General features: G+C 43.1%; 2 protein-coding genes across 9 annotated transcripts; one reads left to right on the top strand and one right to left on the bottom strand.

The window, feature by feature from the left end:
- Window positions 1–772: 772 nt before the first annotated feature.
- On the top strand, window positions 773–11,188 carry derl1 (derlin 1). Of its 2 annotated transcripts, XM_079502705.1 has the most exons (9): window positions 774–1,136; window positions 4,475–4,586; window positions 5,596–5,660; window positions 6,316–6,342; window positions 6,501–6,596; window positions 6,729–6,781; window positions 7,186–7,296; window positions 8,979–9,057; window positions 9,188–9,326. In XM_079502705.1, the coding sequence occupies exons 1-8, from the start codon at window positions 984–986 to the stop codon at window positions 9,049–9,051; spliced, it is 690 nt and encodes a 229-aa protein (XP_079358831.1). In that variant the 5' UTR covers window positions 774–983; the 3' UTR covers window positions 9,052–9,057; window positions 9,188–9,326. The 2 variants fall into 2 exon arrangements, with proteins under 2 accessions (XP_079358830.1, XP_079358831.1); XM_079502704.1 differs by lacking the exon at window positions 8,979–9,057 and having other exon boundaries at window positions 773–1,136; window positions 9,188–11,188.
- A 73-nt stretch (window positions 11,189–11,261) lies between these two features.
- On the bottom strand, window positions 11,262–43,958 carry zhx2a (zinc fingers and homeoboxes 2a). 7 transcript variants are annotated; one of them, XM_079502701.1, is made up of 15 exons: window positions 43,840–43,958; window positions 40,756–40,866; window positions 32,728–32,830; window positions 31,644–32,158; window positions 30,207–30,902; window positions 29,536–29,748; window positions 28,511–28,753; window positions 26,072–26,287; window positions 25,481–25,565; window positions 25,100–25,285; window positions 23,814–24,199; window positions 15,968–16,211; window positions 15,702–15,858; window positions 14,350–14,475; window positions 11,262–13,850 (listed from the first exon to the last, which is right to left on the bottom strand). In XM_079502701.1, the coding sequence occupies exons 4-14, from the start codon at window positions 31,740–31,742 to the stop codon at window positions 14,358–14,360; spliced, it is 2,643 nt and encodes an 880-aa protein (XP_079358827.1). In that variant the 5' UTR covers window positions 31,743–32,158; window positions 32,728–32,830; window positions 40,756–40,866; window positions 43,840–43,958; the 3' UTR covers window positions 11,262–13,850; window positions 14,350–14,357. The 7 variants fall into 7 exon arrangements, with proteins under 7 accessions (XP_079358827.1, XP_079358825.1, XP_079358826.1 ...); XM_079502699.1 differs by lacking the exon at window positions 43,840–43,958 and adding an exon at window positions 43,490–43,783; XM_079502700.1 differs by lacking the exons at window positions 32,728–32,830; window positions 43,840–43,958 and adding an exon at window positions 43,490–43,783 and having other exon boundaries at window positions 31,644–31,880; window positions 32,008–32,158.
- Between the last annotated feature and the right edge of the window lie 16,990 nt (window positions 43,959–60,948).

Genomic DNA, 60,948 nt, shown 5'->3' with positions numbered 1-60,948 from the left:
TAAATGTTATGATGAATTGAACAAGGTGGACCCTCTTGTAAACAAGTCTAGTGCTTTATTGGTCGTCTACTCATAGTTAACAGTTTTTTGTATTGAGTTGTGTTTGAATCAATCAATCATGGATGGTTGGATGGATGGATGGGTAGGGGCGAGCGGAGAAAAGGGGGCGGCGGTTGGTCTGTTGTGTTTACTTTAATATCATTTTTCACTTCCATTATGTTCTTGTTGCATTGCATTGTTTACCCTCCACTGTCCTGCGAGTACTATGATCTATCTTCGTATCTTGTTTATCTGTCAATTTATCAACCATGACAACCATTCGTGTTTTATCTGTCTAATGTTTAGTACCATCCACTTCCTTTTCAAGAGGTCATTTTATTTGTAATTAAATTGTTCTTTAACCACTTAAACCTTATTTTTTTGACCAGAGTCAATGTACTTGCCATGTTATTGGATTATAACAGAATATGGCTTCCTTAAACCATAAAGGCTTTGGCGAGCTGAGCATAAGAGCCTGGTGGCAGATCTCATCTGGCAGATCATCTTCATTAGGATGTGTGGTCTGGTTATAATTAAAGCTTCCATCTCATTCTCAACTTGATACCTGCTGTACCACACACACACACACACACACACACACACACACACACACACACACACACACACACACACACACACACACACACACACACACACACACACACATACTCAGTTTTAGGTAGTGGTGTACTGTCTCATGAATTATTTTATTTTGAAACCAACTGACCGGAAATGTCCTGGTGATTTGCAGCACCTTGACGCAGATGAAACGCTAGCTACTTGCGACTAGCCACGTCATGTAACTAAACTTAGCAGCGGATGAACAAACCGTGGTATCGTTTTAATTGTACGAGAGGGGCGCCACTGTGTGCCAGTCAGTTGTTTTTCTTCGGGTGGACTTCTATTTCTCTGCGCCTGATCGGTTGTTGTGATCATATGCAAAGATGTCAGATATCGGGGAATGGTTCAAAAGCATCCCCTTTATCACCCGGTACTGGTTTGCTGGGTCGATAGCTGTTCCTTTGATAGGGAAACTTGGATTGATTAGTCCGATGTACCTCGTACTATGGCCGGAAAATTTCTTCAACAAGTTTCAGGTACGTCTAGTGGTTGTGTGTGTTCGTTTGACAGTTGGATCGTCCAGCTGCTAACTCTTATGTAGTAGCCTCGTTCACATCCTTTAGTTTACTCATCATGTTAGCAGGTGGCTAGCAAGGCTCATAGGCCTCCTTAAACAGTAACAGCCAATCAGAGCCAGGGAAAATGGGTATGACTTCCGGATGCTGTCAAGCAAGCTACTATTATATGTTATGAATGTTGATTTGAATGGAAATTGAAGGACACCTGTCTGTAGTTGAAGCGTTTAGTCTTTATTTTACTCATGTTATTCACTCTCACTCAATCAGACACACAAGTTAATACACCCTCATCACATGGCAAACATTCATGTGAACACACGCACACACACGCACATGCATGAGGGTTAAGGTGACCAGAAATGACAAGGGTCTGGGATATTACAACTACAATGATTCCTCAGAGAAACAGACATAAGATTAAATACATGATAGTTAATTATGACATTGTAGTATGACTTCATGACTTGATATGGCCCGTTATCAGTGTTGGGTAACTAACACTACGTAACTTAATATATTACGTAATATATTACCGAAATGCGGTAACTTGTAATATAATACATTACTTAACAAAAAAAAACCATTATATTATAAAAATCTTTCTGTATTACTGCATTACTTTCTGTATTACTTTCTGTCTGTCTCGTTGCCCGTGGCTCTGTCTTGTGACATTATGTGACAACTGCAGAAGTTAAATAATTACTTATTTTTTTTTATAATTTGTCATCAAATTATTTATTGGCTTCCATGAATTCAAGGAATACATGTCTAAACTAAGTACTGCACCCAAATCCATTTGAAAAAACGACTGACAAAAAAGTGAGGACAAGCACCAGACCTGAGAACTATTAGTGGGCAGCGTATTGGCCGCATCTTGCCTGCCCAAAATGTAATTCCTGAAAACGCTACTGGCGTAGACCTACCCCATCCTACTCAGCTATGGACAGTTAACACAGGAGCTAAATGTATTCCTTGAAGGGTGTAGTACTTAGTTTAGACAGTTTTTGGTTTAGACTTAGTCATTGGTTAGACCAGTCATTAGTCCTACAACTACAACCTATCTCAAACCCTCACCCTAAACCTAACCTCCCATGGGGCAGCACACCTAAACCTAACCTTAACCCATGTCTAACCAATGACTAGTCTAAACTAAGTATGCACCCCATGGAATTTGGCTAGGTGGCCGTTTGGCCTCGCCTTATTGTACATACACCACTGGTCTACGCAATATACAATTTATAATTATACTATTTCATTGTTTAATTTGAGCATTTAAAAAAAAGTTATATGTAATAGTAATATTAATATATTACTCTTGCTCAGACAGTAATATGTAATACAATATATTACTTTAAAATTAAGGTAATAAGAAATATATTCCAAATATAAAGTAATATACCCAACACTGCCCGTTATTGCTGGGAGCGCTTCAACCAACATTAATCAACAAGGGTTTTTAGCTGAGTTGAACATAAGCTGGGATAGAATAGATGACACTTTGTCATTACAATTTAGATGTGGCACATTTGGAAAAGGGATTCAAATCATAGTAGTACTGCACTTGTGCTCTAAGTACTATTAATACAGAGTTTGACAACACAACACAACACACACACACACACAGTTTTGAGTTGAAAATATGCAAAAAATTGTTGCCTAAAATATATCATATCCAGAGGAGACAATGATTATGCTCCAAGAAAGCTTTTAAATCCTGGATGATTTATGCATTAGTGAGTATCTTATTGTCAGTATCGGCCCACAAACGAGGGTGTATATCTCTTTTTTTAACGCACTAGACCTCTGGGAGATGGATTTCTGAGGTGGAGCACAAGTTGCAACACCTACAGAACCATCGGCTGATTCGGCACTCTGACTGAGTGGACATACTAATGACATACTTGATGTCATTGTTTTACCTAGCCGCAATTTGCAACACTAGATTTTTTTTATAATGGGGTGAATCTAGAGCAAGTTGCAACACCCTCCATTGACAGCCCATTCATCCAAATAGAAAAGTCTGATCTGCTTGTATTAAACAATGTTAAACTCACCAACATTGCAGCTGTAAGGCAAGCTTGAATTATCCTCTTTCAATCTGCAAAGCGTTTGTTACTTTGTTTCATAAAAAGTCCACCGTAGACTTTCTGTCAAGAAATTCTGTACAGGTGATTATTTTTGTGTTGGAGTTTGGAAGTTTTCATTAACACATCGTGCTGCTGCCTTCTGCATTATGTGCAAATTCGAAACGGGTGGTGGTACGCATGGCCGTTCAGTGACTTCCGACGAGCACTTCCAAACTCACCGAGTGACTGAGTTATGGGCACTGACAGTACTCCATATGTGTGCAATTTAGTTTTTTGTGAGAATTATTTCTTGCATGGCAGACCCCCTGAACAGCTTTTGTGTCAGATTTGGTGCTGAAACACTCATTGATGCATTCATTACATCTCGGCTTCATTACTGCAAGGGTATCCTCAACGGCACCACCAATACTCCGCTGCCTATCTACCATTACCCACTCCAGAGACCATAGTCCTCCATAACCTACATTGGCTCCCTTTCGAACACTACAAAATCCTGCTTACAACAATCTGGCACCCCGCTACCTAACCCCTCTGATCTTCTCGAACCTTACGTTCCCCCCCCATTCCCAGTGAAGCCAACCTCCTGGAGGTCGCCAAGTAAAGTAGGTCCCCAAGGCCAAGTAAAGTACCGGACCTAGGGGGGCAGGGCTTTCTCTGGAACGCACTCCCCAAACATATTAAAGACGTTCTTCCTTCAAAACTAAACACAAAACACATCTCTTCAGTATAGCCTTTCCCAGTTGAGGTCTAGTTAGGATGTTTAACATGCTTAACCTTTTATCGTTTTTTTCTTTGTTTTTATATTTTTTCTTACTAAAGTTGGTTCCTTCCCTCCTTGTGTAAAGCGACTTTGGGTACTTTGGGGCAACAATGTGTGCCTGGGGCCCCCAGGGGGCCTGATGTGGCCACTGGTGATATTGTCATGGCAGACCCCTGAATAATGTTTGTGCCAAGTTTGGTGCGGATCGGAGCAACAGTGCGCCTCGCAGGTCTGCATGTTTATTTGTGACGTCCACTGTCGACCCACCCTCTAGGCAATTCTAATATAGGATAAAACACAATTAGTAAAGTGTTATAATTTAGACATTTAGCAGACATTTATCCAGTGAAGTGAAAAAAATCAAGCTGTTCTTTTGGAACATCGGGTATCTTCTTGTCTCTCCTCCATGTAATTCACACAAGACCTTAGTTGGATTTTTCTTTTTTCAGATCTGGAGACCATTCACATCTACCCTGTATTTCCCAGTAGGCCCCGGGACTGGATTTCTCTACTTGGTCAACCTCTATTTTCTCTATCAGTACTCTTCTAGGCTAGAGACAGGTAAGCTTATTGGACGCTACAGGCAGCAGTCGTTCCAAAACGGTGTGCTCTGCGACAAGTCTAGGTGTGCCCCCAGATTTTGTGACCACCATACATTAGGCTATTTTAATATACAACTATACAAAAAGTTATGAATTAATTTATATCAGAACTTTGGTTGGTTGTACAATTCACAATGCTACTGATGCAAATTCTACACCCTAAAAACATATATATATTTTTTTACCACATTATCCAACTCTGATTTTGATTTGCTCATTGTGTGCCTGCCTTGGGCATAAAAGTTTGGAAATCACTGCGCTAGAGTATGTTGTATTTACGCTCATGTACAGTACACACACATGGGATCATATGAAAATTCATGTCACGATTATCCTAGCCAAAATAATCCAATTTATGATTGTTTGACACTGGTAAAACATACTCACTTCACAAATAATTTTGTGAAACAATTATTTTGGCACACGTCTTTTTGTGATCATCCAAGGGCAGATTCACACTTCATATGAAGTATGAATGGGATTCATGAATCCCATTCATAAAATAAATCTACACATGGTACCGATCAACCTGATCCAAGCGTTAAATTAGTTTTAAATGCATAGTAAAATTAATGTAACTAGTTTTGTTTTCAGAACACTCGGATCAATCAATATTAAATAACAGTAATCATTAATTTACATTTTATTTTATGCAGGTCCCCCTACATAAATAGTGGATAAATAAAAAAGTATTCAAAACATTGTGTGAATCTGTTCTTTAAATAAAATAACGCCAAAACCTGCATTGAAGCATAGGGTCAACTGTAATACTTTCAACCTGTTTTAAAAACAAACCTGCTTTTTAAAATCATATTCAAGTCAATATTCACAATTATCCCAAAAAGGGAAACTATCTTGAGTTTTTATCCTGATAAAAGATCAAATCTAATAACCTCCCATCTCCGGTGCAGCATCACACTTTTCTGTGTTAACCTATTGTCTAATAAATGTTCCATTTTGTCTTGCAGGAGCGTTTGATGGCCGGCCAGCTGACTACGTCTTCATGCTCTTTTTCAACTGGCTCTGTATTGTTGTATCCTTACATTCTTCAGAGATACAACACTGGCCTTCATCTTCAAGCGTCCCAAAACCATTACATCTTCTATTCAGGGCAGGCTATAGGCCTGCTTTTTACTGCATTGCTTTGGCATCAAGGTTAAAACTTTTGTTAGCTTGTATTCCTCTCCATCTCTTTACTTTCCCTTTTTTTCTGCAGTCTCTACCTCTCTCTCTCTCTCTCTCTCTCTCTCTCTCTCTCTCTCTCTCTCTCTCTCTCTCTCTCTCTCTCTCTCTCTCTCCTTCTCTTTCCTTGTCCCTCCAGGCTGCAGCAGTGTGCCAGGTTTGGGTGGCATTATGCCAGTGGCCCAGTGGCATTCTACCCCTGCAGAGCAGCCTAAAATAGGTCACATGCAGCACAGGCTCGCCCACACCCTTTCCTTGTTTGAAGTTGTGTAGTACACTATCAAGAGTTCAGCTCTTGATTAATAACCCTTCTGGATTGACAGATTGATTTGGAACAATGCATTATTCTTTCAGTGTACACTCACACTCCCAAGCTGCTAAAGTTAATGTGTGAGTTCAAGAATAGAGATGGTCAAAAGCTTTTCTAATTCTCATGTTACTGCCACAACAAGCCATGCTCTGTAATCAAATTGTGCCATAAGTGGTCCTTGACTCGGAACCTGTAGATAACTGGGCTGATGATGGACATGCAGGTGAGAATTTGTTAGATTTATACTGTACACTACATCAGTGTTATGATCTCACATTTACCCCCAAGAACCACTGCTGCTAGCAGAGTTGTTGTCGCCCTCTTATCATGTTGTCGAGGTATTTAATCATTATCAATTAACATTGTCATTGTTGTTTCCAGTTGCTAATGATCCCATTGATCATGTCGGTACTCTACGTCTGGGCTCAACTCAACAAAGACACCGTCGTCTCTTTCTGGTTCGGAACACGATTCAAGGTAGCCAAGCTTTTCATCCTCAACCACCTTTTAATGCGTTGTGAGCTTGTAGTAATTATTATAACATTATTCATTGTTAAACATAATCATAATATTAAGGTTAATATTAATTGATAATTTCCCATATCTCAGGCTTGTTATTTACCTTGGGTTATCCTGGGCTTCAACTACATCATCGGAGGCTCGTAAGTCTCCCTACCTGTTGTGACAGGAAAGACATTTAGTATGTTGCATAGTAAATGTCTAACTCTCTCACACAGTTTGCAGTTGTGGCAAACATCTAAATTGTATTTAGCTCTGAACTTGAAATAATAACTGAATGCATTAAAGCTGCAATTCATAACTTTCATGTCCTACTCGAACTTGGGTACCTTGCGTAATTGCCAAAATCGTTACTGTTGAGCTGTTGGTTAATTAAAGTAAGGCTTTATTCATACACAAAAGTTATGGATTACAGCTTTAATGATTAATTCAAATAAATAAATGCTTTGTTTTGTGTATGTTGTTGTCTAAGCGGGTGAATGAATGAATTGAATACATGCATGAATAATTCAATGAGTAAACATGTTGACTTCTGTTTGTTCTCCAGTGTGGTCAATGAGCTCATAGGGAACCTGGTGGGTCATATGTACTTCTTTCTGATGTTTAAATACCCCATGGACCTGGGAGGACGCTCCTTCCTCTCCACACCAGAGTTCCTGTAAGTATGTTGTACCTGCGTGTGCACAAACAATAATTGAATGCACATCCTTCTACTATTTTGAGTCAAACTGCAAGTGCAGTACAATAATTTAGAAAAGTAAGGCCTCACAACTCCCTTTCAATTCTTCAAACATTATTAATCAATAGAGTTTGGAGTATTGACACTGCGGGTACAGGCTTTAGTTCCGACATACCATTGATCCGACTGTCATTAGACCGACAACCTACCTCAAACCATAACCGCAAGCACGGGAGCAGCACATGTTCGACCGCATGTCCGACCGTTGTTTCTGCATGTCCTTTGGTGTGTTGGACCTGCGTGTGCATCCCGACACTGCGTTGTGAGCCCTTTCTCTTCTACCTGTGTGTGTGTGTGTGTGTGTGCACATGAAACATGAAAGCAGTACCTTCTACCCTCATAAGGCTATGGGGGTGCATACAGTACGTTGGTTAGATATACTAACAGTCTGAGAGGCATTAGTCCGACAACATCGTCGCTCCCGACATGTGTGGCCGGTTACAACTCACCCGTGGCTCCCGACATGCGTGTCAGGTTAAAACGAACCCTTGGCAAGTTCAAACTAACCTGTGACTCCCAACATGCATGGCAGGTTAAAACTAACCCGTGGCAGGTTAAAACTAACCCGTGGCTTCCTGTAAGGTTAGGTTTAGGGTTGGGTTATGGGGAGGATGTCTGACTAATGCCTGTCGGACGAAACACATGTAACCATGGAGGGCTGCGGTGGGTTTTGTAACATTGATTGATACAAACATGACATGCAATACTTATATATATATATATATACAGCGGACAAATCATTGAAATGTGATAGTTTCCACTTATTAGCTTGTAATGCTAAAACTAATGCTTGATCGAACAGTGTTAATGCGTGCACAAGCTCACACACAACCCAAGCAGTTTCCCAGTGAGCATGCGGTGACAATTTACTATAGTTAGTTGACTTATGTCAGAATGTTGGCTCAATGAAGGAACACTACAAGTGAAAGGACTGCCAAGTGGGGTCAATGCACAGCACTTCTGTCTCATCAGCTGGCGCCTGGTCAAGGTGTAGGAGCCCCGTCACACATCTGCATCCCCGTTCACTTCCGGGGGGCGTCCTGTTGTGGCGCATTGGAAGCATGTGAAGTCTGACACGTGTGTAGTGTCAGGTACACGTGTGTGTAGGTTCAACATTGGCGAACCTTGGTCGGACGCCAACCAATAGGAGAGAAGTGCTATGCGTTGACCCCACTTGGCAGCCAACACACAGACGAACTACACACCAGAAAACTGGCACTCCTGCTGGCACTGCCCACAGACCCACAAGATAACATGGGAAATGATTGCGTCTGACGCTTGTGGATTGTGCTGCAGATGCACTGAAGCTTGTGTGGCCGAGCCCTGTCCCTAACCCTGTCACACTGAATGGCCCAAGATTTAACAATTTTGCCATGTTTACTGTAAGCAACAATATGAAAATGTAGTCTGGGATGACACAAAGAAAGCTAAATATCTTAAATGTGTGTGGGTGGACACCTTTAGATAAACGTTTGTCACGTTGCCATTGTAATTTTGTTTGTATTGATCATTACTCTGATAAAGACATGGAGATAAGGTTAAAAAAAACAAGAAAAAACAGTGGAGCACTCCATGAGAATTATTCACCTCTTTTCCTCTAGGTACCAGCTGTTGCCTAATAGGAGAGGAGGCGTGTCAGGCTTTGGAGCTCCTCCCAACAGGAGACACCTTTAGATAAACGTTTGTCACGTTGCCATTGTAATTTTGTTTGTATTGATCATTACTCTGATAAAGACATGGAGATAAGGTTAAAAAAACAAGAAAAAACAGTGGAGCACTCCATGAGAATTATTCACCTCTTTTCCTCTAGGTACCAGCTGTTGCCTAATAGGAGAGGAGGCGTGTCAGGCTTTGGAGCTCCTCCCAGCAGGAGACCGGCACCAGAGGCGCAAGCAGGAGGTGGAGGAGGTGGAGGAGGACTTGGAGGCCGTCATAACTGGGGCCAGGGCTTCCGTCTGGGGGACGACTGAGATGACAAAGAGAGGAATTCCTACTCCTGACCTTTATTGAGTGTGCAATGAATGTTCATCATTAAAATCCTTTCTTCTTCGCATCCTCCCTTGGAAGGATGACATCTTTGCTATTACAAAGGATGAGAGCAAGTTATTTATCCATCTTAGTTTATTTCAGAAATGGTACCATCAGGGAACATGTATTAGCTGGTAACTGCACAAAACAAGCAGGAAAACAAATAACCACCTCCCACCCTGGAAATGACATGTGCGTGTGTTCTTCAAGGCAATAAGGGAAAGCGGTGTCGAAGCAAGCATTTTAACCAAGAACACAACGCACATCAGGACTAAGACTCTGCCTGCAGGTTCCACTCACGAAGCAGAGCTGGCTTTACAACTACTACTGTGGATGAAGAGATGACAACAATAAATGGATTTCATGACAAATCCCATAGTCCTTCCACTTGTTATTTTTCCTTCCTTCTCATCCTTTCTTTGGACTGCGAGACTAGAGAAGTTGTACCTGCAGACCAGCATGTTTGTTTGTTCATGTGCTCTCTTTAATCTGGTCCGTATCTCTTGGTCTCCCTCTCTCTGCGATGCCATATCATATTACATTGTAATTATTGTAATTACCAACTTGTTGGGAGTGCACAGCCAGCCAACCTTCTGCTGAACACATGTGAGACCATTTGGAGAGTATAGTTTCATGGTCTGGATTTACATACTGTTCGGCACAGAAGATTTAATTTCTAACTTGTTGGGTTATAGGTGTGATAAAGCTACAACTGTCTAAATGGTGAGAAAACAAATGAGTTTTATTTTATTCATTTTTAGAGTCATGGAAATGTTATGTGCACCATGGGGAATTAGAAAATGACAAGTTTGCCTTCTGTTGTAAATACAGCAATTGATTCATGGGAGAGTTGGGATTCTGTAAGTGTCTCCCTTTTAATTAAAACTTAAAGATAAAACTTACACTTTTCCCATGGCACTGGACAAAATTACTGCAAGGGTTAATGAAATTCATGATTTAGTTTGCCGATTGTTTTCCTTAACGTTGTGCAAAGTCTCAAGGTATACGTGAGCTTACCCTGCTGCACACCACTGTGCCTCTGCACCCTGGTTGAGAGTGAGATGAGATTCACTGTGACTATTGTATAAACCTTTTTCTACACAGAACCAAACCACTGTTCTGGGTTCATTATAAGTTTCTTGGATTTCTATTTGTGTTCAGTTGGGATGATTTCACTGCGCTTGATGTTTCTCACTATGTTTAAAAAATGTTTTGGTTTGTCTTAAAGATGCAAATATGAAATACCAGTTCAAAAACAAGTCCAGTTGATGTGTTTTGTGATGCCGGTATAATTACTCGCTACAGTTTCAGTTTTGTCATTGTCGGCAAATGGCATTTTTAAAATATATGAATATCACATCTGACAATGCATACTCAGTCTTACACGTAGTGGCTAACTCGGGGAGAAATCATTTGAAAGTGGTTTAAGATTGTTTAAAGTAACTTAATGTTAATGGTTTTGTGGACATTCACTGAAAATATGAATCAAGCGTTTTTTTGTTTGAATACAAAATGTATTTGACCACTCACCCACGTGAATGAAACATTGTAAAAGGTTTGACCTGACACACCACCTGGTTTGTCTCTAGAGCTTAATTATACTTTATTGTAATACTGCATCGCTCACTGAAAATGTATTTTTCAACTGAAAAACATGACCTTATTTGATATAAAATAGCCATGACAGATTTTCTCTCAAGACTTGTCTGCTTTGACCTGAACCACCCGTCTGTTTCATTTTTGTACAATTGCATTTTGTACCAAGTAAACAGAAGCAAACAAACTGCCTCGATAGTTATTTGCAAAGCCCCACTGCCTCATATCGCATACAATTCATTACCAGACATGAAGAGGTCTCAGTTGGTTGTGTATTTATTGAGTTACAGCAGAGTTGATGTAGAAAACAGATGTAAAGCAAGCGGTATTCCACAGTTAGCACCGAAATGTACAGTATTCCAGATACCTGAACACAAAACTAAAGCAACAGCCATACATCCACAGTGCAAAGCAGGGTTAGAGTCCAGAAATTCAACCAGATAACAGCCATACATCCACAGTGCAAAGCAGGGTTAGAGTCAAGCCAATCAATTCAGGTCATTTCTGTTTGGATGCTGGAATTTACAAAATGCCAATCATCTCGACTGATGACAAAATGGGGTCTAACGGCATGGCTTCCCTGTGGATGGATCACTGATGTTGACATCAGTGTTGCCCTGTGTGTGACAGCTCCTTCTCAAAAAATTTGAATATCGTGCAAAAGAAAGTTTCTTCAGTAATATTCTAACAGTGAAACTTTCATATATTCTCAATTCATTGCGCATAAAGTGAAGTATTTAAAACCTGTTTTAATATTGACTATGGCATACGGCTCATGAAAATAAAAATAAATCCTATCTCAAAATATTACAATATTTTACGAGACCACAAAAAGTTTTTTTTTAAATACTTTGATAACAGCCGTAAGTTCATTTGTATTGTTGAATCTTATGTCTCACACCTTCCTCTTGACAGTACAACCTAGATTGTCTGTGGGGGTCAGGCCAGCTGGCTGGTCAGTTAAGCACAGTAATACCATGGTTAGTACATCAAGTTTTGGCATTGTGGGCAGGTGCCAAAACGAGCTGGAAAGGAAAATCAGCATCTCCATAAAGCTTGTCAACATACTGAAACACAAAGTGCTCTAAAATATCCTGATAGATGGCGGTGTTGACTACAAATTAACTTACAAGCAATCAAAGCAAACCTGGGTTTCCATAACACCTCAACAGTGCCACCATTGATGAAATAAGTTGTTCAAAAGTAGCCCAGACCAAGTATTGACTGCATACATTAATATACTTTTCAGATGGTCGACATTTCTCGATTAGAATATTCTAACATTTTGAGATAGGATTTTTTGAATTTCACTTTTTGAATTATATTAAAGAAAATTAACTTTTGCACGATAATACATTTTTTTGAGAAGGAGCTGTAGTGTGTGAGTGCGCATACACACCAACACACACGTACACACATTTCCTTGGTCTACTGGCAGCGTGCACAAGAAATATGGCGCAGTAGTTTGCGAAAGTAGCCGTGGACACCCAGACAGACCCTCTTCTAATCTAGATGACTAGGAGCCATGCCGTAACAATGCTTTACTCCTCCTTGTACTGATAATGTATTGAACCTAACCCTGCTTCACATAGAGGGAAACATCTAAATTCAGCCATACAGCTAGAGAGAAAATATAGGGAGGGGCTGTTCAAATGTCACAGCTGAACAAATGTACTTTTCTTTTTAACAAGAATTTGAATCAGTTTATAGTGTGTGATATGTAAGTGCCTGACATGTTGAGACAAGTTTTCAAAACAAACAATTACTGAGAAAATAAAAAACGATTACAAATGTATTTTGCCCAGTTCTGATGTTATAAATCAAAATGTTTCCAAAACAAATGTCAGACAACAGAGCTGACAAGGCAGCATGGTGTGACTGGTCAGACATTCAGACACTGGTCAGACACTCCTCACTCAGTGTTGCATCATCGCTATTTATGAAAAAAAACTAAAACAATAAAACATTCAGGAACATTTCAGCTTCTTGAACATACCCCCAGTCCTGAAGCAAGGAAGCAGCAGTTGATTGTAAGAATACTAAATGAATTAGAGAAACATCATGTACAGTGCATTAACCTGCCATAAAAACTGACATCCATTTATCAGGTCTGCCCACTTGCCTAGTTAGTTATTATCCCAGCATTAATTCTCTTGTCTTGTTTTGTCAGCAAGCAGGCTGTGGTTGTCTTTAAATTGCCTGAAATCTGGCCTTTCCTTGTAACTGCTCCTTCATCTCCACTTTTGAGGCTGGTTAAGTGTCTTGAAAAACATTTCAAGGTACTAGGAAAGGTCAAAAATTCAGACAATTCAAACGCATCTTACTACGATAAAGATGACATGGCCTATAGTGAGAATAGCTGTTATTACCAGTCCATGCAAATATAAGTGCCATCAACTGCCCTTAACGAGTAGCCTGTAGTTTGAATTTCCAATATATGACTGAATACCAACTGACAAACTGGCAGGCTGTTATACGCCATGACCTAAAAAAAACATTCCTCCTTTAGGGGCACCTGTCAAAGACTTCTTTTATAAATGTAACAAAACCTGCCATCCCAGCTAAATTGTACAAAGGTTGTTGTCATTTTTGCAATACAGAAAAATATTTACAAGGGCCCTTTTTCTCTCTTTTTTTAAGTGTAGTAGTAGTAATAATAAGAACAATGCATCAAGTCCAGCTTTGGCACTCTTCTGTCAGCCTCTGCGACACCATCAGTGCTCAACAGTGGAACTTCAAAGTCCACAGCGTTTTTTGTGATGACATCACAGGCAGAGTGTAAGATCATTGGTTCCAGATTCAGCCATCTTGAGTCATCACCATGGTGACTCAGCAGCCAGTTATTCCCACTACATGAAAAATAATGACATAAGAAGACATAAGAAGCCATTTACAAATTTCCACTGTACATGTGTCCTGTCCTTGATTCGGGGTCCTTGGAATAATTTCATCCTCTCTGTGAGAGTGCATGTCTGCTGCTGAACACACGGTGATCAGGCTGTCAAAATCTCTTTCTATCGGCCCGGCATGTGGTATTTTAAAAAGACCAATCAGGGATAATTACAGACTTCAAACTTCCTGAAAGGCTGGATGCTGCAGCTGTGGAATCTTAAAGGAATAGTTCACAATTTGTAGGGTTTTCTATTATTTTCTATTCTAGTTTAGTTTATACTGTACAGTAGGGGCTAGGAAACGTAAGAAAACGTATTCTTTTAACTTGGCTAATATTAGCCATCTGAAGACCCATTATAAAATGGGGGAAGGCAACAACTGCAATCTGTTATTGAGAAGGTGTATTTTATTCCCTCACAGCAATATTTAAAGTTTTGTCTCACTAATGTAACCTACCTACAGTATCAGCCAGTGACTCTTCCAGGGTGTTCCAAGGCCAGCACATCAGTGTCTGCTGCCAGTTTCTGTCTATCCACTCCTCCATCTGTCTCCTCTCCCACCGCCATAGTCACCTTCACCCACCTACCACAAACACACAATTTAATAGTCAAAATGTTTACAAATCCTTCATTGGAGCAGGAACAAATGTAAACCACTGGAACAAACTGTAGTCACTCAATGTTAATAGTATTTGTAATAGATAAATAATACGTTGGTGCACTTGCCCCTCCTTGTGGAGGGGGAGCACAGACATAAAAAGGTAGAGCCTGCTTCAGCTCTGGGGCGTGTGTCTCTCGAGAAGAGGCTACATGGAGGAAAGCTTTCCCGAGATTCATTGCGAAGCATAGCGGAAGCTTGGCAAGCGTCCGTGTGCGTCACAGAAGGGGATGTTCGGTAGGCCAATCAGTAGGCCAATCAGTGGCAATGTAAACGTTTGTTTTCTCATGCCAATAAAGCTAATTTGGATTGAATTGATAAGTCCCAGAAACGCAGCGTGCCTTCCGCACTTCCGCTTGACTTACATGGCTCCAATGACCTGCAGGCTGCAGCGGCCAATGAGGCATCTATTTTTGAGGGGCACTAGCCCCTCCTACAGTATATACAGGTTTAATGTTTGTTTTTAGTTCAATGTTTGTTTTAAAATCCCATTAACAATAGGGGGAGAGAATATAATGTTTGTTTTGACACATTTTCATGACAAATTTTGCACACCCTAACCCTAACCCCAAGAAAAGGTTTCTTGTGTCCAAAACATAATTAAAATAAGATCTGGTTGCAAAAGGGGTGAAGTGGCCCTTTAAAGCTCATGTGCTTATCGGCTTTAAGTGCAAGCAGTGAAATATGTCAAAAATCTATTTTAGAATCTTATTTGAATTACATTTTGGTTGAACTCATATGCATTTGTAGTACAGCATTATGTCACTTAAACAAGCTGTTTAAGTTATGTTAGTTATATGTTATGCTATTCTATATAATTATGTTATTGTTGATCCCCCCCAATTAAATTATTGCCAATACCCCCATATACGTATACACAAGTCCCTGTCACTGCCAACGCCTACTGTTTGGTATGGGTAGGGTGACAGCGAGGAGGTTTATTGGGAGGGCATAACATTCAGTCGCCTGCATGTGTTAGTAGCAGCAGAAAACAGGGCATAGCCCTCAAAAATGCTAACAGTAGAACAGTACAATACTGCATTGTAATTGTATTGCAATACTGCAATATGAGTCTGAGTAGAAGATTCATATTGCTTGATCATTGATCAGAAAACGAATACGAGGCAGACAATCTCTCTGTCTCTACCCACCTCCCTTTGTCAGCAGTGTTTGGGCTTATGTGGCCCGGACTGGGCAGGCTCAGGTCTGTCACACTGTGAGTCAGTCTGTTAGTAAACCACTGGACTATGTCTTGGTTAGACAGCTTGGCTGTTGGCTTCGTCCCAGCCTCCTCACCAACCCCAAGGGCTACGTAAGGGGAACAAGAAACATTACAATTACAATGTGGTGTCCAGAAAGAGAAACAGACAAAAACTCAAAGATTATTTGATAGCCATATTTCCTGCCATTGTCCTACCTTTCAGGATCTTGGATTCCTGAGGAACGTTGAGGTTTTTCTCAGTGTTCCCAGATGCAGAGTTCTGGCCGTTCTGCTCATGGTCTCCTTTCTGGAAGCCATCCATCCAGTCAAGGAGTCCACCGGTCTTCAGAGCTGAGCGATGATCCTTGAACCACCTGACAATGTCGATACGTCCCAGTCCAGTTTGGACCTCCAGATGGCTGTACTCCTCAGGAGATGGCCACTGGGTACGACAGAACACCTGCCAAAAAACAATTATTACAATAGATAAATAGTACATTTGATGAATTATTATTATTATTATTTGAGTATTCATTTATCAGGTTAGTTCCATTACGATTAGGAGATGAAATAATAGAGGAGCAGCATATTTATTTAAAGGCCTAATCAGTGATACAAACAAAGGGGTAGCCCCACCACCACCATAGGAAACAAAGTCTTATGCACAGTACACCTGATTGGCTCAGAGACAGGTGCGTAGGCAGGGCAATTCACAAAATGTACAAAATGACCCGCAAACACACACTTAATGCAATATTGAACACTTTTATTATAATTTACCGTAAGCAACGTTTCAGACTTAGGTGAGGGGCACTAATATATAAAAGTCTAACTCATGTTGATTAGGTGATGTAACGGTGCCAACACAAACATTCAATTCTCTTTATTGTTAATGGCATTTAATGTTTGGGGACAAGACGTACATTTTCCCTTCATTGTCAATGGTGTTTTTAAAACAAACATTGAACTAAAAACAAACTTTAAACCTGTATATAGGAGGGGCTAGCGCCCCTTAAAAATAGAAAAATAGCAATGGAGCCATATTTTTTGGTGTTATTTGTATAAAACTGAGAAAAATCCAAATGGCACATACAGTACCGGTATATATATATTTTTAATCTACAAATCATACTCTTTAAAGCTGGAGGAGTAAACTGGGATCAATTATCTTTGCCAGCATATTCAGTACTAAGAATCTGTGGTTAATTTAAACTAAACTGCACGAGGAAGCTCGCTATGAAGATTGCGTCTTCTGACGTGATCACAGAAGCATTCTAATACACTCACAGGCAATCCATTGGCTGGGTCTGGGACTAAGGTGCACCTTGACCACCCCCCCAGGTAAAGGTGATAAAGGTGCCAATAAACCAATTAGTCCCCACTTCTGTGTAACTTCTCATGAAGATCACATGCATTGCTACAAAGTCTTGATTTCAGTGTGTTTGAGTTTACTAGGACAGGAGCGAATTCTGGTTCCACAAACTGCACCACTGGTGAGTTCATGACTTTGGGGTTAAGAATTTCCTTGCACTATAAATTTCTATTGTTAATCGGACGGCCAGCAAACGGCCCTGATTATAAATCTAGCAGCTACAGCTACACTATATTCTAGTGACAGCTAGGCTAGCTACTAGCTACAGCTACGCTGGCTACTAGTTGGACGGCCAGCACACGGCCCTGACTAGCCACAAGCCTGCTGAAGCTAAGCTAATAACAACTTAGCGTGGTTCCTGCAAAAGGACGCCCGGTGTTAGCTATTGTTAGCATCCCGCTAAGCTACCCTCCCCTTGTACTACTCCTGCTAACGGCCTGCAGAACGCCAAAGCAGTGATGTCGGGGAAGAGCAGAAACCAACGTCGCAAGGCTAACGATAAGCCCGCGGTGCTGCAGAAGCACTGTGAGACATGCTCCAACTGGATGGCCGGCGAGGACAAACACGAGGACTGTGTCCGTTGTTTGGGCCTGCAGCACGCTTTCGACGCCGTTCATAACCCGGGTGCCTGCTCCCTGTGTGACGGCGTCGACGCACGCATCATAACCCGCAGGCTAGTGCGTGCTAAGCAGTTCTTCGACGGAGCCATCCGACAACCAGAACCGGCAGACGACCGAGAGGTGGCCGATCAATTGGCGGAGGAGAGACGGGACGCATTGGACCCCGCTCGTTACTCTGAGGGTGATTATGCCGACCTACCGTCTACTTCCCGCGCGAAGCGGGCGGTTAAGAAAGCCAAACAAGCAGCTAGGAAAGCTCTGGCTGACGAGGTTACGGCTCCAGCGGCTGCCGAAATCCCGCACTCCCCGCCTCGCCAACGTACGAGGCGCACAGATCGTCCTTCCCCCGTCGAGCAACACGCCGGCGATGAAGAACAGTCCTCGGAGGGAGATCAGAGCCAGAGCTCCAGCGGTAGCTCCTCTTCTTCCTACTCTGAGGGCTCTTCTGAGAGTGAGTCAGAATCGGAGTCTGAGGGACGCCTCAGAGCCACTCTCATCGCAGGAATGCAGCCTCAGACGGCGGCCCGGACTGAGCCCGAGCCCCGGGCTGGGACTGAGGCTCTGGCTACAACAGCTCCGGATGTAACCGAGCCACAGAGCACGGCGGTGCCTGACACGGCACCCCAGACCGATGTTCAGAACCGAGCCCCTGCTCGGTCCCGAGTCGTCCTCGAGATGGACAAGTCAGAGCTGATTGATGTCTTCAAGAGGGCTACTGAACGCAGCGGTCTAACGTGGCCAGCTGAAGCTACTCCGGCGGCGGCTGCGACGGACACGGCCTGGGATGATTTCGGTAAGGATCCGGACGCTCCCCGAGCCAAACAGATCCTACCCTTGGCTAAGGGTTTCACGGGGGCGCTCGGTGAATCCTGGGAGCACCCCTACACCCACTCCTTCCTACCCACACATAAGAAAGAGCTTGATTGTGTCGCCATGAAGAAAGTGGGTCTGGAATCTCTGCCCGAGATGGACAGATTCCTGGCTTCTCATCTCCTACATGTCCCCGAAGTCGCCCCACCGAAGGAGCCGAAATTCGCTCTCACACAGGAAAACGACATGTCCACAATGGTGAAGAAGGCATACGCGACGCTTACGGGCTCCGTGAAGGCCATTAACGCCATCACACTACTCCAGGGCTCTGTCTCCCACATTTTCAAAACATCGGGAGAGGCATTGAATCTGGAGCAGCTCTACGAGCTACGGAGGCTCCATAAAGAGGCGCTCGCGCTGACAAGGTACAACACGGAGATGACGGGAAAGGCAATGGCTACTCTAGTAGTTCTAGAACGGGCTAGATGGCTAAACCACTCCGAGACCAAAGAGAGAGCCTCTCTCCTGGACCAACCCATCCTGCAAGACAATCTTTTCTCTGGCACGGTGGCCGATCTCACGGCCAGACACGAAGACAGAGAGAAAAAGAAGCAGGCGGCGCAGGCTTTCATGCCGACGGAGAAAAAGCCTCCGCCAGGTAACAAAAGAAATAGATCCTCGTACGGCCGCTCTATGAACCGGAGGGACAACGAGAGGGAGCGCGGCTCCAGGCCTCCTTTCAAGGCTCCAGCGGCTGCCAGAGCCCCCTCTGCTTCGGGAGGCCAGTACCAACACCGACAACAGTCACAGCAGGATCGCAAGAAGGACACCGGGCCTCACGGTCAGCCTCCTTCCGCGGCGGCGGGACGGAAGCGTCAACGCCACGCGCACAACAACAACAAGCAGCAGCGTAAATGACATTGCGCCGAGCCTCGGGGAGACGTTGATGCAATCCGTCTCCCTCCGCCCCCACGTTCTGGGAAGAGCTTACGCTGGCGGCGTAGTAGCCTCGGGCTTTACGCCACTAGCGCAGAGGGCACCGGACGACAGAATGAGCGTTGTTGCACCGATTTTTGCGAAAAAAATGTCGTTGCATACTGTACCTCCCCTGTCCCCCTCCCTGATTCAAATAAAAATGTTGTGTGGAACAAAATGTTTGAATCCTTGCCAGAACACACGGGGTATGAGCCCACTGCCACGCAGGTCAATGAAACGACCCGCGGCAGTGGGACGAAACGCAGATATTTTGACAGCGCATCAGAGCGCTGCAAAAAGGCACAAGCACCATGCCAGTTTGATGGCCCCGTCGCTAGGGGGCGCCGTTTTACCACGGCTGAACATGGTGCCAGTGTTAACCAAGGTAACACAATGCCTGCCGCGGGAGGCACCCACTCTAACTCAAAAAAGAGTAGGGCTGACAATAAATCCTCTGACGCGGTGCGTTTCAAAATGGATAGAGTGCGGCGCACACACCTGGGTGGTGGACACCGTGAGAAAAGGCTACAAGCTGCAGTTCTCCGCAGAACCACCCACATTCGAGAAGATAATATTCTCTCAGGCAAGCGGACAGGCAGCCGTCATTTTGCGAAACGAAATAATTTCCCTGCTGGCCAAGAATGCCATTCAGGAAGTACCTCCAGATCAGAGCCTAAACGGTTTCTACAGTCGGTATTTTCTGGTAAAGAAAAAGGGGGGGGGGATGCGTCCTATTCTGGACCTCCGAGCCCTCAACCGATATCTGAAGGATTTTCGTTTCAAGATGCTGACAAATGCGGCACTGTTACGCATGATACGCAAAGGGGATTGGTTCACGTCAGTGGACCTCAAGGACGCCTATTTTCATGTCCCGATTTACCCGCCGCACAGGAAGTTCCTGCGGTTTGGGTTCGGAGGACGGGTTTACGAATACCTAGTTCTCCCTTTCGGGATGTCCTTGAGCCCCCGAGTGTTTGTGAAGTGTACTCAAGCGGCCATAGCCCCTTTGAGACAACGGGGAGTTCGCATAGCGAGCTATATCGACGACTGGCTCCTGCTTGCGCAGTCGGAAAGCGAGGCACGACTCCACACCAGCTGGGTAGTGAGTCACCTGCAGTCTCTGGGTTTCAGTCTGAACTACGAAAAGAGCGTGCTCATACCAGCGAGGTCAACAGACTTCATAGGTTTAACACTGAACTCTGTCTCCCTCACGGCTCGGCTGTCACAGGACAGAATGACTTCCGTTCTGAAGTGCGCGAGCTCGTTCCAGGTGGGACGCAGGGTCCCTTTTCGTACGTGCCAGAAAATGGCGGGACTCATGGCTTCCGCTATAACCGTGTTACGGTTAGGCAGACTGTACATGAGACCTTTTCAGAGGTGGATGCTCTCACTCAGGGTGCCCAACGATCGCCGTCATCGCCTGGTTACAGTCCAAACGGAGTGTATATCGGCGCTGCATCCATGGAGAGACAGGTCATTTCTTTCCGAAGGAGTGTCCATGGGTCTGGTCGTGTCGAGGAAGATCATCACTACGGATGCCAGTATGACTGGGTGGGGCGCCACCCACGAGGGCAGAACTGCCAGGGGAGTGTGGGGCGACGAACTGAGGACCGCCCACATCAACTATCTAGAGCTGATGGCAGTATGGTTAGCCGTACGACACTTCGAACCCCTCATCAAGGATTGTCACGTCCTGGTCAGGACGGACAATACGACGACCATGTGCTACGTCAACAAGCAAGGGGGACTGCGATCCCGCCTGCTGCATGCACTAGCACAAGACCTGACTCTGTGGTGCGACACACATTTGAGGTCAATCAGAGCCTCCCACGTCCCGGGGATACTGAACAGGGGAGCGGATCTTCTGTCCAGAGGGAGGTGCCACTATGCGGACTGGTCCCTACACGACGCGGTGGCAGCTCAGCTCTGGGACAGGTTCGGCCGACCACAAGTGGACCTGTTCGCCTCGGGGGAGAACGCGAAATGCCCGGAGTTCTTCTCCATAGCGGGACAGGAGTCTCTGGGCCTAGACGCGCTAGCGCACGTCTGGCCCGGAAGTCTGCTGTACGCGTTCCCTCCCATTTCCCTGATATCTCCAGTCCTGGAGAGAGTGAGAACCCAGGGCCTAGCGGTAATACTGATAGCTCCAGGGTGGGGCTCTTGGAGGTCGGAGATATCACCTCTCCTCTACGACCATCCGTGGCAGCTCCCGCTGCGCAGGGATCTGCTGACGCAAGCGAAGGGGGAAATCTTCCATCCACGGCCGGAAGACCTGGATCTATGGGCTTGGCCCGTGAGAGGATGAACCTTGACGCGGAAGGCCTGCCGCAGAGTGTCATCGACACTATACAGAGTGCGAGAGCTCGGTCAACCAGGGAGGCCTACGACGGGAGGTGGCGTGCGTTTGAGAAATGGTGTCTACAGACGCAGGCGGTGCCTTTTCAGGCATCTGTGAAAGTGATTCTGTCTTTCCTTCAGAGTCTGATGGACAAGGGCCTGTCTTACAACTCCCTGAAGGTCTACCTGGCGGCTATTTCGGCCTGCCATGTTGGATTCGGGAATGGCACTGTCTGGGTGCACCCTCTAGTGCGTCGGTATATGGCTGGTGCGATGCGCCTCCTCCAGGTACCGAAGTCTATGGTTCCTTCGTGGGACCTCGCGCTGGTTTTGGACTCCTTGTCTCGACCGCCATTCGAGCCATTGGCGTCAGTGGGGCTGCAGTTTTTGTCGTTGAAAACGGCGCTACTGCTGGCGTTGGTGACTGCTAAACGGGTCGGTGACATTCACGCTTTTTCAGTGAGCGAGGAGTGCACACGTTTTTCCGTGGACAGGACGAGGGTGGTCATTACGACCAACCCGGCTTTTGTGCCTAAGAACCAGTTGACCACCTGTATACCGGTGGACCTGGTGGAATTCTGTCCTCCTCCTTTTTCCTCGGCAGAGGATGAGAGGAGGCATACTCTGTGCCCTGTACGGGTTTTACGAACTTACATGGACAGGACGGCGGCACACAGGAAGACAACTCAGTTGTTTGTGTCCTGGGCCCCCAAGACCTTGGGGAAGGCAGTATCCAAGGTGAGGATCTCACAATGGATAGTGGAAGCCATAGAACGATCTTACTCGGCCAGGGGTTTGCAGCCTCCCATAAGGGTGAAGGCGCACTCCACGAGGGGTATGGCGACGTCCTGGGCTCTCTCCAGGGGAGTGTCTATCCAGGAGGTGTGTACGGCTGCGAGCTGGGCATCCTCCTCGACGTTTGCCAATTTTTACAGATTGGATGTGACGGCTGCGCCAGTGGCGCATGCTGTCCTCAGCGTGGCTTCAAAGTAAGGTTTGGATCTGTCGGGCCTCTGAGTGGAGTGGCCCTGGGTCCGAGGTTCCTTCCTTTTTCCGCCGGCTTTTTGAGCCGGGTGGTTTTTCGCTCCCGTCACCCTACAGGCAGAGGTCGGGACCCGTGAGTCTAGACTTTGTGGTGGCAAGAAGGGAGTGTATCGGGTCTTCATAGCGAGCTTCCTCGTGCAGTTTAGTTTAAATTAACTATAGGTTACGAAGGTAACCCTGGTTAATTAAATAAACAAGCGAGGAAGCTCGCCAAAACGCCCTTCTTGTAGGCAATGCCTCATGAGAAGGTTCCACATGTTTGAAGTGGGGACTAATTGGTTTATTGGCACCTTTATCACCTTTACCTGGGGGGGTGGTCAAGGTGCACCTTAGTCCCAGACCCAGCCAATGGATTGCCTGTGAGTGTATTACGTCAGAAGACGCAATCTTCATAGCGAGCTTCCTCGCTTGTTTATTTAATTAACCAGGGTTACCTTCGTAACCTATAGATATGTAAATGTTTTTTGTACATGCACATACAGGGAGAATGAAAAATCTGGCGAGGGGGGAGGGGTTTACCCAGGCTAGGCAGGCTCTAGACTAGATGACACTGATTATGGAATGGATACCAGTGGTGATGCAGTGTTACTTGGTTTTTCAGCATGAGCAAATCAGACCATGAGAAGAGAAACGGAAGTGAGCCATAAAATAGGCCTAGAAATAGGTTATTTCAATTGGCGATCGCTCACGTGCGCAAGTTATGTGCGACCATGTGTTCACTAGTTTGACTCCTGGGCAGACGCTTAATTTGACGCTGGGAACCACTGGTCTAAAGAAGTAATGACGAATCCTTGGGCAAATACAAAAAAAAGTAATGTTTTATTTTATATCAGACTTTGCCTTTAACATTATAATTAAGTAATGACATGTCAAGTGATCAGGTGCAATATAATCTCATGCTTACCTCTCTGAGGAGGGCGAGAGAGTGGCTGGCGATGGGAGCGGGACTAGTGGAGGCCGAAAGGACGGGAGGATGGGGAGAGGAGGAGGAGGAGGAGGTGAGGATGGGAGGTGAAGCTGAGGACGAGAGGACCGGTGGATGAGGAGAAGATGCTGTGAGTACAGGAGGGGAGGAGGATGACGAGGACGACGAGGAGGAAGAACAAAGGACGGGTGGATGAGTTTTCACGTCCTGTTCATGATGAGAAGCTCCGTTAAGCAGTCTCTCCTCTGTGCTTTTAGAAGCCATGGTGAGTAAGACTTTCTCCATGTTGTCCCTCAGTGCTCTGCGCTCCGAGAACCAGCAGTCCACCTCCGTCTTGGAGAGCCTCGTCTGCAGGGCTAGCTGGTCTACAATGGGACAGAGTTGGGCTTAACTTCTTTAATATGACACAGGCAAGTACCTGACAATTAGGGCTGTCAAAATAACTCTGTTAACAGAGTTAATTAAATTGTGAAATTAATTAGATTTTTAACGCAATTACTCCATGGTTGGATAACCCACCCCATACATCCCATAATTGCATGCACTCTGCGCCATCTAGCCCTATCTGGATGTGGAAAGTCGGTTATTGCCATAAAAGGCTGCACAGATTCCATAGGCAGCGGCTCAAATCACATAGCACGACAACAGGGTGAAAGACAGATATCGAGACCATCCTGCCACACTGGATTTGTTATATAGAATAGAACATACATGCATGTTAAATGTAGATATCCACCTTATGTTATTTATCTTTCCATTCCCACAACAATATACAGAAAAACATGGCATATTTTGGACATCACGATTAATACATTTTTAAGCTGTGATTATTCTGATTAAAAATGTTAATCGTTTGATATATAGTCACAATAACCACTTTGACGAGGCAGTATTGCTTTGTATTCAAAATATATATTTTATATTTATTTATTTTTCCATAAATATATGGAATATATATAACATGTTGGAAATAGCTGGTTTCTTTCCAACAGCAGAGATATCATGTAGGGGTCGGGACCATCTTGATCATTTGGATGGGAATCCTATTTAATGCTTATAATTAGTTATAACCATCTGCAGGGGGCCTGTCATGACAGTTCAGTGGATTAAGGCAATATAAAGGGTGATGATAAGAGTTCATACGCATTACATAATCAACTCTGTGGCTCATTATTTCTCCCATTTCCCATCTTTCCTGTCCCTCTATCCAATGATCAGAAAAATAATATTATGTTATTATGTTATGTAATGAGCTTCTTTCTTACCTCGCTCTGCCTCAGTTGGCGAGTCGCTCCTCTGGAAACTCTCTTCCATTGCCTTCAGCTGTTCTGATGACTTCCCCTTCACTCTCTCCAACAGGGGAAAGTGGCTGGGAACCATTTTCCTCAAAGGACCCTCCTTAGATGCTTGTGTCATCTCTGCCTTAACTAGCACCGGTGGCTGAGGAGCACCTTAGATTGACACAGACACATGTAAGGCCAAGACATACAGTAGGTACGGTGAGGACTGATGATTATAAACAATAATACCAAAGGTATTAATGCTGCAAAACAGAGCCAAGTCTAGCCGTTAGATCACTTGGGAACTCAAAGCGATGAAAAAACAATATAATAGGCATAAATGTTTAACCATTTTGTATGTAGTACCTTTGAGGTTGAGGAGCCTCTGTTCACTGAACCACTTTTTGATCTCTCCTCTTGATAGTCCAGTGGTCTCTATGAGTCTGTAAATCTACCACAAGAAAACACAATATGATGTTAGGCAAGATAAAATACCTCATCAGATGAAAGACGTCATAAGCGGGTGAAAACTAGAAAATGGGAAAATCAGAAATCAATCTGTATCATTAGTGTGCCACTGTGCCTTGCATATTTTCTTAACTCTTTTTTTATTTAACAATGTAGAAGCTTGATCAAAATAATCTATCCCACAACTTTATAATTATTAAACTTATGTGACAATAAAGGTGTCCAGAATGCCTGCAACACAACACAAAATGTAATAACACTGATGCCTCACTGTCCAATCTTTAGCTATGTCTGCAGACATATGTTACTATGTCTGCAGATTGTGAATGAAGCCTCACAAATTACAATGTGCTCAGTGGTGAAACTGCACAATACAGTGTAGCTGCTCATGTCCTAAAAGAATACTTTTGCATAGCTCCAACATTTGCTTTTATCTTCTGTGGCATGACCCAAAAACAAATAAAATACCATTCAACTATCCATTCCTACCTCCTCTTCCTCAGGAAATGGACATTGTGTGTAGCTGGCCCTCAGCACAGACAGCTGTTCAGCAGTTTTATTGGGGTCAACAGTAAAACTTAGCAACTTGGGTGACACACACTTGGATGTGGCAGCAGACGCCTGGAAGGTTTGAATGATGGAGGGTCGCTTTGTGTCTGCAGCAATTACAGGAGATGGTAGGGGTCGTTTGAGGGACTGTGCAACCTGTGGTAAATGTAGAGAGAATTCATTAGAAAACTACAGCTGTAAATTGGTGATTTGTCTGATGAGTCAAGAGGTAAAACAGCATTTTTGTATGAATTATCATAAGTAGTCCATAGCCTTCCGGGGATATTCACACTTCAGACTGTGAGTTATGTATTGCATTGCTGACCATCCGTAAGGAAAGTAGTAGTAGCAACTATTAGTACCATTCAGGTGAATTCATTATTATTTATTTATTATAAACTTTGGTTTGTCAGATAATAGACCGCTACATGGACAACATCCGTTTCTAGGCCGTCCCAGAACTAGAAACTAAATCGACCCACTAAATCGACCCACTAGAAACTAAATCGACCCACTGCAGATTTTCAATGCAATAAATGCAAAAGCTTTTTATGAACTTTTGCATAAAATAAGTAGCCTAGAAAACCACCCCAGTCGATTTCAGCAAACTGGTCTGCTGAAATCAAATGAAACATGATTTCCACGACCGGAGTGGTTGACCAGGCTATAAAATAAGCTCTGTAGTAAAAAAAGGCTTGAGTTTCAGATATTAAAGGGTGTAATTTATGGCATAGAATATAACATATTCTTAGGCAAAAAAAGATTAGATTTTCTGCATTAATCAAAAATCTATGGTAAGTTGGTAACACATCCCAGGCTAATGGGTGATGGAACCCATTGCAAAATCAATCCACTGAATTTCAGACAAGGTAAACAATCAGACCTGTCTGTACTGTACTTGTGCTGTAGTACTGTACTGTACTGTACTGTACTGTACTGTACTGTACTGTACTGTACTGTACTGTACTGTACTGTACTGTACTGTACTGTACTGTACTGTACTGTACTGTACTGTACTGTACTGTACTGTACAAGCCCTCCTCCCTGGTGTGTGTGTGTTAGAGCCCTGCAAGCCCGTTGGGACCCGATCAGGTCGAGGGCCGGGCCGGGCTCACGCACCGTTATATTAATTTTCCGATGTGAATTTCTGTCCGCTCCATAATGACGTTACAACAACCCCCCTCCCTACACACAAGACGCAGTCTCAATGTGTTTTACTGGTTAAATAAAGGTTAAAAAAGCATTTTTCTTAAAAGCACACTCAAATCTGGTAAAGACTAAAGACTTAACAAACATGTTTTACATTCTCTCAATCAAACATTTCTCTCTCCTTCCTTCTCTGTCTCTCCTCTCTAACGCGCACACGCACGGCTCTGACAGAACTGACCAGAGGAGCTCCACAACAAAGCAATCACATTTTAAATACTGCAGGAGAACACGCACACTAAACAAGCCAGTTGGTTTTGTATACAGTGCAGATAACGTAAGTGTTCTTGACTTATTATTATTGTGGGTTTGGTTTTTATCATGCAGCGCAAGTCCACGATAGCCGATCTACAAGCTCACAACGCATTACGCTGCGAGTAGAGCGACTGACAGTGCACTAGTGCAGCAGTTGTACAGCTACAACTAAGTACTTTTTAGTGTGATGTGTGTGTTCTTGACTTCTTGTTCTTAATGTGGGTTTATCAGAACGTGAGATTGAGTGGCTGCCGCTGCTGCGTGCCGTGGACCAATAAAGCGGCGCGCATGCTAGAAATAATAAATAAATAAATACAAAGGTGTCAGGCTTCGGGCCGGGCTGAACTCCACGGGCCTGGGCTGTGTGTTAGGCTGTGCAACAGTGACACATGGTGGTCAACAAACGCTATAACACTATTTTGTGCTCGGACAAACAGAGACAGACCCAGCCAGTCAGCCAGCCAGGGAAACACATTGCTGTGCATTGGGGGTGGTTGCATCACTCAAAAACCAACAAAACACATATTTACCTAATTTTGCATGTTGGTGAAAATAAATGAAGAATACCTAAAGTTCTATGTAACTTTCCTCTTCTACCCCGGATTCCTGTGCAAGTTCTGATTTTTTTTTTTTACAGTTGAGCTAATAGGGCCTACCTAAATTGAATCTTGACCATCAGGTCCAAATTCGTGTGAGATCCTGCATCTAGGTGGGACATGACTTTTGGCACGATCTAAACGTCTCAATAGAAGAGCAGGGAGACATCTACAACCACCCCTAATTGTATAAGTTAGGTATAAATTCGGTTGTATTAACATTCTACCATACAGATTGGAAGAAAAAGTGACATAGTTGTGCTGTAACTCCCGGGAATCGAACCAGCTGTGTCTGTACAGGTTATATAAGAGTCTGTAGTACCTGGGTTGCCACAGTGAGTGCTAGTGGTGCACAGGTGACCATAGAACCATTAGCAACAGGAGTCAGCACCAAGCTGGTTTGTCCTAGGAGTTGACATGGAAGAGACTGGAGGAAAGATGCCGTGGTTTTAGACAGGGCAGAGGAGACAGAAAGGCCAGTGGCAGATTGGCTGGGTACAATGGTGAATGTCTGGGAGACAGAAGAGATGGTGCCATTGAACATCTTTTTCCTCGCTTCTTCCACCTGTAAATGAAGAAAAAGTACATGCTGTACTCTTTGTAAGCTTTTTGAGCAAGATGATACACAAATTATGTAAGTCCTGTTACTGTGTATTGGTAAACACACAATATGGGTTGAAATCACCCATATTATAGTATTTGATTATACCTCCTGGCAGCCTTCTTAGTATGCATTCAAAACAATCAGGTTGGTTGCAAATGACTTGAAACCCCAAAATAAGAATTAAATGTGTTGTGTAAAGTGGTGATCAAATAGTGAGTGGCTTGTTTCAAAGTAGACTGCATATTGATATCACATTTAAGCTTTGAATCTATGTGCACTTACAAGAAACATGCTTTGGCTGATGTAATCGAGTTATTATCCGGGTCATTGTATTGTATCAAAAATGTCTTGTATAACAGCTGAGGGTGTGGGTGGGAAAGGGTGAGCAAGCTATCCGTGTATTTATAATTTTGTTATATAATGTTTTTGTTTGCATTGCTGTTATTTGGTATTTGTCGAGAGTACCCCTCGGAAATGAGAAGATACATACATCTCAAGGGGCTGCTATCCTTTCAATAGCGTCTGAAATTCTGAGTAAATACAGCCAATACAAATGTTAACACTACAGAGCTTTATACATAATCATCACCATTATATCAAATTATTAATTAAGAGTTATTCCTCTGACATTTCTTCAGTGAAACAGACTTTAATTTCTACTATACTAAATTATACCACACTGAGCAGAACGATGAACTATGTGCCATTATATACTAACTAGTTGCTAATAATTATAATCTGACCTCCTCAGGTGACCAGCTGATGCCCTGTTTGAGCCTCTGCGTGGTGAACCACACTTTGATTTGCTCCTCTGGGTGTTTGGAGGCTGCAGTGAGCCAGGACAGCTCAGCCTGTGTCGGGTAGGGGAACTTGTTGAAAGATGAGATGAGAGTGAGGTTCCCATCCAGTGACGGGTTGTATTTGGTCGTGTTGAGGGGCACAGCGATCTTCGGCACCTGGACAATAGTTGGTTTGGGTGGTCAAAAGAATTATGAACAAAAAAACATTGCTCTTCAAACTTTAACCCAGCTAACTTTCAAATGAGGTTGATAAGGCATAATAGGGGTGTAACTACCGATTATGTTCTTAGCAATTATTCTATCGATTACTTTTCATGAATGGAATATCAAGAAGCTTATTTTTTTTATTACTTTTTTGTTTAATGAATCGATTAATCACCTAAGCGTTAATACTTTGTCGCACAATGGTGTCCTGCAAATACGCCGCATTGTGTATATCTTCCTTTTTCAATATTTTTTAAATTGCCCATAATGACAAGCTCAAAATAGGGATTGATTATTAATCCAATATTTTATCAAATGGTTGATTATTTTTTCTAAATCGGTTAAATTGACTAATTTGATTAACTTTGCTCGACTGGCTGTATCCTGGCCATTGATTCCTTATTTCCTACCTGGGAGTAGTTTTGAGGTCGCTGCAGAGAAGGCATGATGTGGGAAAGGCCATCTGCTTTGAGGAGCGTCGACTCTGGGATGATGACGGTTCCGTTTACATTGACTGCAGTGAATGGTTTCTTGGACAGATCTGGAGTCAACTTACCTAAGTGAGACTCTGTCCGTTTATTATCCGATGCTGCTCTCGACTTGCCACCCTTGACCACGGCAGACTTACTGTGAGAGTGTGTACCCGGTAACTGTCCTTTACCAGAGTTTGATGTGTTGTAAATAACCGCGCTGTTACTGCACCCTTCTATCGTCTGCTCCAAGATCGTCTGATTGTTCAGTTTAATCCGTTTGAACTTGAAGTTGCTCTCCCCCGGGTGACATCTCTCATTGTGCTCTGTTAGGGTGTCAAACTTCTTTGTGTTGAAGTTGCAGACGGCACACAGGTATAGAGGGTTGAGGATGACATTTGGGTGGTTGGCATCGACATGCTCTTTGAAGGTGTTGATGTTCTGGGTGGAGAAGGAACAGTATTTACACTCATAGCCTCCTTGTTGTCTGCGCTGAGGTTTGGAGGAGTCGGGTGGCTCCGTTTCTGGTTTGTCTGGAGCTAATGGAGGTTCCTGGGGTTTGTCCACAAAAGGATGCTTCTCTCTGGAGATATCAGTTTCCATCGGTCCCTCCTCAGCATGATCTTCTGCTGTCGTCTGTAAAACAGAAACTTCGCTATAATATTTGTAAACACATTCATTTAGCCTTTTCCACTATTATTTAATTTAGTCTATTCATTGGATGTGTTTTTTGTTATCAATTGTTTTTTTTATTCGTAACAAAAAAACAGTACAATACGACATTATGAATGAATAAAGAAAACAAAACAAAAACATAAAAACAAACCCACCCACCCCTCCCTCCCTCCCAGGACCAACGATGTAACGAAAACCATACCTGTGCCAAATGTCTTACCACTGTGTAAAAGGGAAATAAAACTAAATCATATCATTCATTTTATCTGCAATGTTAGACCAAATATTAACATTTTCCTCTTTTGCTCCATGTAACATCGCCGTTGACATCTCTAGATAGACATCTAAAAACAAAGTTAGAGCCCATTGGCGAAACGTTAATGTGTGAGGAGGTTTCCACTGCGTAGCAACCATCTTCTTTGCTGCTGTCAAACCAGTACAGATGGGGAAGATGTAATGTTACATTGGATTTGTGTTAAAAGACCATACCGGTGTTCTGGCATGTTTAAGTTATTGACTGAGACTCCTCATATTCTTGACATTACTGCTGACCATTTACTGTACCAAAGCATAGCACAGAAAAACGATGTTACAGTTTCTTACAAACAATCATTTGTACTCCGTTTCAGTTGTACTGTATTCCTCAAAAAAACCACAGGTGTTGAGCCCACACTGGTTAAAAATACATAAAATCTAACACACCTCCATTTCCTGCGGTTCCTCTTCCTCCTCATCCGTCTCCACCAAGGTCTGCTCTGGTCGGATCATGCAGGGTGTAGAGGCCTTGCGTCGGCTAGCCATAGTTGTTAGAGCCTGAGTGCGTGATGAACAGGGATGTGGTGCAGCAAACTGCTGTTTAGGCTCTAGTATTAAAATAATGCCTAGAGTTCTTGTCTAATGTGGATCCTCTTCTAGAACTGTGAAGCAGAAATGCCTCAGCTAGGGTGGCAAAGGTCAACAAGGAAGAAGGGCCTGTGCTAGGAGGTCCTATCCAAGGCATAAGCTCCTAGTACAGGGGCATTTCTCAAAGGGAAAATGGGGGCAAATGCCTTGGGCTGAGGCCTACCCTTGATGCAGGGGTAGCTGGGTAGAGATGCAAGACAATGGTGGAATTTGAGTGTCCGTCAGGGGTACTATGTTGTAAGTGGGATATAGCCCTCTGACAGGGTCAGCTCCAGTGGTGGCCAGCATCAGGGAACTGCATGACTGGACATTATCTGGATGAGAGAAAGGCATAAAGAAAAAAAGACAATGGCAAACTTTTAGATATTAAAATAATATATATTACAATATATCACAATATACATTTTCTGGATACTAGTTGCACCCGTTTTTCTTCTCCCTCATCTCGAGTTGATTAATTTCACTCTCTTCTTCCATGTTTTCCTGTTGCCGTCATGTGAGAATCACTAAAGAAGTCCTACCCACATCACATAAAACAGTACCGCCCTCTGAATTGCGACATCGCCCACCCTAAAGGGAATACCGCAGGGGACACGGTAGCATCATCTCTACCGGTGAACTAACGTGTGCACGGTATAGGCGTATACATCATACACCACAACAACAGCTGTAATTAAACAGAGACTACAGAGACTTAATTAGAATGGCTTGATATTGTGGGTGCCTCATGCAGTATCCTGTTGCATACAGTGCCTTATTCTATTTAGTGCAGGCCTATTTTCAGCCACACTCTAGTTTTAAGACACACATACAACAGAAATAAACCTACACATGACATAACAGTGAGACAGCTTTTAAAGCAATTCTGAAAAACAGACTTAACTTGTTTTGCTGCCACTAGGTGGCAGAATACGCACACCTAAGGAATGCCACCCGTCCACTAACTCCTTGTTTCCTTTCCGGGTTATTCAGGGAGGTGGGGGCTGCTGATGTGAGCACAGTGATCAGTCGCATTAGCTCAGACCCCTTAGCTATCATTACAACCAGTTACATGTGCTCAGCGAAGCGATACAAACTCACAAATGATTTACGATCGTCGGTTGTGTGACGGCTCACCATGGACAGCGCTCGAACCTTTTGAGATACAGCGCTTTGAAAATCCTGTCATAATGGAGGCTCTGGATTTAAAAATCCCATAGCTGGTGGGGACGAGCCTCCGTACTAACCGGAGCAATGCTAAAAGGTAAATTGATGGTCGCTGCTTTCATATATGGAGTATACGGTTGTCTACGAAGTACGAACGTACACGTAGTTAGCACCAGTAGGTACCGATAGCCTAGCTACGTTTATAAACGTAGATAGCAGTGAAAAAGTTAAACTGTAATTCATACTATGTTTAATAGAAGCAGGTCAACGTCCAACGGTTACAGCCATCAAAAAGTCCATTAAAGTGCCGTTCACACACCCGAAACTAGAGCTGTAAAAACAGTTTTAAAGATCACTCTTTAGAAGTCAAGTGGATGGCAGAGTCCACACCACACATATGGTGAACAATATAGTTGTAGTTATCTTTGTAGTTAGTAGCAGTGCTCAGACCGTTTAACTTCAATGATCTTAACTGGGAGTGTGTGTGGTTTCCCATAAATTTCAATTAAAATCTAAAGTTAAATATTGAGATTAGCTTTTATTGATAATGCCAGCAAAGATAGACAGGAAACGGGGAGAAAGCTGATGAGTTGCAAGCAGCAAATGGCCAGCCCGGCCTGGGAGTTGAATCGGGTACTTGCTGTCTGACTGACAGAAAGTGAGACTAGAGCCTATGTGGTACGTGCCTGACCACTAAGCCACCGAGCGCCCCCAACTGACAACTTCTTTAATGGATTGAGAAGCATTATTAAACTTGGATACTGATATCCCCATGATATCTAAACTCATTGGACAACCCACAGAGAGAGACATGATCATTATAATGCAGACTCATTACCACAGCATTGCTATGGCAACAGTGGACACAGTGCTCGTCACAGATACAGTAGTACTAATGCAGGATAGTGGCATGGTGTGGACACTGAGGAGACTAGAAGGAGCTACTGTGTCATTGTGATTCCATACAGCTAGGATGAGATGGCTAGAAAGGATTGGACTTGGAGCTCCACTGTAGGATAATGTTGATCTGAACAAGACAAAATGAGAAAACATCATGTTTTTTTTTTCTTCTATTCTGTTGGGACGTGCCTAGCAGTATTAACTCAAAGATCAAAAGCTCAACTAGAACTGCACTTCAATTTTGAATTAGTGCTCAAGAATGCTGGTTTCATGAAAACAGTGGTTGCTGCTTATGACTTATTTAGACTTTGTGTTATATTGAGGATTACAACTTGCGTGCTCAACATGGCTTTTGTAGGACTAACCAACTGCAGGTACACTTGGTACTCACTCATACCGAGTACGAGCATTATAATACTGGCTTTTTCCTTTCTTGTTTCTTTTTGCCGACAAAAGAGAAACAATTCCAACAATCTTTTGCATTTTAGCTTATGCTGAGCTGGATTTGCCCTCTAGCAGTAAAGTATCCTAAAATCTCAAGCTTGAGACCTGGAGTGGGTGTAGAGAGTTACTGATCCATACAGGGGAGGAGTTTAAGCGTAGCATGAGTGCTGGGTGTGAGTCGTGACATGTGCAGGTCCTTCGAGTCCATGCTGTCACACCAAATATGAAGTATTGTCTTGGAGCCGTTTGATAGACACGCGCATGACACCCACCCACACACACACACACACGCGCATGACACCCACACACACACCCACACACACACAGGAATTCAATGTGAAAAAAACAGTGCTCCTGTGTGTGTGCATGCTGAATGTAGCCAATCAGAGGTAGCCAGGGGCGGGTCTTGGCCAAGCATCACCGTAGATTGTAGATGCGCAACTGAGCCACTCCTGCAAACTTTGGAAGTCAATCTTAGCCAATCAGGATTGAATATGAAAAATTGCACAGATTCATCTTGATAATGACTATAGAGGTAATGTGTACCAAATCGCGCAATGTTTGGACATCTCTAGGGGAAATTGCAAATATTGGCCTCCAGAAATTTGAGTTTTCTTACAGTGCAGTTTCATGCTTATCGGTCCACACACACACACACACACACACACACACACACACACACACACACACACACACACACACACACACACACACACACACACACACACACACACACACACACACACACACACACACACACACACACACACACACACACACACACACACACACACACACACACAATTGCCATGCCTGGCGGAGATAATAATAATGGCAGTAACAGAGGAAAATCTAATTAGTGCAATCACATTAATGAGTTTGAATTTGTCACAATGTCAAACACTAAGAAAAACACATTACATCTGATGCACAAGGTGCTTCATGTGTATATGAAAACAGCCAGAATAACCAAAGATTCCAAGTTACTGACAAATAACAGTAATATTACCTCCCTTTATAACCCTAGTCTGCAGACTGAGCTGTGTTCTGGAGCCATACTGTCTCAGTGCTCATTAAACTTGTATGAAGGTTCCTGGTAGCCTGCTGTCTCTCTCTCCCTGTATGGTCTGTGGTCTGTCTGAGCCATGCCACATATCACCAGTCACCTCTCTGAGAGTTGTGTCATTCAAATCTGTAGAAGACCTGATAGTTCCTAATGATTGTTGATCATGGTTTTAAGCTAATGCTGCCAAACACCAAATCCAATCCATTTTCCAGACTCTTCAGTAATGTCAATAGCAGCATCAATAGCTTTAGCGGCAACATTCACAGGAGCAAAGAAGGTTGTTTGTTTGTTTATTTTATATATATATATATATATATATATATAGTTGTTTATCACAAATAATATAACACCTGGAGGGTTGGAGGAGTAGAGTGCTTCTACGGAGATTATAATGCAGTACCAGACTCACTGTGTGTGTGTGTGTGTGTGTGTTTTACCCTTTTGAATGCTTTCTCCTCTATCAGCCCAAGCAGCAGTGTGTAGGAGGATAAACGTGTGCTTATACATGATTTGTTTGTGTGAGGGGTGGAGAGTCACCAGTACTACAGTGACTGTGTACGGTAGGTCCCATTGTGTTTGTGTGAGGGGTGGAGAGTCACCAGTACTACAGTGACTGTGTAGGTCCCATCGTGGGTGTTAAGAGAGATGTGTAGCCTACATTTAAAGAGAGATGTGTAGCCTACATTTACAAAATATAATATAGAGACAGAGACACAGGTTGAGACTGAAAGGGTGAGAAAGAGATGGCTGGAGGCTGAATTTGGGACTGGTGCCGAATTAATTTAAATCTCATCAAAGTGCTGCACTGTTCATGGGTACTTACTTGATCTGGTCTGCATAGCAACAGGCTAATGCCCATGCAGGGCTGTGATCAAGCTATAATAAAGTGAATAAATAATGAAGAAATTATTTCCCCATAGCAGGAATTAGAGGGAAGGCATTCCAGTGTTGCCATCTTCTAGCTACCGCAGCATAATCGTTCATCATATTGTTATATCGGCTGATACTTTTAAATCATCTGTCAAATAAGCATCGGTAATTATTGACATTTCTAACCAATATTTTACTTTATATGTATGTTTGAATGAGAAACTGCAAATGTTTACATCTGCACCCGGAATCACAATTACTGTAAAACAGATGTACAGTAAACCATGCTGGAAATTTGTATTTCAATATTGGTGTCGGTATGGATCGATTTGACGATGAAATTGATCGGTTATTGGCTAAAATGTCAATATTGTTCATCCCTATTCTGAAGGGTTGCAGCAGTGCAACAAAGGAAAGGAATACACTTTACTATCAATCAATTAGCCCTTAACTAAGTCCCTCCCCAACCCATCCTTATCCAATAGGCAAGTTAGCAGCGAGGAGACAGAGCAAGCGGTCCTTCTCTCCCATTGAGATACAATGACGGGATTTCTCCATATAAATAATCCATCATTTCAGTAGTAAGAGCTCCAAAATGTCTTCTAAATCTAGTCAACAAGGCCTGCAGTAGGCTATGCATTGGACAAATGCACATGACACTTTTTCAATAAACTAGAAATACGAAGAAATGACAGAGAGAGAAACAGTATCCAACAATCAACTTCCAGTTGATTCATTGTTGTTGAAGTTTTCATGTTGCACGGTAAGACTACGGTCATTAGTATTATTGCCATCACCTGGGTGGGTCAGTCGTGTAACTTTCCCGACGTCAAGCTTGTGTATGTGTTCAGCAACACAGCCATGCAAAATAACATTGACAGCTATGAGGTGACCTGCATAGCAACAGTTGCTAAACTACTTAGATTGGCATTGGACAATCGCTTTTTGGGGTGGGGTTTAGCGAAGGGCTAATTTGGAAGCTCAAGGAAACTTGTTTGGTCATCACTCCCGTGTAATAGGCTACACAATCTTGAATGTAGTTTCTGATAGACCTTGCTGATTGGATGTATGGGCAAAGTTTAGACACGATGGCTTTATTGTTGGAGCAGGGTTTCTGTCCCATTCAGAGTGTGATGTAAGATAAAAATAACTGCAATACGAAAATGGTGAGCCATAAACCATGTGAGCCATAAACATATTGTTGTTGTCAGACAGAAACCTATATCCATATTCGAACTTTTTGCGTTTTTCAGTAAATTAATATCCTAGTTGATCATACTACTGTGTCACACAAAAGCATCATAGCAGATCCACAAGATTATTTTTTTTTACTGTGGATCTGCTACCATTTCAATACTGAAAAGTTTTGGACATACGGTATGAGGTTTCCACTCGACAGAGATGATATCCCAAGACTCCGATTCAGGCGGCTATGTTACCATGGTAACAGGCTAGCCAAGTAAGCACATTATGCATCCAGCAGCAGAAAAGTTCAATGTTTTGATACGAACCAATGCCGTCTACAGTGGGGATGTGTGAACATGTTTTAACATGATGGCATGCCATTTACAATTATTCATGTAACATTCATGTAATAGCCTCACTGCTTATGTGCATTGTGTGCGCATGTGTTTGTAAAATATTGTCTTGGCTATATGACCTTCACCTTTGTATACCTCATTGTTTATTCATTTTGGTAATCTAATAAATCACGCTGAGGAAGACCTGTCCGTGGAGAGGTAAAATTAAACTATGTGAAAAGCAAGGACAATTACTGTGTGCTGGCTGTTTTCTCTATTTCAATCTGATAAGTTAATAACTGAAGCTTAAATTCTAGGACTGCACTAAAGTTGAATTAGTTGCACTACAGTGAATGCAACAAATATAAGATCTCTCTTTGTGTTTAAGATCTCTAGGCTCTTGTGATTGGCCCAAAGCTAACCATGGAGGCATGCTTGTGTTCTGTATTGATGACGCAGAGCAGAGAGCCTCTAAGCTTGGTGGAAAGCTATGTCTCTCCTTTTCTGTACATATTGACAAATAGGTTAACACATGAAGTCTTTAAAAGCCAATCATGTGATCAATCTTATAAAACTGCAATGATCGATGATTTTCTTAGCAATTGATTTCTTTTTAGTTTAATTGAATAATCGAGAAGCACTTTTTTTATGTATCTTTTATGAACAAATCGATTAAACATTGAAGCGTTATTTTATACTCCGTTGCTCAATGGTGTTGTATGTCGTGCAAAACTAGTCGATCTACAAGATTACTTGCAGAACTTGATAGGACTTTAATGCAAGAAGTGGAACATGGATAAATTAAGTTTATGTGATGTAAACAATCACACTAACAGCTAACCCCTCATAGGCTAACATGTGTGTAATGTCTATTGTACAGTATTGCCATATTTATCCGACCTGTGTTAGACAATATTACATTAATCAGTAACAAGCATTCACATGGATACCACATTAGCTGCTCAATTCAAGAGCCAAACTGTCACTGATATAAACCATACATTTGCCTCTAAATAATCACTGCATGTTTTGTTAGTAAAGATAATGTGTGCGGTGTTTCCCACAGAATGACTGTGTGATTGTGGCAGTGAGCATTACTGTTTGTGTCAGTGAGCATTAACGGTAATGACAGACGCTGGCAGCAGATCCAGTTTTACCTCTGTAATAGAAATGGGACTTCACTTCACATTTCAGAGGAAAGGAAGTATACAGTATTTTCTTGTTCCCTCTCTCTGTGCATGGTTTGATTGGTTTCCTTCCATCTAGGGACGCAACACTTAATCAAACTAATCAATTCAATCAATGTAATAAATTATAAACAATAATCAACAATCGGAGGGGAGGAAACAATAGTTGTTTTTTAACTTCAGATCAACAAGCTTGTAGATAGATGCAGATCGGCAATTTTCAATATTGTTGTGTGAATTTTAAAAGAAATTTCACTTTGATTTGTATACAGTATAAAAAATAAAAATGATAAAAATGTGCTTCTTGGTTATTAAATTAATTGAAAAAGAAATCAATAGAATAATCACTAAGAAGATAACCGATAGTTGCAGTCCTGCAACTCTCCATGATGCGATGCATCCTTGTTAGGGTCTAAGATGCAAGGAACATACACAAGTTAGAGAAACATGGATCTAAGTTGAGACACTTGGGATGCACCTATTGTCTTCCTCTCTGTCTCTGTCCTGTCTCTTTCTCTCACTGAGATCCGCCCACAAGTGATGAGCTCATGTCTGTAGTTGCCTTAGTCACCTAACAACACATAATAGTAACCAAGCAGCACACAGCCGAGTGGAGTACAGAACAGAACTCAATATAGGATTTAGTGACATCATCACAGAGCTGAGCATGCCAGGTCATGATGACAACATCTGAGAGCTCAACCAATCCACCATGACTCACACCAAAGACCATCATTTTTCACAAAAGCATCAGACAGCCTGAAAAATGAATGTAGGGGTCTGTAATTTATTAGGCTAGTGCCTGAAGAGCACATTCCCACCCCTAAAGAATATGGCCATACACCGTTGCCTCCCTATTCCACCCTACGACTCAGGCGGCCATGTCATGTCTGAACCAACCGCTACAGGTGAAGACAATGTTGCTACACCGATTCAGATTTTTCTCTCATTTATGTAGTTTCTTGCAGGAGAAAATATTGCCATTTTCAGATAATGCAAGTTGTTGATATTTAAATGATTTCCCAAAACCATTTAAATTACCAGGTAGTAGTGAAAGAAAATGACTTCAATGTCCTTCTGTAAACTTGATCGCTTACATTGAACACTTATGTCTAACATTTATTTGGCAGCATTTTTGTCTGCACACTTTTTTGCAGGAACGCATACACAGTAAAGCACCATCTAACATTTGTACACCTCAATTATTCAATAGTTACACTTTAGAGGTCCCAGACCATACTCAAGTCATACTGTGTAACTTCTTTTTTTTATATAATCTTTCAAAATATTTTATCAATGTGTTTTTTGACAACTAAACACTATTAAACATTATCTTTATTTGCTAGTGTTGGCACTCACACCAAAATGACATAGGCAACAGACATTTGTTTATTTATGTATTTTACAGTTAATAAATACAGTTTCTGACAACCAGTGTTACAAAATATCCTCCAGGCATTCATTTTTCAGCGTTCCTTCTGTATAGGCCAATATACAGTGGAGCTACAAGCAGTGTCAATGAAACAGACCAACTACTACAATGAATGTTACACAGTATGACTTTTACTATTGTATATATTTCAGTAGAAATCTGACACACACACACACACACACACACACACACACACACACACACACACACACACACACACACACACACACACACACACACACACACACACACACACACACACACACACACACACACACACACACACACACACACACACACACACACACACACACACACACACACACACACAATAATTGGAACATACCCGGTGCATGGTCCACCTTCATAGAACATTGGTACGTGATGTAGTCTATCTATGCTATGTCTTAGATCTGGAGCTGGTCCCCTGGTGCTGGAGAATTGGCTGCTCACAGTACTGCTCCGTTAGGATGGGTTAAATAAAGAAGACAAATGGCAATAAATACACAAAATATGCATGATCATCAGGGTAACAAAAACACTAAGCATTCATTTTTTGTGTTTGTTTGCTAGTAGGGATGCACGATATTGAAATTTGGCTAAGATTCAGTCATTTCAATAGTCATATGAATTATGAAAGAAGATTTGTAACAATAGTGTGTCTTGTATGTGTACATGTGTTTTTTGGTATCTGTTAAAGATATATTTTTTGTGGCTTTCGCCTTTATTTTTATTTTTAGAGGGATAGGTATACAGTAGGCTGACAGGAAATGGGGAGAGATAGATGGGGGGGGGTGACACACAGTAAAGGCGGTCGGGATCGGGAGTCGAACCCGCGGCACACTGCCAGACTGGATTTACCAGCCAAGGTGCCCAGACGGCTACGCCAGCCGCCCGGGCCACCAATAACACATTTTAAAGTAATTAACTAATTATTGGCTGATACTGATAGGAGGACCTATATATATCATGCATCCTTTTTACTAGCCAACACTGCTGTTAATTACCTAAACAGCTTAACATAATAGTTTCATTCTAGTTGAGACACAGGTGAAGTTTCAATATCCACATAAGATATAACACACAGCTCTCTGTGTGTGCCAGCACAACTTTGTAGCAGTCTTTTCCAAAATAACTCAAAGACCAATATTTACACCATTTAGTGCAATTCTTCACTACAGAGGTTGTTTTTGACGGTTGTTGTTCATGCATGTGCTGCTGTGCATACTCAGACCTTGTAAACACACAGGAGGATTTTGCTTTCTTGCTGAGCAGAACATACACTAAATATTAAATAACCATGTAAATATAGGCCTACTAGTATAGTAGACCTATAGTAGTATAGCCATTGTTTTCAGAAAAAACTGATTATGCTGAATGAGCTAGAGTAATGTTATGGTCATTTTTGCCCTACTTGTAACGCCAACTGTTCACCTTTAACTTCGGTTTTGGTAAAGGCTGCTACAAAGTTGTAATAATAGGTACGTCCCTATGTGTTATGTGGACTAAGAAACATCACCCGTGTTTCAGTGGCATGAAAGGTGAGTAGTAGAATTTAGATTTTAGGTGAGCTATTCATGGCTTTAAGGATAAAACTATGCTTCCACACACACACACATCATTGCAAAACATCTTAATTGTCAACATTTTGATATTAGATTGTCATGGGGAGTCTTGGCGACATGCAACAACACAAGCTCTTGTTCATGAGTTGTTTTGCACATGTGTGCCAACAGTCCGACCTTTTACTTTCCTAAGCCAAAGCAGCACCAGATGTGATAGATAGACAATACTTTACACTAGGAAACAATATGTATACATAATATACCATCATTAATTGCATGTGTACAACCCTACAATGGATGTACTATAACTATAGCATAACCCTCAAGTCAAATTCCTCATTTAAGCCCAAAGTCTTAATGGCTTCCTTCTTATGTATTCTGAAAACTGCCAAACAGTTTAGACTCAGTGGTGACTACAATGCAGGTGGACAGCACTTACCCTGTCGTTTGTTGACTAGGGTTCATTCATGCCACTTTGATCATGCACTAAGTCTTTCTGGATAAGACTCGTGTCTGCTAAATTATTGCATACGAGTCCTCTCTTGCTAAAAGTCTGTGGACTTCAGTGCAGCACTGTCTTGGGGGGCAGCCTGGCAGTGCCCTGCCCTTGCTAAAAAAACAAACTATGTAATAATGTAGACAACACAGGAGTGTCACATACTGTACAGCAAAGTCTATAGACTCCTCCAGAGTGCCGCACACATACTTGCAAGCACCCTGGCTGGGTACAAAGCTCACAAAAGTTCCAAACTTCCAATACCAATTTCTGACCAACTGCGACTGACTTTTACAGCAATTGTACCGCAGTGCACAGATACACAGTCTGTCTGCCTGTGTGTCGGTCTGTCTATCTGCAGCAGCAGAACGGCCGTGGTCGCGGAGGGAGGCAGCGTCACCAGGGGTCCGCCTACATCACACAGTCACGGCACCAACCCAGAAATCAAACTGTCCACAAACACGTTGGGACAACAAAAGTAGCATTATAAACCCCTCACGGCCAACACAATAACATGATGCCCCGAGTCTCCGGGGGTTGAAACGTGGTTAAAACAAGACGTGACGGAGAGAGGGGCACAGAAACCTCCTCTAAAATGTTCCCTCGCCACCGACGTAACAACATGTCGGCAAAGGACGGCCATATTTTGCTGGTTATGTCGACACAAGAGGGGAGGGAAAGTAGACACGATGTTCTCCCTTCTTCTCGCTTTACTGGCTGGTTACAGTCAGTAGAAGTAGAACTCACATGAGAGCGAACGTCAATTAACAACTTGGCACAGTGTGCGAAGCATTGGAACATTGTTTGTGTACGCATGCAGGTGTAAACGGCGGGGCAAGCAAAGTTCATGCGGCTAGACAAGTTAAAATATTAACCCAGAGGCTTGTTGGTGTTTGTGAGCCACACGCAGACGATAGAACTGAAAAACAAACAACCCCATGCAGGTTTAACTTTGGCCAGCTTTCCCTTGGACCGTTTCCAACACAACAGTGGAAGAGTTTAGCGATTTCTTTTTTTACCTGCTCCCCAATATGGTGCGATGCTCAGGTGGACCAACAAATCCCAAAGCGATAGTTCAGCGACTGATAAACTTGACTCTGTGAACAATATTCCTGAGCGGGTCAAATATCCGACCACCAGACAACAGACGACAGAAAAATTGCCGATCACAAGGAGGCTCTACGCCAAATGCCACATGATCGCCGACGTCAGCGTACGTATTTGCATGCGATACCGGAGCCGCGGTGTCCGTCCATAGCGGGTCCATACAGTTACTACAGACCCGCCCCGGTTGGCGTAAACACCGCTGGTAAGTGCTTGATGCAGGGACCATGCTTCCTGTTCTAAAAATGAATGAACTGTGTCTTGCCGTCAAGTTGCTTCTGTGTTGATGTCTGCCTCTCTCCTCTTGCTCTTGGTGCTCATTGAATATTACATGACCAGAGAGAGAAGGGGCGTTCGTTGGACAAAGTCCCGCCCACCTCGTCCTGCTATCCCCCCATGCCCCTCTCTCTCTCTCGCTCTCTGTCCGTCTGTTTCTCTCTCTCTCTCTCTCTCTCTCTCTCTCTCACTCTCTCTCACACACACACACACACACACATACACAAGAAGGGGGGTGTATATATTACTGCAGTGTCATCTCAGGTGGAATCTGTCCTTTGCAGAGAAAACTGAAACCCATCTCTCTCTCTCTCTCTCTCTCTCTCTCTCTCCATCTCACACACACACACACACACACACACACACACACACACACACACACACACACACACACACACACACACACACACACACAGAGAGAGAGAGTGGATATCCTCACATGGTACATATCCCGTAGGTCAGCATTTAAATTACAGTTAAGGGAATAACAGGGAATAACGACAACTAGGCTACAAGGGAATAACTACAACTATCCAGAAGTGTCAGAATCCAATATCTTTGACACACAACAGTGACCTCCACTGGACCTGCTGTAGAACGACATATATGACCTTGGCCCATCTACACAGCATCCTATCTTAATGCTGATCTTTTTTAGTACTCAGACTTTTTGCCCTTTCCATTACATGTTCTTACTTTAAGTAGAACAATGATTATTGCTTTTCTCATTTCACCTATTACGTGTAGACCTACACACTTTCAAAAATGAAATATGTTATGTAAATTAAGGTATGTTGAGGCAACTGATATATGGTTTATGTAAAAGGGAGGCTTTTATTCCAATCTACTTGGATTTTGATTTAATATTGGTACAGTTGGGTAAAAACAAAAAAAGAGAACGAAATCTACCGGTATTCTGTGCCAAAAAGCACTGTGACTGCAGTGCCAGTGATCTATACCTGATGTTTTATTCATTGGCTGAGTTAGCGTCTACTGGCTGCCGGGGAGTTTGGGTTTATTAGAAATGCAAATTGGATACCAATGCTCTCATTCATTATTAAAATATTATATTAATGTTAAGGTCTCACTATACTGGTTTAATTGGCATTCATGTCCTGAAAACGCCCAATAAGATAAGGAAAAAAATACAATACAATGCTTAATCACAATGTGATTTGTATGAACTGTAATGTTTTGCTCATGTGGATTTTCTTTTTAAATTGATGACCCAGTGGTCATCATATTGGGACTTATTTATTTATTCTTGTATTAGCTGCAATATGTAATTTTATTTAATCTTAACTTTAATGTTTATTATATAATATAATTAGTCCATCTGCAGTGGTTGGTGGTCTTCCTACTCTTCCATTGAATTTAGACCCTGGTCTCTGGTAGGACACCTACTGGTTGTCAACTGGTATTGTCTGAAGATGGCAAAGTGGGGATTCCCTTTTGAGTGTGTAGATATTGGGAGAACCAGGTTCGAATCTCAGGTAGGATATGAAACTTATGGATTGAAACAGTATGTAGGCTACTATACAGTATGTTGTAATATTGTTTCCTCTTTCCAATGTGTTGCAAAAAAAATGTAAAACTAGAACTGCACTCTGTCGAGTGCCTACTTGAGCACGCAGAGCGCGCAAGTACTGTCGACCGCTACGAACGTTCAAATCTCAGCCTCTCTGTAAAACATTGAAATTAAATACTAAAGTCGGGTTATAACTGGCTGTCAATGTTCAATATTGGTTGGGTAACAGGTAACGTATGTATGTATGTGTGTGTGTGTGTGTGTGTGTGTGTGTGTGTGTGTGTGTGTGTGTGTGTGTGTGTGTGTGTGTGTGTGTGTGTGTGTGTGTGTGTGTGTGTGTGTGTGTGTATGTATGAGAATCATAAAACACGGGACGTGATGTTAAGACTGTCCATTGTGCCAATAGATGGTGTGGGCTCACATGAGATTTCCTTGATGTTAAGAGTGGCATTGGGAGGTGTATTTCCTAACTAGGGTATGATGTAAATTTCGGGACACATCCTCAGTAGTGTGCCTTTGAATCAGCGGGTGTTTCGGCCTTCAAACACTATACACCCTCATCAAAGGTGGCCAGCTAAAGGGTGATCAAGCCTTAGCTTGTGCCCCATGCCCAATCGTTAAGATTTGCCTCCCACGGGACTATGCAAGGCAGGGGCGTCCTCTTCCCTGAGCCAGCCATACAGCTGACCGCATACCTCATATGCCCTCATGTTTGAGGGGTTTGAATGGAGTTCTCAGATGTGTGTGTGTGTGTGTGGGGGGGGGGGGGGGGGTCATGTTCTTATAGCCCAGCAAGGGTCTTTCCTTTTAATCCAGATCCACTGGCTGCCTCTTTCAGCTGCTTCAGAAAGTGTTCTGATTGTCTGCCGCAGAGCCTGTCCATGGATGCCAAGTTCCTTCAGTAGCATGGTGGAAGAAGCCACAAATCCTCTGCATCCCACTTCGACTGGACAGACTTTTGCATTCCAGCCACGCTGAATTGCGTCTCCTGCCAGCTCTGTGTATCGCAGTTTCTTGCGCTCACAGGCCTCCTCAACAGAGTTCTCCCATGGGACTGTGAGCTCTATTATGTACACAGACTTGCGTGAAGGGGACCAGAGTACCATGTCTGGCCTAAGGTTGGTGGAAGCAATCTCAGGTGGAAAAATGAGTTGCTGGCCAATATCGACAAGCATCTTCCAGTCCCGGGCCATGGCTAGGTGTCCAGTTTCTGGCTTTGTTGGAGGATGCTTGGGCTTTTCTTGTCCCTCCCGGATGAATATTGTTGTTTTGATGGGATTGCTTGTTCTTGGGGGTAAGGAGTTTGTTGCACTCCTCTTGATCTCAAGTCAGGACCTGATTGTGCCTCCAGGTGTAGCGGCCTTGTGTGAGGCTGGTCTTGCAACCAGACATGATGTGTCTGAGAGTCGCTGGAGCTGGGCAGAGGGGGCAGGTTGGATCCTCGCCATACCACTGATGTAGGTTTTTTGGTGATGGCAGCACATCATATATAGCTCTTATGATGAAGCTGATGTTGCTTGCTTCCATTTGCCATAGCTCACTCCAGTTGATCTTTCTCCTCTCCAGACCTTCCTATGTATGTATGTATGTATGTATGTATGTATGTATGTATGTATGTATGTATGTATGTATGTATGTATGTATGTATGTATGTATGTATGTATGTATGTATGTATGTATGTATGTATGTATGTATGTATGTATTTGGTTAAAATGGGTAAGGTTTTAAAAAAAAAAGGCAAAAGCATGCTATGTATGTATGTATGTAAGTTGAAAGTACTATACTGTGGTCGGCTGGCTTTTTTATGCGTATGCTCCGAAGTATATATACTGATGTTGATGGTGACGTATCAATGCATTGACGTATCAATGCCGGGTTATAACTGGCTTTTGATGGTGACGTAACAAAGATAAGTTTCAGATTACATACATGTATACATACAGACATTACCTTTAATTAACCGACACTGAAACATATTGTAATTACGTCACCATCGACAGCCAGTTATAACCGGACATTGAAACATATCTTAATTACGTCACCATCAACATCAGTATATACCTCCGAGCATACGCACATTCGTACCAGCACGACCACAATACTTGCACGCTCTGCTTGCGCAAGTAATAAGAAATCAGGTGCTCAATTCTCTACTTTTACTCTCTAGGCCTACTACTACTTTTCTACTATTCTACTGTATTCTATTAATCCATTCAATGATATTCAATGATATTTCTTAAAGGTTTTTGGGGGGGCTTTTAAGCTTTTATTGATAGGACAGTAGACTGACAGGAAATGGGTAAAGAAATGGGGAATTACATGCAGCAAAGTTCGTCACGATCGAGATTCGAACCCACAACACGCTGGCAGGCCGGTATTGCAGCCTAGGGTGCCCCGCCCCCGCGGCCCGGACCACCACACCGCCCTTACATTTTTGATAAATTGAACAAAGCTAGTGCCTTTAAAGCTAATGAAAACATACAGTATACTGAATTGTCTGATTCTAATAGTGGTTATGTGACAGCACCAGCAATGTCCTGCATCCATAGTGCCTTAAAATCCTGATTTATACAATGCTTCCAGAAGGCCTTCACAAGTCATAGTGGCCACCAATAACTACTGAATCTACAGCATATTAAGCCCAAACCACACCAAAGGGTCGGGTTGGGACAAAAAGTTTTTTAAGGTCAACCACACCAATGCAACTCATTGCCAACCCGTGTGGTGTGGTTTGGGCTTTATTACCAATGTGTTACCACTTTCGCACAATCGCACCTTATGCTTAACCTCATATTCATATGGTATGCTTCCTGGTCTTATGCTATGTGTAGGCCTATATGAGCTATCTTGATCTTTTTGTTCTCTTTGACATGCTTTTTCTTTTCTCCATGATTTTCTAGATGAGGTTAGCCTACAAACAAAAGCTTAATGTTATTTCTTTATTAGAAATCACAAGAATTGCAACATATCCTATAAAAAAAATGGCTTAATAAGGGAGGACCAGCTGCTCGGCCACCTGGACTACGGGCAGACCTCTGACATCACGCTCATGTCACCATGACCCAATGAGTTTCCAATGCAGCTGCTACACCCAAATACGGAGTGTGTTGTCTAAGGCATCAGGAACAAACAAATCACTCAGCTCCATTATGGCACATCGGGGACATTACCATAGGCATAGACTGATGACATCTGTGATCTCCATGTATGTGCATAAAAGGGGATTGGCACCACAGTGCAACATAGGTGTGAGGGCTGCGTAGCGGCCCGAACTCGAGGCTTTGGTTAGTGGTTACCTAGTATTTTAAAATGAACATGAAATAGGCAGTTTTTAAAATATGTTTGAAATAAAATAAACATTTGTTTTTGTATCTTCCAGGAAGTGATCCGTGCTATTCTGTTTCAATCAATATACTTAATTGTCAAAATGATCAGATCTCCAGAGAGCCATGACTGTCTGACTGTAGCTAATCAACACTTTAATTAAGGGAGACACTTACAACCTGCTCTGTTGTGAGTTCAAAGACGGATAATCAACAATACATTGTACCCATGACACTTTCAAAGCATCCATTACATCTTACTTACTTACTTACTTACTTACTTTTAGGCCTTAGGAACATATAGGCCATTGATGAAACTCTTCCATCCCCTTCGGTCTTGTGCCCTCCGCTCCAGTTGTTGTCATGAGAGCCCTTGTGCCTTCATCTTCTGTTGTGTGGTTCTTCTCCAGGTGGCTCTAGGGATCTCAACCTTCCAGAAAGTGGCGTGTAAACACAACAAACTAAAGCCAGGGCCATTTAGTCAAAAGAAGCTTTAAGAAAATGGTCACTTGATGGCGCCAAATAGCTAGAATGTACTCCTTATGAACTTGGAACACAGAACATGACTGAAGTAACTTTCTTTGTTGTCTGTCATTGTTTTTCATAATTCAATAATATTTAATTAAACTTGAATTCAATTTGGTAAAATTTCCGCTAGGGGAGATATAGGCCTATTGTTAAAGACATGGCCATGATGGAATAGAGCAAGTGAAGTTATTAACAGGGCGAGGGAAGAGCTTGAAAAAGAGGGAGACAACTAGGGAGGAAGAGGAAGAAAGCTATAGATAGAATATAGGAAGAATTATATGACAATGGCTTACATTGAGGGATAAATGTCAGTGTGGTCATACGAAATTAGGAGCAGCTGGCTATTGGCACTGGTGCCCTGTAGCTAATTAGCATGTATACTGTGTATGTTCCTCTCGTCTCAGCTAGCAATTCAAGTAAAATAAGACAAATTGTTAATTTCATTTTTGTCAGTACTGTAGCTGTGTGTTAGTGTGTGTGTGTGCAAGCTTATCTGAATGTCTGTCTTCTGTACGTGCTTATTTTGTGTGCGTGCATCAGTGCATGTGTGTGTGCACACGTGTGTGCATTGCGTGCACACACATGTGTATTCCTGAACAGAATCTTTGGCCCAACCAGACACTAGACTGATACCGAGTTTCTGTTTTGGTATACCTGCTGGATCCACAGATGGATTGTGTTACCAGAGCAATTCAGACCAACTTCCCTTAATTCCCACTCTTTGGTTCTACCGTGTGCGATACATCTGATTGAGAATTACACAGAGAAGAGGAAGTGGATTCGGGGAGGATGATACCAAGATGAATTAGAGAAGAGAAACATTGCAAGGCGGAAGAATGGGGATAGTTTAAAACAATGGCCAACTAACTAGAGTAGAGACTGTCTCTACTCTAGTATCGCACACATGTAGGGACAAATCTCACACTCTCACACTTAAACCACTGCAAATGAAGTCCAGAGCTCTAGGAGATCAAGTGAGTACATAGTCCTTCAACACAGCCATTGTTCTGGTTTCATAGAAGGATTCTGACCTGGTCCTGGACTAATAAAAAAAAAGGGAGTTACTTAAGGGTTTGAGCCAATAGCTCAACATATAAAGGCACATGTACCAACTTCATGAGTTTAAATCCAATATGCTTTTTCATGTCAAAGTATCATAATGTGCTGTGCCACATCTTCTGTCTGGGCCCATGAAACGCTGGACATCACATCAACTTTGGTTTAGATTTAGGGCGTCCTCGTATAGTGGCACAGGGGTGCCCCACTATGGAGACAGGGGTCAGATTCCTGCACAGCACCCCCCGCTTGACCAGGTGCTCCAACGAGTGAAAGCCAGCAGGGGAGGGCGATCTGTCTCACTGCACTATTGAGAGCTACACGTTATTTGGGAAGGGGGTAGCCTCAGGTGGCACGGCCACCCCTGAATTTGTTTTTGTAAGTGTCTTACATTACAGTAAGACACTGTAATGTTAGTTATTTAAGTATATATGTTTAGGTAGCAGTGGCCGCGGAGACCAAAAAACGACGCCTGTAGGTTTATGTTCCAATCGGGTCACCCCAGTCAATAAAGTCTGGACACGCCACTGACAGTTAGGGATAAGTGACTTGTTCAGTGACACTAGACTAGACCAGGGCCAGGAGGCAAACTGGCGACCTCCTGTTTACCAGACGGCCTCTCTCTCTACCCACTAAGCTACATCCTTCCAGGGTGTTAATTGTGTTAGGTGTCCTCGTACTTCTGTCTAATCAGGGTCCAGTTAGACCTTGCAAAGTAGGTGAATGCAATTAATTTACTGCACAGTAAAATCCTCAGTGTGTTAATTTAAGTCTTATGGGACTATGTGGGTAAATTGGTGTGGAAGGATTGAGGCTGCACGCAATCACTCCAACCATTTACAACCAGTAAGACGCCTGAGGTCGCGTGCGTAGCTTGAGTGTACAGTGTGGCCCGAAGAGCCAGGTATGCGTTCGATGGGGTGGCCCCAAGGGCCAGGTACGCTTTCAATGGGGTGGCCCGAAGGTCTAGGTACGCTTCCAATGGGGTGGCTCGAAGGGCCGATGTAAACTGTTCAAGCCTTCTTGGTATGGAAATCTGGGGGTGGCTGTTACGAAGGCTTTCACCTAGAGCTCCATATATGGGACAAACTATAGCCCCATGTATGGAGACAACAGCGATATCCAGCGATGACATCAGACTAATGTAGAAACCATATGGGTATACACGCGTGTCATCGTTATGGTGATACCTACTCAGTTGGCTGGCATTGTCATCATGACACGCATCTAATAAACCATATAAAAGAAGGACCAGAAGGATGGAGCAGCAACTCCCACTCTAGATGTGAGAGATATAGATAAGTACTTGGCATGAGACAGAATATTTGGCCTTCATGCAACTCGGATAGCATTATATTAGAAGCTTCGGCATCCTGGTTTAAGTTCGGATCGGACACCACTGCAGTGGGTGACCACCTGCAGTGGGTTAGGGTTAGGGTTTGAGTGACCTCTGAGTGTGCCTTGATAGGACAGCTAACTGTCCAGGACAACATCCAGGTTCTTGGTAGTTATAACAGAAGCCACCAGGGTCGTGTTGATGGAATTGGAGAGCTCTAGGGGCCAGTCTTACCTGGGCAGAAGAGAAGCTTAGTCGGCATTGATCTTGAGGTGGTAGGAAGAAATCTGGTGTGTCAACCAGGCATGTTGCAATGCACTCTTCAACCCAAGGAGCAGAGAGGGAGTAGAAACTGTTGAGTATAACAGTAACAGAGAGCTTGTGAGCAGAGCCAAGTGATTTGGTGTAGAGGGAGAAATGGAAGTGGAGCCAAGTGCAGACATCTGGGAACATTGGTCAAGAGGGTATATGTGGGGTGAAAGCAAACCTTTCCAATAAACCTGGTAGGTCCGACAAGTCAGGCAGGAAGCACTTGAGTTCCGTCCCAGTGATGCCAAGTTCAGAAAGGGTGCCCAAAGAAGCTGAAGGTTCACTGTGTCAAATGCTGCTGATATGGTACAGTACATGTATGAATCAGGACTGCTGAGTGGGAGGCAGCCTGGGCAGCATGGAGTGATTCTGTTACTGTGACGGGTGCTGTTTCAGTGGAGTGAGCTGGTTTGAATCCTGACTGGCTGTGATCCAACAGGTTATTCTATGAGAGATGGAGAGAAAGCTGGTTAGAAACACATTCAAGAGTTTTGGAAAGAAAGGAAAGGAGTGATACCGTCTGTCTATAGTTAATTCTTGACGAGTGGTCAAGGGTGGGTTTCCCCTGCACTCCTCTTCCTCCACGTTTCCTTCTCCTTGAACATGGATTTTCTTTTTCTTTCCTACAGTAGATTGATTGATTTATTTATTGAATACTTTATTAGACAGAAATGTGAAAACAGCAACAGTGTACAGTCAAACACTTGGTCTAAAAGGATAGCAACTAAACAAGTCTGTGCGGTCTTGTTTCCATTTGGGTCCTATGTATTCAATGAATGATGAAGATGATGAAGAAGATAATTTGTTTGTTTCTTGTGACATAGACAGCATATTTTGTCGTCAACCAAAGGCACAATACACAAAGCTTGGCTTTCCAACCATTCCTCTCGGGTAGAAAGCAAGAGGAAGAGGGCAATTTAAGCCAGCGATTCATCACCATGTTTCTGTGAAACACTTATCCCTGCGGTTTGAGGGTATTGTCACTTCACAAAACCAAGATATGACAATATTTACCACAATGTCGTGCTGGGCCAAGGTTCTGTTTAGCTTTTAATTGTCTTTGTCTTTGTCTTTTTGTGTGGATTTCTTGCATGCATGCACGTATACGTTCATGCATGTACATTTGCATGCACACCTGTATTTGTGTATGCTCAGGTTCATCTTTGACGGAATAGCTGTGAGTCTGAGTTTGAACATGCTTGTGCACGTACAGGCATTGTGTGTGTGTGTGTGTGTGTGTGTGTGTGTGTGTGTGTGTGTGTGTGTGTGTGTGTGTGTGTGTGTGTGTGTGTGTGTGTGTGTGTGTGCGCGTGTGTGCGTGCACACGCGTGCGTGTGTGTGTGTGTGTTTGTGTGTGCCTGCATGCGTGGCGTGTGTGCATGTGTGTGCATTTGCCTGCGTCATCTCTCTGTGTTACAGTAAGGCAATAAAGAGCATGTGAAATGTTCAGTGTGTGACAGAGCTACCACTGTGGCTTCATCAAACACATATGGTTACTATTAGACCATATGGCTTCAAAGACGAGAGGGGGGCACAATAGGATTTAAACAGTGAGAGATAGGAGAGAAAGGAAGAGAATGAAGTATAGCAGACAGCGAAAGACAGAAGGGGTTGAGAGAGAGGGACATAAAAGCAGTTTAACTTGTTGCTGGTGGACCTTTCGCTGGTACCTACAGTAGAAAGTGACCACTGACAATTTACTTTCTATTGGGTGCACACCATAACTCCTTGCGGCTCTCCATCCTCTTTCTCCCCATGTAAAGCGTCTTTGGGTACTCCGGGAAGCGCTGTATACATTTGAGATTATTATTATTATTATTATTATTATTATTATTATTATTATTATTATTATTATTATTATTATTATTATTATTATTATTATTATTATTATTATTATTATTGCAAGTTCCGGTTACAGAATGCGGTATAGCACCAACCGTTCTTTCCGAATTAATTTATTTTTAGTAACGAGTAACAAGCTTCAAAATGTTAACAGATGGTGAAGCGATAACAAGTTATCATTACACTTGGGTGAATCTGAATGTAATGGCACAATTTAAGGGAGGTAACCAACATTTCCGTTGAATGAAATGGAGCTAAGCTCCAGGGGAAAACATCTGTCACTTCTCTATGCACATTGGAGCAGAGCGTGACAAGTGAGTCAATGGCTCTCTCAGTTATATGGAAGATTCATGCAAGGATAAAGTGCCATAGCAAGAACAGCCAAGTTATTTGATAAGACCACCATGAGGACATTGGCTTCAGCATGATAGTACAATGCCATTTCGATTACTCCTGCTTAACGTGGCATATCTAACCCACAAATTAAATACTTCACAAAAATGAGTTTAGAGTTTAGATTATGATTTCTGGCATAAAGCACACATTGTCAGGACTGGGGAGAAAACCCGGCCTCAGCACTGGTAAGCTGAGGGAAAAAAACTACCCAAAGTGTGATAACTCAGGTGCAGAGGCATAAAAAATAATAATTTTAAAATCCCCAAAAAACCCTGAAAAAAGTAATAACAGAGCAATGGGGGAAGGGATACTGTCATTACATCATTACAGTGCAACCTGAGTGACAGGCTGTATGGAGACAAATATTTGGACAGTGAGTGAACACATTGAAAAGTAATTTGGCATTTTGTTATCACTATGACAAATATGACGTTATAGCCGAAGGCCAATTCATAATCCAGATGTAGCATACATCTAGCTTTGCTCAATGTTTACCTAGCATTCACATACTGGCATGGCTCGGCATTAAACTGTTTCACGTCAACATTCACTATCAATAACAAATCTAATTCACAAGAACAATGTTGGTGTGACTAAGGGACTTGATGAACAATATATATTTAGATGATCAATGACGTTGTTGATTGGCATGTCAGTCTGGACATGGTGTAATTCATGCCTGCGATTGATTAGTATAGGTACATACAGTACGTGCTGGAGGTAAATATTGATTCTTTAGGAGACAAGTTGGGAGACCCCGCTTGTGATTGGCTGAGATGGGCTGTCATGTGGGTAGGGAGTGCTCCGTTGTGTTGACTTGGAGGTGCACGAGGCGGTGTAGACATGGCGGAGGTACAGAAACAAGGGGGGACGAGGTTTCACGATTATGTCCCTATCAGAACATAACTCGGACAGCGCTGAGTCGGCTCAAACGAACTTCGCAACATTCGGCATGACGACTGCTCGCTTTAGTTAGCTCGGTTCACTTGAGACGGTGCGCCTCCGTTGCGGTGAAAACAATCGCTCCCTAACATCTTGCCTCCTATGGAAGCAATATTAGGAGGAGCTTTGTAATTGCCTATTAGTGTAGATCCCATAAGCCGGATGGACAGCTTGTGCCTGATTGGCTAGTTTTGGTCCATATAGCCTTTTTAGTTACCACCTAAGGAAATATTTGGCTCTCCATGTACCACCATAATAAATAACATTTATAATTTATTTAAAATACAGGAGCGTATACCTGCCCTTTTTGTTCCATTCCTAAGCCAATAATGCTGCTGGATAGCCTATTTCAACCAATTGCTTGGTCAGAAGAACTACCTGTAATAATATAAATATTTCATTCCACTTTTGTCTTTTTTCTTTTGAGCGACTCCTCTGTGTACCACCAGAGGGGGGCTCAAGTACCACTAGTGGTACAAGTGGTTGGGAACCTCTGCCTTGGATGACCTCCATTTAATGACCTTGGATGTGAGTCTCTACTGTTCAGTAGTTTCCTCCGGGGTGGTGGAAAGCCTGGTGAGGCGAGGTTAGTTCAGTAGAGATGTGTGTGAAGCAGGGGAGGTGCACTGCAAATAACTGATGATGAAAGCCTAGAATGTGCAGCTGTGGATCAGTGCAGACCATGACCGTGTCCTGTTGGAATGTGCTGATGCCCCCTGGTGTAGCCCAGAAGACCTGGCAGAACCCACCTCAGGTCATGGACTCATGATGTGTGCTTGTAGAAGCGCTCAAAATCATACAGATAAAGTTACACAATAAGAGACATGCATCTTCAACCCTGCATATGTTATACAGTATACTGTACTGTATATACACAGTGCAAAGCCAAATGAGGACATAGACCTCGGCATTGTCGGAGGAGGAGGGGATAAAGGATTGTAATATGCAGGCCATTATTATGGCATACATCCTTCTCTTCCGCTTTGTTTCCCCGACCTGCCTGAGGCATTTAGACGTGCATATATCACTGTCTTCCCCTGGCATCCAAATGTATCCAAGTAGTATACATAGGCATGACGCACTTAAGCCATTGGTCTATAATTTAGGTATAAAAGGCATCTACATGTAATCTGTTGTGGCAATGTGCTGGCTATTACAGTGTGTTTCCTCTTTCATTTCTGTGTAGATAGAATTTCAGAAAGCCTTTCCTTCCTTGTCTGATAGGAATGTTACATGCATACAGTGGTAGAAGTGGGGCAGAGCTGTAAACACTGCACTGGATACATTTTAGTAAATAAAGAGCTCCATAGTTTAGATGAGGTTTTTACTGCTGGGTTTGGCAGCAAGGCTATAATCTCCTAGGTATACATGGCATCTCTCTTACGGTTTCTTCTCTTTCTTGCTCTCTCTATTAGCCTCAAATACCTTTCCTTTATTGTCTCCACCAGGCCGAAGGCATGGGGAGAGAGTATGTTTTGCACTCCGTCCGTGTGTGTGTGTGTGTGTCCGTGTGTGTGTGTGTCTGTCCTTCCGTCCGTCTGTTACCAGCTAATCTCCGGCACCGTTAACCCGGTCGATGCCCAACTTTGCACACACACTCCCTTGATGCCAACGATGAACCTCTGCCCCACATTTTCCAGAACGGCCTGTTATAGCGCCACCATGAGGCAGCTTTTCACATGTTTTACCTAAAACTGCACCGATCTGCGTGAAACGTTGCATGCACACTCCCTAGAAGCCAAGGACAAACCTTTGACCTGCATTTTCCGCATCTGCCTTTTATAGCGCCACCAGGAGGCCGACTTTTGTAAAACACATTTTTTTATATTTCTCCTCCAGATTCTGTCCAAAAATCTCACAAATCGTTACACAGTATCTCTATGGTCATGTGCGCAAGTCGGATCTGTCCGATATTTCATATTCCATCCTAATTGGCTATAATTGGCTTTCACAGTTTGCAAGATTGCCCCGTTTTGAACAAAAGCCTCAAATCATGAACGCAGCGTGCAATTTACGTGAAATCTTTCACACATTGTCTTACTAGGCTGAGGAATATATCCCACCCTTTTCACATTGGCCTGTTATAGCGCCACCAACAGGTTGATTTTTGCAAAACACATTTTTGGAACAAAATGCCTCAAATCATCCAATTGCCATCAAAGGCGTATGAAGAAATGGCACCCTTTTCACATTGGCCTATTATAGCGCCACCAGGAGGCCACAACCTGAACTGCCCTGGTGGAGACCTGTGCCCCGAGGGGCACTTTTTCTAGTTCTCTTTGCTTTCAATCAAGTCTGTCTGTCTGTCTGTCTGTCTGTCTGTCTGTCTGTCTGTCTGTGTCTCTGATTACAGATGTCTTGTTGTCTACTGTATGTTTGAAAGTTTCAGCTTTCTCCAACCGCAGGAATACCCTATCCTGTAACCCTACCAAAACACATGTGCACACACACACAGACACACGCGCACGCACACGCACGCACGCACGCACGCACGCACGCACGCACGCACGCACGCACGCACGCACGCACACGCACACGCACGCAGAACAGATTCTATAGTGACGTCAGCCCCCAAGATGCAGGGGAATACTTAGTTGGCCAGTAAAGTGTGGAAATTATACAGAGTGTTGCTAGGCAGACACAGGGCTGAGAGAACGTCTGCCTCAACTGACTTCTCTACTGTCATCAAACCATTTACAACATTCTGATACTATAAATCCCCCCCACACACACACACACATACACACGTGCCCTCACCCCCAAATGCCCATTTTCCATCCACTCACCCATATACAAACCCATGTATACACACAACATACGTACACGCACGCACACACACACACACACACGTTGCGACTGTAGGTCACATTACTAGGAAATTCTGCAAAACCTGTCAGTCAGTCAGTCCGTCAGTCCGTCCGTCCTACATGCCACCATACTGTATATGGCCATCAGTCCGTCACGCCTCGTGACACGTCATGCCACCATATATGGCCGTCAGTCTGTCACGCCCCGTTACACGCTCCATATATGGCCGTTTCCATTAATGAAGATCATGACACTGACATCATCAAACCCTGGATAGCCATACATGGAGAAGACTGGATCATCACCTAGATCTGCATATATGGAGCCGGCCAGGAACTCTACATCTGACCTCAAACCCTTACATCTCCATGGAGCTGACCTGACATTCCATATGTTGATCCTTCCCTTCCCAGCAGCTGGCGAAAACTAGAGTTCTCAACAGGCCCGAAAATTAAGGCCTGGCCCTACCTGGGCCCTCATCAAACCCTGTACACTCAAGACACTGCCCCCGCTGCCTCCCTTAGATCTCCATATGTTGATCTGACCTCATCAAACCCAGTACACTCAAGACAGCGCGTCGCGTGTTCGAGTCCCGTTCATGACGACCTTTGCTGCATGTCTCTCCCCTTCTCTCTCTTCCTCTTTCCTGTCCATCTTCACTTGATACTATCAATAAAGGCAGAAAAGCCAAAAACAAATCTTAAAAAACAAAAAAGAATTAATTTCATATGTTGATCTGACCCCCCATGCCAAAGCGCCAGCGCTCGCCCCAGCAGTCTGCCGTCACCCAGGCGGATGCGTGCTACTGGTATTAGCCTACTATATGTGAGGACGACATTTTAGTAGGCCGATTTTATAAATGTCATTTTTACAGTTTTTTTGTGTGAAATGTGTATAGTAGGCCTATAGCCCTGAGTTATACTTAGGTGTGTGCTGTTGTCACGCACTGAAAATAACTGATCTACAAGCTCACAACACAATCACACAGGGACTATTTCTCGAGTAAATAAAAGGCTTAACCTCAACCCCTAATCCAACCCCTAAAAGCCTAATCCTAACCCTATAACCCCAACCTGAATATTTTTCTAATTGTAAGCCAAACTCCCCAGATGTATTTATTTATTTTGACCATAAAAACAGCCATTTATTTCTCTTGTGAGGATTCATGCACGCACGCACGCACGCACGCACGCACGCACGCAAACACACACACACACACACGCAAACACACACACACACACACACACACACACACACACACACACACACACACACACACACACACACACACACACACACACACACACACACACACACACACACACCCTGTTCTTCCTTTGGTCCCATGGTCCAGTGGCACACAATGCCTGTGTGTAAACTTTGGCTCACTTGTAGTATTATCTGCCATTATAGTTAATGGACCTATCTAAATAACTCCCTGTTAGCCAATTCCACAGCTTGGACTGATTGCAGAGGTTGTAATAGTTGTTGTGAATTCCAGCATCAATAGAAAGACAATGTCCTACTGTTGGATGATGAGAGGGAAAGAATAGTATCTTCTCTACTCATATTTATTACTTTTGGTTATTTACCATATTCTGTTCTGGACTGTTATGTTGAGTTCTCTACTTGGCTCTGCCATTATTTATATCTGAGAGAAAAAGTTTGGTCCTCATGAAGTTACAATATTTAATTATTTTCTTTTTTTTGGGTGGGTAAAAAATATCCATGAACATAGCACTCAAACATTATTGTGAGATTTTACATTACATTTCTAACCTAATTTCACCTCATCTGACCTCTCTTCGCTATTCCCGATTCCTTTCACTTCCACCTTCAACCTTTTAAAACTATGTCTGTTGATTTTGGACACCTTCGTACAACGTAGTATGAATCCATAAAGGTTATGTACTCAAACTAAGTAAGATGACATTGTCTCCACCTTCCTCTTATTTCATTTCTTATTCTTCAGATTTCTATTTTCACCCCTTGTCTTTTCTCCTGCAGAAGGTGAACACAGCCTTCCAACTGGGCATGTTTGCGTGTAAAGGAAAGTTAATTGGTCTAAAGTGGCTTAACAACCATGCCGGCTAATGGTGTCCGTTTACAACCAAGTGAGTGAAACTGAGCAAACGAGAGAATGAGGGCACTGCTGTGTCCCCAGCCAGGGCTGGTCAACTTGAATTGCACTCACCCTGGAATCAGCGTTTGTTCGACGTCAGTCGATTCAGTCATATTCCCTTGTTTAATTGAATGAATGACTTAGGGTCACTGATTTGGATGGAAGGAAATCACTGCATGACCAACAAAGTAAATGAGCAAATGGGATATGTGGTCATTGAAGCAGCAAATAGCTGGGACTAGTACCCCTAGCCATGAGAACATTACTGTTTGATGTCCAGTGCAGGATTTAAGATGCTACCTGATTTCACGCTGTTCTCTTCTTAGTGTGCTGGAATAAGTTCAGTTTTAGCAGGAGCTGGTGGAGTTACGGGCATTCAGGATGTGGGCATAGGCCTACTGCTGAGCAGGAGCTGGTGGAGTTACGGGCATTCAGGATGTGGGCATAGGCCTACTGCTGAGCAAAGGTGGTATCCCATACTGTGATGTTAGCCTCTATTAAAGTGCAGTTAGGCGGATTGTTGGAAAGATGGCGAGAAAGGCCATTTTGTTATGTATTTAACTAGAATTTCGCGGGCCTTCGGCCCGCTCATCCCAGAGTTGCGTTGCGAGACAGAAGTCCACAGAGACAGAAGTCCACAGGTACAGAAGTCCACAGTGACACGCGTTGTATGCAGCTGTTTTGTGTTGCAGCGCGTGCGCGCGTGTGCGTGCAGACTTACTGCCATAAGGAATGTAATGACCTTCCGCTCCTGGCGGATTGATCCGTCAGATAAGCTTTATTATTGATATCAAACCGGATCGCTGATTTCTATTTTTTCATTATTAGTTTGGCTCGGCCTTTCCTTCTTTAGCGATCCTAGACGGGATTGCGCAACCGCCCTGCCGCCGACCTCCCATTATACAGG

Source organism: Electrona antarctica (assembly GCF_951216825.1).
Source record: "Electrona antarctica genome assembly, chromosome: 6".
Classification (NCBI taxonomy): domain Eukaryota; kingdom Metazoa; phylum Chordata; class Actinopteri; order Myctophiformes; family Myctophidae; genus Electrona; species Electrona antarctica.
Note: the sequence above shows the minus strand (reverse complement) of the source record. Positions and strands in the feature narration are given on the sequence as shown.

Bases quoted from the DNA above. Each gene is read 5' to 3' on its own strand.
- derl1 (XM_079502704.1), top strand. From the start codon at position 984: ATGTCAGATATCGGGGAATGGTTCAAAAGCATCCCCTTTATCACCCGG. The intron at 6,343-6,500 runs GTGAGAATTTGT...TGTTGTTTCCAG, and splicing joins GGCTGATGATGGACATGCAG to TTGCTAATGATCCCATTGAT. The intron at 7,297-9,187 runs GTAAGTATGTTG...CTTTTCCTCTAG, and splicing joins CTCTCCACACCAGAGTTCCT to GTACCAGCTGTTGCCTAATA.
- zhx2a (XM_079502701.1), bottom strand. From the start codon at position 31,742: ATGGCTAGCCGACGCAAGGCCTCTACACCCTGCATGATCCGACCAGAG. The intron at 29,749-30,206 runs GTAGGAAATAAG...ACTATTGTCCAG, and splicing joins GACCTCAAAACTACTCCCAG to GTGCCGAAGATCGCTGTGCC. The intron at 14,476-15,701 runs GTGGGTAGAGAC...TGTTTGTGGTAG, and splicing joins AACACTGCTGACAAAGGGAG to GTGGGTGAAGGTGACTATGG.